The 72,089-nt window shown below is 35.9% G+C and overlaps 2 protein-coding genes across 2 annotated transcripts; both read left to right on the forward strand.

The window, feature by feature from the left end:
- Nucleotides 1-1,754: 1,754 nt before the first annotated feature.
- Nucleotides 1,755-36,336, forward strand: LOC110220029 (vomeronasal type-2 receptor 26-like). Its single transcript, XM_021003880.1, is given in 9 exon segments — nt 1,755-1,849; nt 17,199-17,490; nt 18,497-18,858; nt 18,860-19,298; nt 24,425-24,630; nt 26,906-26,960; nt 27,695-27,818; nt 33,293-33,296; nt 35,352-36,336. Coding segments are annotated over 9 exon segments (2,562 nt in total).
- A 12,531-nt stretch (nt 36,337-48,867) lies between these two features.
- Nucleotides 48,868-49,842, forward strand: LOC110220028 (vomeronasal type-1 receptor 1-like). The gene has a single exon (XM_021003879.1). It carries the CDS (start codon nt 48,868-48,870, stop codon nt 49,840-49,842), a length of 975 nt encoding a protein of 324 aa, XP_020859538.1.
- Nucleotides 49,843-72,089: the final 22,247 nt, after the last annotated feature.

The following is a 72,089-nucleotide window of genomic DNA, read 5'->3' on the forward strand; positions in this document are numbered from 1 at the left end:
TGTTTGGTGATTCTATCTGACCTTGTGTTGTAACATTTTTTTGAAGTAGTGTAATTTGGGAAACATGAACTTCCAAGTTTTGTCTATAAGAGAAAGTTTCAGCTAAAATATTTGATTCTCACTTATGAAATTTAAGATTGTTAACTAAGCTATTTAGAGTTATTGTTTAAATCAAGTACTTGTAAAAGTATTTTTGTGAAAGGAAACTTGATAATTATGCAAAAAAGAGACTTTGTAAAATCTCGTATTTCTTATCAACCCTGTGCAGGAGTTTTGTGTTGTGGAATTCATACTGAGTAAATGTCTCACTACAAACAATTTAGGTGGCTAGGAATTTTATGGCAATTAGGAAATTATAAGCTGCTCTTAAGAAAAGGAAATACTTTTATGAACAAATGTTTTGGTGAAGTCTTTGGTGTGATTTTTTAGAAGGCCTACTAAATTTCCATTTGCAAGCTAATTTGTTGCAGTAATAATTTGTTATCGACGTCAGTTATATCCAAACCTACTGTGAATTTAGAGTTTCATTCTTAGATTTGTTGTGTCCTTGGACTGGACTTAAATGGATGCTTTCAGAGAAACAGAGTCTCAATGGAAGCACCATCAGAGACCTAAGTCTAGTGATTAACACTAAAGCATCTAAATTTCTGTAATAAGCTGTAAGTAGGAATGATCTTACTGTTTTGATCTGAATTCATTGCATGGCCTAGCAAGAGTTAAAATTATTGTTTGAATTTATCGTTTGTATAAGATTCAATTCCTGAAATGTCTCATTCTTTCAGATTAACATTAGAGAGTGATAAAATAAGCTTGAGAAACAGAGATGCAGATCTATTAGAGTAGTAATTTGTGAAATTTGATTTTACTCATCATGTTATTTAATGAGGAACTAGAACAAATGTAGGAAGGCTTGTAAACTACTTGAGATTCACTTTAGAAATGTTCCCTAACTAATGTGAGATTATACTCACACCTGAAACCCTGATGATGGGAATTTGCTATCTAAGATCTTAGGGGCTGTTAATGAACCCCTGGGCAACTTTAAGCCTGGCTCTATGCAGTTGGCAATTTCCTAAATTCTGCCTGGAATTGACATGAAACTAGGGAAGCATTGTTCCCTTACTTTAGTTATACCCTATTCTTTCATGGTAAATTTCCATAATCATAAGTTTTGTAAGTATAGTATCAAATGTATTAAATGACAGATTGATGCAGGAACACCTGAGTTTATTATGGTAAGATGCAAATATAAGATTGACTTATTTGGCCTAGAGTTTCAGGATTAAGTATTTAGTCTTGACATTAGTATGTTCCTGTATATTAATGTATTGCTGTATAAGTCAGGGTCCGTTAATTTCTCATAATGGCATGGGGATAATTAGGCCAGGAGCTTGTGGAACTAGAATATTATTCTGTTAGTTAATATTAAAGTTGTCTCAGTTTGTTACAATTAATTAATGTTAAAAGAAGGATGGCTTGTGGCCTATCTTGTAAATCCTGTAAAAGATGCATTCCTTTTAATTAAGGATGATTTATTTTGCACATGACCAGAAGTTGGAATTTTTTTATTATTTGATATATACTGTTTTTAAATTGATTACTATGTAGTGGAAACTTCTAAGTGGCTACTCAGTTGGAATGGTGGGAAGCCTGGAAGGCAGTGTTAAAAGACCTGCAGTAATGACCTCAGAAACAAGGCCCCCTCCAAGCTCCTTGGCCCCAAATGCCACCCCTAGGACATCCACCAAAAATGCATGGAGAAGGAACTGTTGGAGCTGCAGACACTCATGGACATGCACTTTGAGCAGAGGAAGAAGGAGGAGGAGCAGCTCATGGGTTTGAAGGATCAGTAATGAATTAATGTAAAATACAAAAAATATAAAAAAATGCAAATTAATGCAAGGTATAAAGCTAGAAGTAATGCAGAGTATAAGGCTAGGTTCTCATTTTTTTGTTACTTTTCTAATTTGATTTTCTTTAACATGACAATTGGCCAAGGTTCCAATTTTTGTCTTATGATAATGGAGACATAAGGGTTAACTTTCACTTTTTTGCCATGCTTATTGGCAAGATATTTTAAAAATTGTGTTAAGATCAATCTTGTAGGAGAGAGGACCCAAGAAAGAGGATCTCTACAAGAAGAAAGTCTGCTGGACACTCCTTGAATGGCACTTAGAATGGAAAACTTCACTGGATGGTGTCTAGAGCACCAGACAGCTGTATGAGAAGAGACTTCTGAAGCCTTAAATTTGTCATTACTTTTGCATCTCTGTATTTGCCCCCTTTTGACTTGTTAATGCATCAGTCAATTTCTCCCTTCCTTCTTCTACATTGTTATAAGTTCCCAAAAATCCCTTGATGAAATGTTGCCCTACAAAATAGCCCGAGATGGAGCCATTGTTAGGGCATTGCAGGGTCTAACCACTTTGCCTGGAGAGTTGGTGGAGAGCTCTGTGATAGACAATTAATTAAAGGGATGGTTAGAATTATGATTTGGCAAATGGAAGGGAATGGTGGTCTCTATCATAACCTCCCTAATTGTGGTAGGACAAGTTTTAATGGCAGTAGGATGTTGCATAAACCCTTGTGTAAGGTGCCTGGTGCAAAGACTTATTGAGAGCACCCTTACCAAACAGATGCCAGTTCTTACAAGCAGAATAATCTATTCCTAATGAAGGAACACGACCAATTGCAGGAGGCTTGTGCCCTCACCCTAGAGAAGTTTGAAGATATGGAAACACAAAGACTGAAAAAAAGAAGGGGGGATTGTGAGAAGTAAGAAATTATTAAATCTCCATATAAGGAAATTGAGAGAAAAGTAGCTCTGGGTCAGGAGCTTCAAGAACCAGCTAACATTTGGTGAAACTGGTTGTTTGATTAAAGAGGCTGGACATGGGACAAAGGTTAACCTTTACTTAGAAAGTAAATGCTTAATAGCCTCATGAATATTAGCTTCTCCACCTGGGGAGGTGGGTTAAGACACCATTTTGTGTATGAAGAAGGAGGGGGAAACATACCAAGGAGAACATGTGGTGGGCATTTCAGGAAGTCTGCAACCTGTGCTGACTTCTACCAATAAAAGTCAGCTAGGAGGGACCTGTGGCCATGAATAGGGATATAAAGACTTCTCTTATTTCTGTAGAGGAGGTATGTGCTCTTCTCAAGTTCCACACTGGCTTCCCGCAAAAAAGCGTATTAATAATTCCACTGCCTCACTCATCCTTAGTCTGTCTAACTTACTGTGTCTGTTTGGGCATCAGAGGTTATTTCCAACAAGAGAACTGAGTCTAAATCAGATCAAGGGTGGGAAGTAACCAGAGGTGATCCAGAGGTAATAGACAATGAAGAGCTGTGCTAGGTTAAGGGTAACAGAGAATTGGACATAGGAGATAGTGAAAGGCCAGTTGATAGGCTTTTAGTCTCAGGTTATTGCCAGAGAAATGATAAAGAAGGAAAATTCAAGGACAGTTCAAAGGGGTTGGGGGGTTACAGAGCCTGTAGACAAATAGAACCTAAATTCTTTTCTCATAGGGGGCAAAGGTCTCAGCATGGATCCATACCCCATCAACAATGAGTAATCAAAGGAAGAAAAAACCTGACCATAGATAGTTACAATGTAGAAAGAGGGAGTTCATATTCAGAAAAAGTTAGTAAAATTTAAAAAGCCTCTCCTACTTCAAAGAAAAAAATAGCAAATGATCACAAGTCCAAAAAGATATTTTGGAAGAGCTGAAAAAGGACTTTCAAAATGAAATAAGAGAGATTGAGGGAAAATGAGGGGGGAAAAAAGAGCAATCCAAGAAAATCGAGATAATTATGAAAAGAAAATCAATCAACTGGAAAAAGAGATCCAAATTTTTTAAGGAAGAAAATAACTTCTTAAAAACTAGAGTTGGGAAAGGGGAAGGTAATGATATTATAAGACCCCACAAATTAATAAAACAATCAAAGAATGAAAAAAATAGAGGAGAATGTGAAACATTGAGTTAGAAAAAAACAAGTCATCTGAAAAACAGTGAGGAGAGACAACATAAGAATTCTTGCACTACCTCAAAGTAATGTTAAAAACTATCTAGATAGTATAATACAAGAAATTATTGTTGAGCATTGCCCTCATGTTCTGGAAAGAAAGGGTAAAATAAACATAGAAAAAATCCAGCAATCAACAACTGAAATAGATCCTAATTTGAAACTTCACAGAGACATCATTGCCAAATTACAAAGCCCCCAGGTCCAAGAGAAAATACTTCAAGCAACAATAAAAAACAATAGTAATTGCACTAAAAACTGAGGGACTTAAAACATATTTGAGACAGCAAAGGAAATGGTAAAGAGCAGATATTTAATGAATTGAAAGACTTTCAGGTATTTGTGACAAAAAGACCAGAACTTTGACATATAAATTTGACATAAACCTAAGAGAAATGTAAGATGAAACATTGAAGACCAATTACGATGGACTCAGTAAGGTCAAACTGTTTATTTCTTATGTGGAAAAATGTTGTGTGTACTATTAAGAGTGGTATCATTGTTTAGGTAATTTGAAAGAGCATACATAGTTAGAAGGTTTAGAGTTGAGTCAATTGTAATAAGGATGATTCTAAAAATTAAACCTAGGTTGGGAGAGATAAAGTGGGACAATTATCTCATACAAACAAGGTATGAATGGAAAAAGTGTTGCAGTGGATGTAGGTAAAAGGGGAGGGATGGTAGTGCTGGAACATCATTCTCATCAGAATTGGGTTAAAGAGGAAATAACATATGAATAGATGGGTATAAAGAATTAGGAGGGTGGAGGGAGATGACAAGGGAGGGAATCTGAATCTTAGAAGGGTGGTAGATTAAGGAATTGGAGGGTAAGGGGAGACAAGGAGGTAAGGATTCTTTAAAAGGATGGGGATTAGGTTAGTTGCAGTTAGAGGTGAATTAGACTTCTATTATAATTAGAGAGATAGGGTAAAAAGACAGAGTGAGAAGATTATAGTGAGGCAAACTAGGATGAAGTGAAATACATAACTAGTAATTATAATTTTGAATGTCAGTGGAATGAATTTGCCCACAAAACAGAAATGGATAGGAGAATGGATTAGAAATTAGAATCGGACAATATATTGTTTGTTAGAAACTCATTTAAAAACGACAGATACACACAGTTAAAATAAAGGACTGGAATAGAATGTATTATGCTCCAGCAGAAGTAAAAAAAAAAAAGGCAGGTGTATCAATCATGATCTCAGAAAATGTTAAAGTTAAAATATATTTAATTAGAATAGATAACACAGGAAACTACATTATGATAAAAAGTTACCCTAGACAATGAAGCAATATCAATACTAAACCCATAAGCACAAAATGCTATAGCATTTAATCTTTAAAGGAAAAGTTAAAGAACTATAGATGGAAACACATAATACTACAACACTGGAAGACTTTAAACTTTCCCTCTCCTACTTAGATAAATCTAACCAAAAATAAGTAAGAAAGAATTCAGGGAGTTGAATGGAATCTCAGATAAGCTAGATATGATAGGTATGTGGAGAGAATTGAATATGAACAGAAAGGAATACAACTTTTTCTCAGTGGTATATGGTACCATTGCAAAAACTGACCATATATAAGGACATAAAAATTTTATAGATAATGCAGAAAACCAGAAATACTAAATGTATCCTTTTTAGGTCACAATGCAATAAAAATTATATTCAGTAAAGGATCACAGAAACAGATTAAAAATTAATTGGGAACTAAACAATAATCGTAAGGAAAGAGTGAGTGAAAGAACAAATAAAAACATTCAAGACTTTCATTAAAGAGAATGACAATAATGTGACTGTTGCTCTGTCATGATTTGTTGTAGCAGAACCATCTCACAGAATTCAGAGTCAGACCACCTCTAATCAAAGTATAGGTATTTGTTGAGATTGATGCATCCCGCGATACCATGATCCTCTAATACCTAATCTCTTATCAAACCTCTCCTGCCTTTTTAATATTCATCATTTCTGTTATGTAATTGCATTTTACCCTATAAAATGCTTTCACTAAAGTTGCTGGTTCCTCTTGGAACTTAACCTGTTTCATGGGAAGTGTCAATCTCAATAAATGCCTATACTTGGATTACAAGCAGTCTGACCGAATTCTTTGAGATGGTTCCATCAACCACAAAAGAAGGAAATGGCAAACTGATACAGTGATGGACCTGGACCCCTAAAGGAAAGGACCATGTCTCTGAAAGCAATCTAATCACATACTGGCCTGACCCTGTTATTCCTCTGATAAAAGCTATCAGTACAGGCACAGGGTGCCTTCCCAAAGGCATATACTGATCACTTTTTAATTCCACCCAGGTCACCTAATTCACTATTTGACATCCTTTCCACTCTCTCACCTGACCCGCTCCAGACTATTTATCACTCCTTAATCCCAGCCAGATCCTTTTACTGTCCCTTTTGCTACATCAACCTCATTATTTTTCAGGTTCCCTAAGCACCTTGTCTGCCTTCTTGGCATTACAATAAACTTTGCAACTTAACTGGAGGAAGATTTGAGTCTCTGAATTCATTGCAGGCCACTATGCCTTTTACCCTAATATTTTGGAGTTCCTAGCACCCATAAACTACTTCAAAACAACTCCAGTCTCTTTGCCAAGAAAGCCCTAAATGGTATCACGAAAAGTTGGACATGACTGAAATGAATGAAACAACTGAAACATTATAGAGGGCAACCTCAATTTTTTCTGTGTTGCAGAGCCCTGAGTAAAATTGGTAAAGGCTGTGGACCCATTGTTAGAAAAATACTTTTAAATTTGTAAAATAAAATACATAGAGTTTCAAAAGAAATTGATTATATCAAAATACAATTATCTAAGAATATATCAAAATACACTTACTTTTCTATATGCATATATATGTAAATATGTGTGTGTCTATGTTTATATATGGATCTCACATTAAGAAGGCAAATGCAGAGATAATCAGATGAGAGGAAGCACACAGTGGACGGGAAAGAACACTTTTAAATTTAATATAGAATTTGAAAAAAAATATGAAATAGAAGTTCACAGTTTTGTACACCCTCTTATTTTTTAATGTTTTATATTTAAGAAAAGTTCGTAATATAAAAATATATATTTGAAGAACCATAAGGACAATTTTTAAAGAAATGTAAGGATGAATATACTACTAATGAAGATGAAATCAAAGCAATTAAAAGGACTTATTTTGCCCAAATATATGCCAGTAAATTTAACGATTTAAGTGAAATGGAAGAATATTTTAAAAATATATGAACTGCCTGGATTAAAAGAAGAAATAGAATATTTAAACAAACGTATTTTTAGAAATAGAAATTAAACTGGTTATAAATGAGTTTCCTAGCAAAAAATTCATCAGGATCAGATCAGTTTACTGGCCTTCCTCCAGCCTTGCTTAACCTCCTATCAATTCTTCCTTTCCTGACTCATTTGGATGAGATAATTACTCCTTTTTATCTCTCCCTCAACAGTTTAATTTTTTTAGAATGACCCCATCATAACCAGCTTAACCTAAGCCTTTCTTTCAAACTACTCAAATTAATGACCATCATAAGAGTGTCAATAACATTTTCACATATAAAAATTGAGACACTTAGATATACTAGGTGGAGGGTTATGTACCTGTGAACTAACTGAAACACTGTTCTAAGGCATCATATTTAAAAGCAAAGATTCAGGAAGATTTCTTCTTCCCCAGCAAAAAGCCTGGGAACATCACAAATAAAATTTATAAAATTGGATGTCTCCATCCAGAAGTAACTCTCTATGGTGTTTTTTGTTTGTTTTGTTTTGTTTTCCTTCATTTTTTTTTACTGTTATTAGATCCCTCAAAGGGTAATGTCCCTTCATCCTTAATCCCTAAATGTCAGAAAGATTATTATTATGCTGATGTTCTAATTCATCCAAGGCTACTTCATTTCAGCAAAAGAAATCAAGGAATATACTGTGACGAGTGTGGTTAGCTCAGTGCACCTGGCTGAGAGTTTGGTAAATAGAAGGAGATAAAACTCTGATTCAATTCATTAAAAAATGAATCTGAGAGATTGCTTCTGATCAACCAGATATTATGAAAAAGGCCCATGCAAAGTGTCTGAAAATTTATACTTTTTCTAAGACAGGAGACATTTGGAACACTCTGTATGCAATACTGGGGAAACTAGGAAAATGGCCCCTGTATAACAGCTAGATTAAAAGTCAGGACTTGGGAAGTGAACAACTTGGACCCCAGGAGCATGAGAGCCTCCATGCTTCCTGCTGGAATAATGTGAGAGGAAATCCTCCACTTTTCCCCAGTCCCTGATAGTGGCTTTGTCATCTCACCCAGACTTCTGCCTGATGCAACATCTGGCAATTCTAGAGTCGTTGTAGGAATCCTGATTGTTGACATAGGGTCACACAGGCTGGGACACAACAACAGCTCAATGGAAATCCCTGGGAATTCTTCCCTTCTTCCCAGTGTGTTCTACTAAGAATACCTGGACAGGGAAAGTAAAAAGAAAAAATACATGTTTATCGCTGAGACATGGGAACTCAGGTGCAGAGCCCCAAAGAGGATTGGTCCCAGAGCCCCCATTGTTTTGGCTCATTCTGATTGCATCTAGGGTAGGAGGAGGAGGGTGGTAATGATCCTATGCATCTCTTAGAATAAATATGCCTAGAGCAATAATTAAGCATTATCAAATCCTTATAAATACTCCCTGCTTCTTCCCTCATTACCCTTGTTTTGGGCAAGGGTCTGAATCATTTTCCATTTGTCTTCACAGGTCAGGAAGAAAAGTGGAATTCAGATTTTGCAGAGGAAACCAACATTTGCCTGCCCATGAGGTTCACCATTAAAAAGTTTTTCACAGTCCTTGTTCTGCTGTGACCTGATCTGATCTACAGCACAGCCCCACTTTGTTCTGGCTGCCATTTGTCTGTGTGTTAGAGCCAAGGAGAGGTGTTCCTGATGCTCTCCCTTCTTCTCCTGTTTCTGGTGCTGGAGCTTCCCAGTCTGTGGGTCGTAAAGAAGCTGGTCTCTGCTCCCTGAAAAGAGATTCACCTCCCAGCTACTGCAAGGAGGGGGATCACATTGTTGGGGGATTTTCCCCTTTATTTATATATGAAGTGATCATGGAAGACTGGTGGAAATATCTTAACAACCATCCTTACAATTATTTCAAAAGTTATCAGTAAGATTTTGTTTTTATTTTCATTTTAAGAAATATTTTTTAGGGGGAGAATGATTAAAAAGTAACTTTTCAAACATATGCATGGATAGAGTATCATTTCCTGTCCTATTTTCTGCCTTTCATGCCCTTTATGTCTCAGTATGTTTCCTTTTAAAATTACGTAAGAGAAATAACCCCTCCATCCTACCCTTCCAGACGTATACACATATTTTGACCTCCAGAGTAGTAAACTTGGACCTTTCTTATTTTTGTTCTATTTATGGAAAGGTTCTGGCAGAGGAAGACTTGGCAGCTCCCTCCCTTAGGAAGTCCAAGTTCCATCTTCCTTGCCTGTCCTTATACTACTAACAGTTGTCATTCTTGGAGAATTCAAATGCCAGATAAATGTTCTGAATGTATATTTTCATTTCAGCGTCTTATGGACCCTGGGAGAAAGGTATTACAAATATCAATCACTGTGGCTTCTCAGTTATGCAATGGATTCTATAATACTCACACAGAGAGCCTCATACATGTGTATGTGTATTATTTTATGTGTATATGCATGTATAAAATATAGGATTGTGATATCTTGTGCATAATTATTATATAATTACAAATATATGATAGTTATACCTATATTTGTACATAACTATATATGAACAAAGCTATTAATGAATATAAATATAGGTGACATACTTTTATATAACTCAATATTTACATTTCTATGAGAAAATATGATGCTGACCAGCATCATAACAATAAGTTCTTGTCTTAGACTGTTGCCTGATGAACTGAGAGGTTAAGTGAATAGCTGGTGATTATACAACTAGTGTTTTTCAGACAAGACTTTTAGGTCAGGTTTTCTTGATTCTCAGTCCAGCCTGCTAACTTTGTCTGTCTCTGTCAAGTCTCTCTGTGTTTCTCTGTCTCTATCTCTGTCTTTCCCTGTCTCTCTTACATTATTAAGGTTCAGAACTATAATTGTTTTATATATAAGCAGTTTGGTAGAGTGCATTCATTCTCAATATTTTGTTTTTAATATTATTGCTTTTAACATTTAAAAAAATAAGACAGAATTCTCTCATTCTACTAGGATCAGGTTTCTGAACATATATATATATATATATGTATATATATATACATATATATATACATATATATATATACATACACACATACACACACACATATATATATATATACATAAATATATATGCAGATTTCAGTTGATCTTCATAAATTCTCACAGCATAGATTCTAGTATCAGCCGAATTATACAGATGAGGAAACTGAGGCATATAATAGTTGAGAAAGTTGCCTAATTTCATAGAACTAGTGTCTGATATGATATTTTCATTTAAGTTCTCCTTAGTATAACGTCACAACTTTATCCCCTGTGCTACTTATCTGCTCTGAATATTTGGTTCTGATCATTCTCTTTCATATATTTTCATTTTGTTATAACTGGACATTGTCCTATATAATATTTTATTGATTTTTATCCATCTTCTTTTTCATTCAGTTAAATGAAAGTTTATAAAGGTGCTCTCTGTCCCTTCTCCAGTAAATCCTCCTCTATCTATATCACATACCTATTCTATGAATTCCTGTGCCTTCTTCTTAACTCCAGGATCAAATAAAAAATAATTCACCCGAATTTTAAAGCCCTTCTCTACCCACCAGGTTGTCACCTTTCCAATCTTCTTATACTTTATGCCCTTCTACATATGATAAGATCCCAGCTTCAGCAGTCCACTTACTGATCCTTGCACAAGACACTCCATTTACCTACTGTTCTATTTTCACTGGCTTCTTCTCATATCAGGAAAGCTCTCCTTTTTCATACCCATATTCAGGATTCACTGAATTCTTTTCTAACATGCTTCAGCTAAAATCTAACCTTCTGCAAGAAGTCTTTCCCAAACCAGCTTATTATAATGGTATTCCTAAGAGATTATTCCCAAGTGATATTGTGCATACTTTTTGTACACAATATTTTTGCATTCTTTGGCCTTGGCCCATAGAAAGTAATTAAGAGCTTTAATTTGATTTAAAAATTGGCTATTAGACTTTTTCAAAATATTGAGATTTTGGGGATTTCTAAGTTCTTTACATTATTTTCCAATTTCTATGTTTTCTCTATTATTTGAAAGAGTTACTCTTTTGTGGTTTTTTTCCAAAACTTTTCTATATTTGACCTTGGGAAGTCAAGTCACTTTAATAGATATCAGTTTCCCTTTAGGTTAACTATTTAGATTGGAGTAAATAAACTCTTAGTTTCATTCTTTTCACAAATTCACAGTGCTCTATTTAAATATACTAAATGTACTGTATTTTGTTAATTTTATTTAGAATAAAAACATTATTATATTTTACATATTTATTACCTATATGGAAAGATAACAATATTGATACCAGTCTTTTCTATATCTTTATGAAGCAGCTAGGCAGTGAAGCAGCTAGGTGGTGAAATGGATAGACTGCTGAAGCTAAAATAAGAGTGACTTATTTTCCTTACTTCATATCTTTCCCTAGACACTTCCTGGGTCTGTGATTCTGGCCAAGTCACTCAATCCTACTTGCCTCAGTTTCTCATGTATAAAGTGATCTTAAGAAAGCAATATCAAGTCACTCCAGTACCTATGCCAAGAAAAGCTCACATAGAGTCACAAGGAATCAGACATAACTAAAATGAGTAAACAACAACATATTTATGGATATATAGGGAAACAGTGAGAAGCAGAGATAAGAGGATGAAAGAAAGAAAGAAAAGTTAAGAGTGAGAATGGGAGGAGAAAGGAGAGAGAGAGAAAAAGAGAGAGAGAGAAAGAGAGAAGTTAGGACTTAGCTCTACTTTTACAACTGATATCTGCTAGCTTTAAAGCAATGAGCAAATCATTTATCTTCTCAATGCCCTGGAAACATTCTAGGTCTGTAAATTGTATATTTGAATTGGTTGAACTAATTTCTAAAATGAATGAGAATTCCAATCCCAAAGAAATCACAAATATGAAAATACAAACTAATCTCACTATCTAGTAAGTTTTAGAGATTTCATGGTACAAGAATAACTCAATCTGATTGTATTTTTTTAATTTACTCTAGCTATGGCCTCATTTACTGAACAACATCTTCTCTATGTTTTGGGCCAAAGCCAATAATATGTGTCATTACCTTGTTATAGCTCTCAAATGCCTGTATATTAAGATAGATGAATTGGATTTAATAATGACTACTTAAGATGAAGGGTATACTGTGTCTATTTTCATATGGTTTATTTATCTCTCTGTCTTTTAGATTCCAAGAAAAAAAGAAAACACTACAGTCCTCTTATACTCAGCTCCATGCCTATGTAGCTAACTGCTACATTCTACACAGAAGTATAATGACCCTGATCTATTTTTTGTTCTGTACATATCAATCTAGGCACCAACACCCTCCTTAGAAATTCTGTCTTGGCACAATACCAGGTAGACAGGTAATTAATAAATGCTTCTTGGTGTATTGAACTCCATACAACTCACTCAACCAAATGCATCCCAGAACAGTTATGATCAATAATACTTTTTAATATTCAAAAAAATCAGTCAATTGAAATAGTTTAAAGGGAAAAACATATGAGAATAGTCATCTAATGATAATCAATGAAAATCATGTTTACCCTTTTGGGTTGATCTTCCAGAAACTAAAACTATCATGCTTATCATTCCAATCTAACCACCCAACAGCAAGGTTGTTGGCTCATGCAAGGAAAGTAAGTCATTGGAATCAAGTCCACCAGGAAAAGGAATTAGTCTTTTTCCATGATCATGATTTATAGTGGCTTCTATTCATAACCTAAGTGTTATTCTCTTCTGCTGGTAGTTACTTTTAGAGAAATTGACTCTGTCACAGTGATACTTTCCAACAATCCTTAATGTCAAAAGTAGCCCAAAACCTTTGTGGGCCAGGTTGTGACATGGTAGGATGTCTATAAGTATTTCAAAGACTCAGGGTGATTCAAAGTCAGTTAGAGAGATTCTTTGTGCATTTGAGGTTTCACATTCTGGTGAGTGGCTAAGTTCCATAGAGGAACTTGCAAGTTCAGCAAGGTAACACAGACAATTTAATACAGTATAATATACTGATTATGCAATCAAAATTTACATGGAATATAAGACTATAATAGATATGAAAAAGCCAGGAGGGTTTGCTAAATGATTAAGTGGACAGGGCTTAAAAGTGACCTGTAAGGAATAAGGATTTTATGGATGTAAGAAGTTGGGGCAGAACAGTCACCATTAACTGCATGCGTAAGGTTAGTGTTATTCATCAGCGTCAAGTATGGGACACACACACAAAAAAAACACCATTAGGTGTTTTCACTGTATGGTTGTCTATGGAGGTCACATCTATAATCTCAGCAATTTCACTGGAGAACCCTTGATCACACATGAAACAGGAAGATGTAGGCATTGTCAAAGCTTTAAGGGAGGTCACCAAAACAGAAGGGGTTAACCTTCTTGGGTATATGTCATGTGCTTTGTGGGAAGGGGGGTTGTGAAGTTACCATTACTGGCCTTCTTTTAGTTCTCCTATGAGGGTGTGGGTGACAGACCCAGCAATCTCCAATGCTCTCGCATCCCAAAGCATCACCTATCAGGACCATGGAGTTCCTTGTCATGGTTCAACTTCTTCAATGGAGTAGGTGTCAGGCAAAGCTTAGCAAGAAGGCCAGCAGGCCAGGCAGAGAAGAACCAACATAGAAGAGTACAGTATTCAGGCTGTGCCAGCACGTCTCTGGTCTCAGCAAATGAAAACTAGGCCCTGTGAGTGACTGAATCAGCAGCAGCAGTGGCAATGGCAATGGCTTCTTTTGGGACTCCCAGACAACAATTGGTCAAGGGTTCAAATACCTGGTAAGAAGGACATTATTGAAATCTTTTTGTTAGCACTAGGGCAAGACTCTGTTGCTTTGCTTATACTTGGATCCAGGTCACAGTCCTGGGTGGCAGATCCAGGGCAAGGAGGAGCAGTAGCATGGTAGAACTTTTGGCCATAGTGGAGGTGGGACCCTCCTTACAGTTCCAGGACAGAAAAGAGGCTTGTAATCATTCACAGTCCACAGCACAGGCCAGATGAGTAGTAAACACCTCTCCTTAGATCATAGCACCTTGGAAAAACTGAAAACTTACAGTTTCTAAGAAGTATCTACACAAAACCCCTGAAGCTTGGGACAGTGTGCATTACACCCTGGAAGCAAAGCCCTACCTTAACAGAGTCAAAAAGTCAAGTAATTGGCTGGCAATATGAGCAAACAGTGTTAAAAATTCAGACTATAGAGTATTACTGGAGAATATTCAGAGTATAGAATATTGGGGGACAAAGAAGATCAAAACATCCAAACAGAAGAAGACAACAAAGTCAAAGCTCTTACATCCAAAGCCTCCAAGAAAAATATTAATTGGTGTCAGATCATAGAAGAGCTCAGAAATGATTTTAAAAATCAAGTATGAGAAGTATAGGAAATATGGAGAAGAGAAATGACAGCAATGAAGAAAATCATGAAAAATGAGTAAACAACTTGGTAAAACAGATGCAAAAAAATCCACAGGAAAATAATATGTTAAAAAACCAATTAGGCCAAATGTAAAAGAGGTCCAAAATGTCATGAGGAGAAGAATAACTTAGAAACCAGAATTGGACCAATGGAAAATGGGATTCAAATGCTTACTGAAGAAAATTATTCCTTATTCCTTAAAATTCCTAAGGAATATTCTTTATTCCTTAAAAATGAGAATGGACCAAATGGAAGCGAATGACTTTATCAGAAATCAAGCAGCAATAAAACAAAACAGAAAGAATTCAAAAATAAAAGACAATGTGAAATATCTTAATGGAAAAACAATTGACCTGGCATATAAATCAAGGAGAGATAATTTAAAAATTATTGGGCTACCTGAAAGCCATAGTAAAAAAGAGCCAAAAATTGGAGAGAGGGGGAGAGCCTAGACATTACCTTTCAAGAAATCATCAAGGAAAATTGCCCTGATAGTTAAGAATTGGAGGGTAAAATATAAATGAAAAGAATCCACCAATCACCTCCTGAAAGAGATCCCAAAATGAAAACTGCTAGGAATATTATAGCCAAATTCCAGGCTTCCCAGGTGCAGGAGAAAATATTGAAAGCAGCCAGAAACAAGTCAAGTATGATGGAGCCACAGTGAAGAGAACATTAAAGGAGAGGATGGCTCATGATATGATATTCTGAAAAGAAAAGGAGGTAGGATTACAACCAAGAATCATTTATCCAACAAAACTTAGTATAAACCTTGAGTGCAAAAATAGATATTCAATGAGATAGAGAGGTTTGAAATATTCTTGAGGAAAAACAGGGCTGAAAATAAAATTTGACTTGAAAATAAAGACTAAAAAGAAGCATGAAATAATAAAGAGGAAAGAGAAATCATAAGGGATTTATTAAAATTATATTATTTACATTCCTGCATGGGAAGATGATGTTGATAACTCATAAGACCTTTCTCATTGTTAGGGTTATTAAAATAAATATGTATATGTGTGTGTGTGTGTGTATATATATATATATATATATGTATATATATATATACATATATATATATATATATATATACATATATACATATATATATGGGGGGCACAGGTGTGAGTTGAATATGAAAGGATGGTATCTAAAAAATAAAAATAAGTGTTTAGAGAGGAATTTACAGGGAGAGAGAGAAAGGAAGAGGTAGAATGGGTAAATTATGTGACAAAAAAAGAGGCAAGAAAAAGCTTTTGCAGTGGAGGGGATGAGGTGGGAGGTGAGGGGCAGTGAGTGAAGCTTACTCTAAATTGAATTGGCTTAAGGAGGAAATAACATACACATTCAATTGGGTATTGAAATTTATCTTACACCACAAGAAAATAGGGGAGAAAAGGATAAGAGAAAAGGGGCAAAATAGAAGGCAGAGTAGATTGAGGGAGAGGTTAGTCAGAAGCAAAATGCTTTTGAGGAGGGACAATGCCAACAGACAGAAAGAATAGAACAAAATAAGGAGTGAATAGGATGGAGGGAAATACAATTAACAATACTAATTGTGAAAAAAAATTAAATGTACTTACAACAAACTATATTATCCGTCCCCAAACAATTAATGTAGTTTTAATGCAGATTTAAGCTTATTTTTTAACTTTCTTTATTTTTCTTGAGATTTTTTGTCTGTTCTTTTTTTTACTACATGACTACTATGGAAATATTTCTCTTTTAATAATTGAATGTGAATAAAAATATATGTCCTTCTCAATGGGGGCATGGGTTGAGAAGGAAGAAAGGGAGAGAACTTGGAATTCAAAGTTTCAAAAATGAATGCTTAAAATTATTTTTACGTGTAACTGGGGAAAAATAAAATAATAAATATTTTTTTAAATGAAATGTCTCTCGGTTTGAGGGAAAAAAATATAGCCTTACCTGTCCCTTTAAGAGATAAACCACTCTATATTTCATGGAAGAAAAAGCAGCATGATTCACAGCATTCATTCCTGTTATGTATTGTTCTTGGCAGAGATTAGTAGACTCAGTAATATTTAAGGACAGATGATAGAGATCGATAGATAGGGAGATAGCGAGCTATATAGATTGATATATAGGTACCAACACAAATAGAATGTTATACATATGTATATTATATATATAGATATGTGTATATGTGGACACATATGGGTGTGTATGTTTGTATACATCTATACATATATCTATATGTATAGACACAGATATTTACAAACACACACATACACATATAAATATATAAATTACTATGAAGGTGAGATTACTAGAATAGGGTAAAATAGTGTTTAAATAAGGACTTGAAAATTAGTGAGGAGAATCACACTAGGTTGCTTGAACTATACATTCTAAAATTAGAATAACTACTACATATTCTCTTTCTGAAAGAAGTAACCACTTCAGTGATAGAAGAATTTCCTGACTCCTGACACTATTGGTCTCAATTGAGATTTCTGGAAAAAAACTACTATCAAGTCCTGGCCTTGGTGTTTGCTGTAGAGGAGATCAACAAGGACCCCAATCTGTTACCCAATACTACTCTTGGATTCAACATCTATGACACCCACATCAGTGATGTCAGAACCTTGGAGAGCTCCTTAATGTTGCTGTCAGGACAAAGGCTGGCTGTTCCAAATTATCAATGTGAGAAGCAAAGCAAATCCTTGGCTGTCATTGCAGGACCCTATTCTGAATTGTCAGTCAAAATTGCTTCTGTGCTTGAGCTCTACAAGTTTCCACAGGTAAGAATCATGAGGAAATTAGCCCAGATTATCAGGAGAACATTGTTTGGTAGAAGGGGCTAACACCAGGGTCTTGATGTTGGATATGTGACATGGCAAAAAATTGGGAAATCTTATATTCTGGTATTATTCTTCATATGGTGCTCAAAGCAGGAAGATACAGAGGTAAGACATTGAAATGAGTAATCACCATTGCCCATCCTACTAGGATTTATCCTTACCAGCATGTACTGATGTGTATAACTATCTGTTTATCTCTCTATCTCTCTATTTCTTATTCTGTTTCATTAATATAAAAATTACATTACAATTACATTTCAATGATTATAATCTTGTTAGCATTTATTATATGTAAATATACATGTGTAACTGTATATTTTCACATATATATAAATAGATTAATGAAATCTTGATGGCACAATGGATAAAGAACTGGGCTAGCAATCAGGAAGACATCTTCATAAGTTCACATCTGGCCTCAGACACTTACTAGCTGTGTCCCTTTGGACAAGTTACTTTACCCTGTTTCTCTCAATTCCTCATAAGTAAAATGTGCTGGAGACATAAATGGTAGACCACTCTAGTATCTCTGCCAAGAAATTCCCAAATGAGGTCATGAAGATTTGGACATGACTGAAACAACTGAAAAACAAGAAAGGGAAATTGAGGCAAATGTGAGCTACAGATTTATCTGCAAAAAACTGTGAATAAAGGAAAGAAAACACTCTGGCAGTTACATTAAGGCCAATTTCTTAAAAGATGAGTACATGGTCACAGGAGCCAGCAACTTATTTAGAGATGAGATCAGCCTTTAAAAATGGAGAGGGATACAATAACAGACTGAGAAGATAGAGATTCAGATTCCAGAAAAGCTGCTTGGTCTTTGCAAAAAGAATGCCAAAACAAGATAGAATATTATCAACAAAGAAAGAGTCACATTATGTTATATGGTTTTAGTTACAGTATACTTTAATCTCAACACTGATTATGTTTCTTTCTTGTTCAGGTGACCTGTGATCCATTTGACCCCATTCTGAGTGACAAGGTCCGTTTTCCAAGTGTTTATCAACTGGCACCTAAAGATTCCAAACTTGCCCTGGGAATGGTCGGTTCAATAGTGCATTTCAACTGGACATGGGCTGGACTACTCGTAACAGATAATACCAGGGGTGAAACATTCCTCTGGGATATAAGAGAAGAGATGGCCAGGAAGGGTGTCTGTCTCACCTTTATCCATAAGATTCCTCCCAATGAGAATTACAGTCTTTTTCCCCATTCTGAAGTCATGGAAATACTTTATGCAACTTCTGCCAATGTAATCATTTTTTATGGGAGTAATAATGTAGTTTTTGATTGGGAATTTGAAAAAAAATTACTCGAATTATAGTAAAGTGTGCATTACCACCTCTCAATGGCATTTTAGCATGAGCCCTAATACCCTGCTTGTTGAAAGTTTCAGTAAAAGTCTGATATTTTCAAGTAAGAGAAAAGAGATTCCAACTTTCCAACCTTTCATGAGGGCAATTAAACCTTCCAAATACCCAGAAGATATTTTCCTTAAAACATTTTGGAGCTTACTTTTTCCATGTCCACTTAATGAAAAACAAAGAGAGGAAGAAGATTGTTCACAAAATGCTTCTTTAGAGCTTCTGCCTATGCGGAATTTTGACATGTCTATGTCTAGCCGCAGTTACAACATCTACAAGGCTGTGTATGCTGTGGCCTGGGCTCTCCATCAAATGCAGTTAGCTAGATCAGAAATGGAATACATGAGAGATGAAGGAAGACTAGTTCTATATCCCTGGAAGGTATGTTTCCATTTAGAACAATGGTAAGTCCATGTGTCCAAATATCTATCTCATTCATAGGACTGGAAAAATAGCCGTTATCTTTACAAAACAGGGAGTTGGTTACTTAGCTAAGTGGATTGTCAATAATTTTGTCCAAGAACCAGGTCTACATTTTTCTGATTAAATCATGAAAATAGTGGCTCTTTCATAGATCCCTCTCAGTCATGTTTACAACTTTCTCTCCAAACCAACAGAAGCTTAGGAGTGACTTCAACAATAGGCGTCATATCTTTGGTTTGTAGTTCAAAATGATCAGAGAGATAGCAAAGTGAGCTATTGAGTGTATGAATAGTACTAAAGCCTGTACCTATGCATTCTCTTCTACATTATCCAAAATTGTGGATTGACAAAAGTCAGAGAACTCACAACCAACCTATTTCCTATCCATCATATGTAGCATACCCACTCTAAGTAGGCTTCACCAGATTGTAAAAGGGATGTTTGGCACAAAATGATCTTTGACAGAATAATTTCCTGACAGTGATAGATGTAGAATTCAACTGATGAGATTTAGGATAAATAAATGGTTTGGGAATATTTAGGTTAGGCTGGTCAGCCAGTAAAGCTCCAGCATCTAATCTGTCCTTAAACCTGCTTTTTCTGCAGTCATGAAGCTAAAAAAGGGTACATAGTGTGCAGTTCTGGTTATTGTAAGTCAAGACAAACATTGATAGGTTGGATGTTGTCAAGAGGAGTGTATCCAGAGAAAGAAGGGTCTCGAAATCATGACATATAAGCATCAGATGAATGGAATGGGCATTTTTAGTTTTGGGGGTGGGGAGTACTCAGGGAATATGCGTGATGTTCAAGTATATGGATATCTACATGTTATGGAGATCTAGAATTGTCTCATTTGATGCAGAGGACAGAACTAGCAGCCATGGCTAGAATTTGAAAAGAGAAAAAATTAGGTTTGATATCAAGAGTAACACAATGATAAATAGATGAATGAATAAATAAATGAATAAGAACAGCAACAACACTGTGAAAATTAAATTTGGACAAAAATATAATGAGCTGCTTCTTCGGATTTCTTTCCTTGGAGGTCTTCAAGTAGAAGCTGGACAGTGATTTTTTGAGTGTTGTGGTGAGAATTACTTTAATAGGTAGTATTGCTTGATACCCTATGACATCCTTTCTTAGTTTTAAGCTTTATAATTATGTAGGGTAAATGGATTCCCATGACTGAAAGGTAATAGTTCTTATCATTATCACCATCATTGCCATTACTAAAGAACCATTTTGGGCTTCAGTTATTTCATATGCAAAACATTTAATAGAGGCCTGTGACATAGACCTCACAATTTGGTTACGAGGAAAATGCATTGGGAAACTGAATCTGAAAGAGATGAAGAATTTAGGTTCTGTGCAGCTCTCTATGTTCTCTGAAATAACTGAGAATAAGAGAGAAGAATCAACATTGAAGAAGGGCAAATCTTGTTTTTACTGAAATGAAACAGAAGAGAGATTATGAAAATGATGGACCATTGAGCTTGACCTAATTATCTGGATGGGAATTTTAAATTGTACTGTTAAAGAGAAGATTAGGAAACATGTCTAAACTGCAAAGGTCTCCAGCCAAGATGGATTGCTGGAGAAGAAGCAACCAATACAGTTACTAAATACTGAATCCAACAAAATTTTGAGGTTCACAGGACAGGGAAGAAATATCCAAGAAAAAAAATAAAATCTACAATTATTTCTTCTGTGCTAGGACTTTAAAGACAAAAAAAATGATACAGGCCATAGGAAAATGGGCTTCCAACAAAAAAGTCTCAGTGAAGTATAGAATCCCACTACCACCAGGCACAGTCCAAAGCATGTTTAGAAAACACAGCTTTTTGTCCAGAAGCAACAAGAGTGGAGAATGTCCATGAGCAAGTCTCAGTAGTTTGAAAAGACCAATATGATCAGAAAGTCTCAAAATTCTAGGTACTAGACAGTGAAGCTGGACCCATATATGGACACCCTAGGTCGAATGGCTTTGGTGTTCCACAACATTCTGTCCTAGAAAACTCAGGGAATACACTGAAGATCCAAGATCTTAACTTCTCAGATCCAGGGAAGCCTCATTTTGGGGCCAGTGTCAGCTCAGAAAAATAAAACACCTAGAGTGAGACTATGAAGAGGTACATATCCTACTTAAAACCTAATCAGAGGTTAGATCTTGACCTTACAAAAAGGTTCAATTTAATGTCTAAAGCTAAAGAGATGAGTAAATCAAAGAATATACGTATACATATACATGCACACATACATATATACTTGGACTTCATATACCTAAATATATAATGTGTGTATATATGTATATGCATCAGTATGTGTAGGTATATAAATTGCAGTAAATCCTAAATTATACATCATGAAATCATGATGAGAAACTGTCTGTGCCTATTAGATCCAAAGGTAAAAGTGAAATCATAAAAGTTCATCAATAACTTTGTAAGAGCAAGACCAGGTACCTAGGAAGCAGTACCAAGTAGCAGGAAAGAGTCAGGATTAGGCAGCATCTAAAAGTCCTATCAAAAAGAAGAGATTTTAGAATGCAATATTCCTAAAAGCAAGTATATAAGGCTTGCAAAAAAGAATGACCTGTTTATAACACACACAGGCATATATGAGTATGTATCAGTTTTTCACATATGAAAAAATATAGACAAAATTAAGAACACATAGAGAAATAAAATGGGAAAAGGAGGAGGAAGAGAATAAGAGAGAAAGAAACAGAGAAGGGAGGAGGGAGAGTCATGCAGCTATGCAGCTGCTCAGTGTCTCAGGAAGGATTTGAAGTTAGTTCTTCCTGACTTCCGGAGACTCTTGGACAAAACAATGAACTTCTCCCATGCTCATTTTTCCACATCTGTACAATGAAGAAAATGATAGCACCAACCTCATGGGACATAATCCAGTCAGAAAACTTATGTAGAGAACTTTGCAAACTTTAAAGCATTATATAAAATTTAGCTAACATATGTAGAAGTCTGAGAAAAGGAAGCAAGTACAAAGAAATACAAAATAGCTAAATGCCACATAATTTTGCATGGATCTCACTAGCACTTCAAAGTATGAAGAAAGACTTCATGTAGAAAAATAGTTTAAATTATACCTTGAAATGAGGGAGTGACTCTAGGGTGCAGAGGAGAGGAGAAAGTATATTCTAGGTGTGATGGAGTGTCCATGGCAAAAAATAGAGATGAGAGGTAGAATATCATGCAAAGAAGTGAAAGAACTGTTAGTCAGGAATACAGATTGTGAAAGTGGGAATAATGTATGGTTAGATGGAAATTGTATTTTGGGGCTGAATTTTGAAAAATAAACATAATAGTTAATATTTTATCCTAGAAATGATAGACACCTACTGCAGTTGGCTTTTAGAGGTGTGACATGGTCAAATGTGTGCTTAAGGAAAATCCATTTGGTAGCAATGTGTAGGAGAGACTGGAGTTATAAGAAACTGAGGTGGTGAAATCAAAAAAGAAGTTGGATATATAGATCTCTCACATTAATATTTCAATCTCCTATGATGAATGTGACATCTTTTTTGTTGTTATTTCCATAAGATGTTGCAGGTTTGCATAGAATTGAGTAACTTTATCCTCTTTGGCATCAGTGGTTGGAACATTGACTTGTAGTACTATGAGATTGAATAGCTGGCTCTGAATTTCAACCTATACCATTTTTATATTTTTGAGATTATACCCCAATAATCCTTTTCTCTCCCTTTTATTGACTTTGAGGGCTACTCCACTACTTCTATTGAATTCTTTCCCACGGTGGTAATTATGACGACCACCTGAATTCAATTCATCCTTCCCATCCATTTAAGTTCACTGGTACCCAAACATTCCACCTTCTGTTTGACCACATCCAACTTAGTTTTGTTCCTGGATGAGGTGACTTCCTGGGAGTTACAGCTAGTAACGGTCTGAGGCCATATTTGAACTGAGGTAGCTTAATCGTCCTAACTTTAGGTCTGGCACTCCAAGCACTGCACCAGGTAGATACCCAGTGGGTGAAAATAAGGGAAAGACATGGAATCAAGGGTACATTAAGTGATATGTTGGCAAGGAAAAGGGTCACTTTGCTCTGCAAGACTGGAGAAAATGAGTAGAGAACAAGGTGTTATGTCAAGGGTTTTAAGGTAAGATGTTATAGGAAATAGAGCACCAGACTTGAAGTCAGGAATACCTATGTTTAAACCATTCCTCAGAAACTTGTTAGCTGTGCAAACATGGGGTAAGTAACTTCAGTTTTGGACCCTCACCCTTGGAACCAGTAAAATGTTGATGTTGAACTGGGTGGGCTGCAAATCTTTTCTACATATATCCCTGCGATACTCTGGTTCTGAGAAGAAACATTTCACATTTTATGTCCTCAACATTCTCAGTAAATACTTGAGGTTCTGAGCTTAGGAAAACTTGATAAAAAGATACAAAAGGGCTCAGGAGAACAGAAAACTAATATGGGTAGTGAAACAGCAAATTAATTATAGATGAATTAAAGGATTTCCTGGATACTTGGAATGGTGAGATGTAGTATGTTACTATCAATCTATAATGTACTTAGTTCAATGGTTTGTGTGACTATCTCCAGCTCTGATCACCAGAAGGTGAGTTGGACTGAATAAAGTTTATGGAGTGAATATTCCATAGATGAGGCTTGGATGAGATGAGTAGCAGTCATAGAAATGACCAAAGCATTTGAGAGCATAAAATGAGAAACGTTTGGAAAGACTATAAATGAAGGTGAGATTGGACAGTCAAGAAAGGAAAATAATCATCATAGTTCTAATATCTTGAAAAAGTACTGAGCTATGAAGCAATTAGGAGTCCCCCTAAAGTTGATGAAAAAGGTTTAAGAAGGTGAGGCACAGTGAGAAATAAACCAATAGAGAGTTTTGATCAAATAAATGAAATGAAAGTGTTTAAATAAGAAAGTGCAGTCCTTAGATGTTTCATAAGGATGAGATGCAAATTATTATTATCTCTACGTTTGACTGAGAGAAAGGAAAACAATCTTGACAATTCAAAATCTTTTGGGTGTCCCTGCATGGAAGAATCACTGCTGTTTCTCTTCCCATTCAGCTTCACTCCTTTCTTAGAAACATGCAGTTTAACAACAGTGCTGGTGACCAGATGTTCATGGATCAGAAAAGGATTCCCATGGCAAGCTACGATATTATAAATTTTGTCAACTTTCATAATGGTACCGAAGTGCTGGTGAAAGTGGGAGAGTTTAAATCTCATGTTCTCTTCAGTGAAGATTTTTCCAATCATGAGAATGTCACAATGTGGGATGAATTTTATTAAAGGTTAGTAGAAACTCACATGGTGGTTTTTCAGAGGGTGTAGATATGATAGTCTATGAATGGGAATTTGGTTTTCTCCTTTTGTTTCCTGGTGAGATATATACATATATGTTGGTATAGATATATAGCATTAGATTTATACATATACGCACATACACACACATATTCATATATATATGTATATATATATATATATATGCATACATATATGCTTTTTTCCCAATTAGATATACCATTTCTAACATTCATTAAAAAAAAATAAGTTCTGTTCTCTCTCCCATCCTTTTTATCCTCTCCTTCCCATTTTGAAAGCAATCCATTTTTATAGGTTATACATGTGCAGTTATGCAAAACATATTTCCATGTTGTCATGTTGTACAAGTAAACAGAAGCAAAAAAAATAAGAAAAATAAAGTAAAGAAAAATATTATTTGATCTGCATTTAGACGGCATCAGTTCTTTCTCTGGAGATGGATAGAATTTTTCTTCATGAGCCCTTCAGAATTGTCTTGGAGCATCATATAGCTGAATATGGCTAAATCATTCAAGGTGGATCATCATACAACATTTCTGATATTATATACAATGCTGTCTTGGTCCTACTCATTTCACCTTGCATTAATTTATGTAAGTCTTTCCAGGTTTTTCTCAGACCCACCTGATCATCATTTCTTGTAGCATAATGGTATTCCATTATAATCTTATGCAACAATTTGTTCAGATTGATGGAAATCCCCTCAATTTCCAATTCTTTGACACCACAAAAAAACTACCATAAATATTTTAGTCCTTAGAGGTCATTTTCCTTTATGCTTTTAATCTCTTTGTAATACAGACCTATTAGTGGTATTACTTGGTCAAAGCATATACATGATTTTATAGCCATCTGGAAGTAGTTCCAGATTGCTCTCCAGAAGAGTGGAATTAGTATACAACTTCATCAACAGTACATTAGTGCCTCAGTTTTCCCACATCCTCTCCAACAACTGGCATTTTCCTTTCTGTCATATTAGGTAATCAAATTGATTTATGATGGTATTTTAGAGGTTTTTGAAATTTGCATTTCTCTAATCAATAGTGTTTTAAATCAGTTTTTATATGACTATAGAATGATTTGATTACTTCATCTGAAAACTACCTATTCATATCTTTTGACTATGTAGCAATTTAGGAATGGCTTTTATTTCTGTGAATTGGAAACAGTTCTCTATATATTTGGGAATGAAGTCTCTGTCAAAAAAGACTTGCTTTAAATTTTGTTCATAGAGATGATTACTATGAGCTTTTCTCCATCTTATACCCCCCATTTATTCTATCTTTCTCTCCTTTTACCCTGTTTATTCTCAAAAGCATTTTACTTCTGATTTTACTCCCCAAGGTGCTTTCACTTCTATCAGCCCCTCTTTCTCTTATCTCTTTCCCCTACTACTTTCCTTTCTGGAAAATAGATTTCTATACTCAACTGAGTGTAGATATTATTCCCCATTGGAGTCAATCCTAATGAGATTAAGGTTCATGCAGTTCCTCCCACCACCTTTCCCAACTTCCATTTCATTACAAATGCTTTTTTTTCCTCCTTTTTTATGTCAGATAATTTAACACATTCTTCTTCTTATTTTCCCATTTTCCCGATGCATTCCTCTTTCTCACCCCTTAGCTTCATTTTCTTTTTTTGGTAATCATTCCATCAATTCAACTCACACTCTGCCCTTTATCTATGTATACTCATATACTCCTTCCAACTGCACTAAGAATGAAAAAGTTCTTAGGAGATAAAAGTATCTTCTTCCCGTGTAGGAATGTAAATAGTTCGACCTTGTTGAATTCCTCCTGATTTCTCTTTCCTATTTCCCTTTATGTGCTTCTCTTCAATTTTGTATTAGAAACTCAAATTTTCTCTTCAGCTCTGGTCTTTTCATCAGAAATGTTTTAAAATCTGTTTCACTGAATGCCCTTTTTTCCCTTAAAGATTACATTGTTGTTCTAGGTAGGTCATTCTTGATTGTAATCCTAGATCTTTTACTCTCTGAAATACCAAATTCCAAGCTCTCCAATCCTTTAATGTAGAAACTGCTATATCTTTGATAATCCTGGCTGTTGCTCTGTGATATTTGAGTTATTTCTTCCTGGCTGCTTGCAATATTTTCTCCTTGACTTGGGAGCTATGGAATTTGGCGATAATATTTTTAGGACTTCACTTTGAGATCTTTTTCAGGAGATGATTGATTAATTCTTTCAATTTCTTACTTACCCTCAGATTGTACAACATCAAGGCAGTTTTCCATGATAATTACTTGAAAAATGATGTCAAGGTATTTTTTAGATATTGGCTTTCAAGCAGTCCAAATAATTCTCAAATTATCTTCCCTGGATCTATTTTCCAGGTCAGTCTTTCCTGTGCTATTTCACATTTTCTTGTCTTTTTTTAATTTTTTTTATTTTTTAAGCTTTCTTGATATCTCAATGAAGTTATTAGTTTACTCTTGCTTATCATCTGTGTACATAGTTTAAATATAAATTCATTTGGAAATTATTGATTGCTTATCAATTGACATCCTAGCTCATTTTTCAAAAGATAGAAAAATATTTCATTCATTTCATGTTGTCCAGAACTTAGTACTGTATCTTTTACATATTAGATAATGAATAAATGCCTGTTAAACAATTAATTGCCTGACTGATAGATTGGATCCTTTGAAACATGGACCAGTCTGTTCCTCCTGACCTTAAGAATTAAAAAAATAAAATAAAACGTTGGGAGGTAGTTGTGCAGTGGATAGAGCACCCTCCTTGGAATTAGGAGGACCTGAGTTCAAATCCATTCTGAGACACTTACTAGATGTGTGACTCTGCACAAATCACTTAACCTTGATTGCCTTTGAAAAGAAAATAAAGAAATCTCTTAATGATCCTTCCTCAAAAAAAAATAGTATTTCTACAACCATTATGGCCTCACAACATCACTAATTTCCAAAATGCTATACACCTTCTAGAGTCTACACTCTTTGTATGGCAAGCTCCTTAAAAGAATTTCTTTCTTTTTAAGACTCTTTGTTCTGTGTGCAGTGAGAGCTGTGGACATGGATATCGGAAATCTGCCCGTGAGGGACAGGCCACCTGCTGCTTTGACTGTATCCCCTGCCCAGATGGGGAGATTTCTAACCAGACTGGTAACTTTGTGCAGAGAGACCAGCTCCTTCCCCTTACCTTACAAGAAAGTCATATATGGGTTGGGGGAACAATGATAGCATAGGCTTTAAGGGTCCCATATAATTTTGGGGAAGCTTCTCACTTGGAGCACATGTGGGGACACTAGTGGAAAAATGCCAGAGATGGGGACAACCAAGCTAGGAATACAAAGTAGCCATTGTCAACAAAATATTTTAAATGGGATCCTTGAATTATAAAAACATGAACGCCTTGCTTTGTAGATTTGTGGTTATGATGCTCAACTACAGGCTTAGGGGAAAGCTAACAAAAAATAAAAATAAAAACTAACCACAAGGCAAACAGTAGCAATATCCATATGTGCAGAATTTTATACCTAAAGATTGGAAAATGACAATAATTGTTCATAAAACTCTGTTAAGTGTGCAGTAAAACTCTTTTTTTAAGCACAAAAATCTTTTTTAGGGAATATTTACTTATCTTTTCTTGTACAATATCTGAATTTAACCCATTATTCATCACCCTGTGTCCTCCCAGAGAGGCATACTATATAACCACAATAATTTTTTGAGGACAAACAAAAAAAGAAAGAAAGAAAGAAAGAAAATAATGAGGAATGGAAAATCAGTAAAACAGATCAATACATCAAAAATATTTTAAAATGTGTGTAATGTCATTGATGTTTAAGCCTCTGACCTCTGCCAAAACAGGTTATGGATGTCTTCTTATGATTTACATTTTACATTTACTTACAAAATTTCTGTAACTTAATGCATGGTCATTGCTTTTTTTTTTTAATTACACATCTTTCTGGGAAAATGTGCATATTTTAACTTGATGATTTGAAATATGCCTTGTGGTTTTTTTCCTAATTTTTCCAGTAATTTATTCAATCCTTTTCCATTGTGTTCAATGTTAGGTTAAATTTTTCCAAAACAGAGAGAATGAAATGAAAGTCTACAGTTATTTTTGCCTCATTTTTTCTTCTTTGAATTCATTTCATTTTCCCTTATGATTTTAGATGTGAAGGCATTTAGCCAGGCACAGAGTATTAATATTGCTGTGTTGCCCCTGCTTCTATTCAGGAAAATGGAGGTTCTGTGCTCATATTATTCAATGCTGACTTTTTCCACTTATTTTATAAAACGATTTCAAATGCTACATTTTTTAAATTTGTCTGATACATATTTTTCCAGGTCTCTACTTTTGTTATGTTTATGCATTTGTTTTTTATTGTGTTTCTTTTAATAAACAGATGGAATTTTTTCCTCATCCAACATTTCACATTTTCTTTTTCAAAATAGTAATCTAATTAACATGATTTGATTGCAATGTAATCTAACAGGATATAATATATGATACATTATGCGATGTTATGTGATATGATACCAGGTAATATGCTATGGTATACTAGGCATCAGCTTGCACAGTGGATACTGTGCCACCTTTAGAGTCAGGAAGACCTGAGTTCAAATCTGGCCTCAGACACTTACTACCTACTTGACCCTAGGAAAGTCACTTAACAGTATTTGCTCATTTACTCATTTGTACAATGAGCTGGAGAAGGAAATGGCAAAATACCCTAGTATCTTTAAGGAAAACAACAACAACAGTGAGCCCACAGAGACTTAGACACACCTCAAATGAATCAAGATCAACCATGTGCTACAATTAGGATGATGATTTTGATATCCACTCCTCTAATCAACATTTACTCAGTTCATTGTGATTTGATGGGTATCAGTGATTGTATTACTGAATCAAGCAGAATAGGATAAATTTTAAGTTGCACGTGCATATTAACACTGTCAGGTTGTGAATTATAAATGTGAGGACCAAATAACTTCTTTTTTATATTAGTGATATTGATGTTATGTGTTACTTATATCATTGTAGGGTATTGGATAAAATGGTATTTCTGCTCTAGAGAATCATATTTCATTAACCCTGGGACTTATTATAGCAGCATCAACGTCCCTGGCCCCTATGAATCATTACAATGGCTACTTGGTAGCATTTCCCCTTGTCCACCACTTCCTTAACTCCTAGGATCCTGCTTATCAAAACATTTGGGTTTTGACCTTCTTGAAAACCTCATGTAGGTGGCAAGGAGAATGTCTTTACTAGGAAAAACCTGCAGTTAATGACTCAAAAGCCTGCTGAGGAAATGATTACTAATGATGGACCTGCCTCTCAACCAATCATAAGTTTCCCAATTTTTGGTGTTAACCAACCATGAAATTATACAGCCTCCTTCTATTTAGTTCCCTCCTAAGTGTATCAAAATAGTTAGCACCTTAGAGGAGGGGTACAGAATTGGGAGGAAGATTTTGGAACTGATTAACTAGGGACTCCCAGACTTCCTAATAAATTGAAAAGGCTTTAAAAGCCTCACTCTCCCTTTGTTGCATCTTGAATAGAGATTTGGAGATCAAATAATATAATATATTTAATATAATATAACCTAGTGTGATAACTGCATTGTAGGATGTCATATTATGAGATGATATCTGGTGATGTGCCATGATATACAATTATGCAATGTGAAATAATATAGTGAGATATAAAGAAATGTACAGTAATGTGATACAATGTAACACAGTATTAATATAATACGGCATATTTTAATACAGTACAGTATAATGTGCTGTAAAATAATATAACACAAATCAGATTTTTAATCTATAGCTGTCATATTTCACATTTATCATTTGATCAATTTGTTTCTAATATTGTTTTGTTTTATGAATTGTTGTGCTGCTGGTTTAGTTGATTAGTTGTCTCCAAGTCTTCATGACCTCATTTGTGGTTTTCTTAGACAAAATAGTGAAGTAGTTTTCCATATACTTCTCTGTCTCATGTTATAAGTAAGAAAACTGAGGCAAACACGGTTAGGTAACTTGAGTCATACCTACTAAATACCTGTAGCCAGACTTGAACTCAGGTCCTCCTGATTGCAGGGCCAACATTTGACCAAAAATTAAGATTTTTCTTTCTCTTTTTAGCTGTATCTCTTTAAAATTAGTAGTTTGGTCTTTCATTTATTTTCAGTTAAACAAGTTGAGACAACCTTGTTCCCATAGTCTTCTTTCCCTTCTCTTTCAAACATCCATTTTGTGAGCCTTTACAACAATTTGGGGTTTTATTCATCAATTCCTTTTTCTTTCTCCCATTTATCATTTAAATTATCAAATTTTCCCTCTTTGTTTACCTCATTCTGTTAAAGATTGAAATAAAATTCACCTAATTCTTATTTCCTTCAACTCATTCTTTGTTATTTTTACCATTATTTCTTTACTTTTTTCTTTTTTTTAACTTTATAAATTTATTTTGATTTATCAACAATCACTTTAATAAGCTTTTGAGTTTTAAAGTTTTCTTCCCCTCCCTCCCCAAAACTGCAAGCAACCTGATATAGGCTATAAATATGCATTCTAGTATACATATTTTCACATTAGTGATGCTGTAAGTAGGAATTAGAACCAATAGGAGCAACCATCAGAAACAGAAAACAAAATGCAACAGAAGAAAAAAAATAGCAAATAGTATCCTTCAATCTCCATTTAAACTCCATAATTCTTTCTTTGGATGTGGACAGCATTTTCCATCATGAGGCCTTTGGAGATGTCTTAGATCCTTACACTGCTGAGAAGGGTTAAGTGTATCAATATTAGTCATCTCACAATGTGGCTGTTACTGTGTACAACGTTCTCCTGGTTATGCTCACTTCACTCCACATAAGACCATACAAGTCTTTCCAGGTTTTTCTGAAGTCTGCCTGCTCATCATTTCTTACAACACAACAGTATTCCATTACATTCATATACCACAACTTATTCAGCCGTTCCCCAATTGATGGGCATCCTCTCAATTTCCAATCCTTTGCCACCACAAAAAGAGCTGCTACAAATATTTTTGTACATATAGGTCCTTTTCCCATTTATATGATCCCTTTGGGATACAGCCCTAGAAGTTCTATTGCTGGGTCAAAGTGTATGCACATTTTTATAGTCCTTTGTGCATAGTTCCAAATTGTTCTCCAAAATGGTTAGATCATTTCACAACTCCACCAACAATGCATTAGTGTTCCAATTTCCCCACATCTTCTCCAACATTTATCATTTTCCTATTTTGTCATGCTGGCCAATTTGATAGGTGTGATGTGGTACCTCAGAGTTGCCTTGATTTGCATTTCTCTAATCAATAGTGAGTCAGAGCATTTTTTCATATGACTATAGATGGCTTTAATTTCTTTATCTAAGAACTGTCTGTTCATATCCTTTGACCATTTATCAATTGGGGGATGACTTGTATTCTTATAAATTTGGCTTAATTCTCTATATATTGTAGAAATGAGGCCCTTATTAGAGACACTGGTTGTAAAAATTCTTTCCCAATTTTCTACTTTCCTTCTAATCTTGGTTGCATTGGCTTTATTCAAGCAAACACTTTTCAGTTTAATGTAATCAACATTATCCATTTTGCATTTTATAATGTTCTCTATTTCCTGTTTCATTATGAATTCTTCTGTTCTCCATAAATCTGAAAAATAAACTATTCCTTGTTCTCCCAGATTGTTTACAGTATTAGTCTTTGTATCTGAATCATGAAACCATTCTGACTTTATTTTGGTCTATGATGTAAGATTTTGATCTATGTGTATTTTCTGCCCTACTCTTTTCCAATTTTCCCAGCAGTATTTTTTCAAAGAGTGGGTTCTTATCCCAGAAGCTGGAGTCTTTGTGTTTATCAAATAATAGATTACTATACTCATTACTTTCTTAAAAAAAGTTTTTTCCTCTATTTTCTTCTTGAATTCTCTTATCTTTCCTCTTATTCTAAATTGCCCTTTATTGATTTGTGGTGGTTTTAATTATTTATCCCCCTTCTAGTCTCTATATAGTTTACAGAACTAAAAGTATGAATGTCCCTATTTTGAGCACCCTCTTCTAAGACATTGCTGTTTTATTTCCTTCTAGATCTTAACCCTCTGTTCTTTTTTTTTTATGACTCACTCTTAAAGTTGTCAATTCCTTCAGGAGATATATAACAGGATTAGCACATGATAGAAAATTTACTGAATCTTTTATTATGTGTTTCAACTTTACACATTGTCATTGTCATGATCATTTTCTTTCCTATCTGCCATGATGATGATGATGATGAAGAGAAAGAGGAAGAGGAGAAGAAAAAAGAGGATGGTGGTGGCACTAATGCTGCCGAAAATAATAATAGTGTAAATATATCCTCTTCAGGAAGAGATATTGTCCACAAGTTACAGAAAATGGCATTAAAATTCCAGTCAAAAAACATTTTAAAAAATTGGAATCATTAAGAAAAGTTCTCCGTATCTGATATTTGTATAGGCCCTTTCCTTTATATTTGAAAGTCTTTCTCCTTGTTGGTTCTCAAATTTGCTTATTGTCATGGGAATTTGAAAATTTAGCCACTATTTATCTTGAGTTTTCAACATTAGATGTGTTTTGTTTTTCTGTTTGTTTGTTTTTGGGTTTCTTTTGTGTGTGTTGTTTTGTTTTCTTTCCATGACATCTGTGGATGCTTTTGATTTCTAATTTGTTTTCTGGGTTCTGACACACTGCATAGTTTCATGATTATCTTATTCAGTTTTTGGTCTGTCATATTCTTTTCTGGTAGACCTAATATCTAAAAGTTGCATCTCCACATTCTGATTTTTAAATCAATATCTTTTGATTGTATAGAGATCATTTTTTCTGTTACTGTTATTTCATTAGCCCTGAAAAGGTCCTTAATTCCTTGTAGTTGCATTTCTGATCAGTTTTTCTGTTTGGGGTTGGGTGAAATACGGCACTGTGAACTCTTGTTTTTCTATGCTGCCAATTATTTCAGTGATTAAAATTTAATTTTACATTCAAGATTCTTGTTTCTCCATTGATTTAGAGGCATGCTGCTGTGGTTAAATGCTCTCTTAAAAATTCTTTGTCCTCTGGATCATGACATATTGATTGATACAATATTTCTTGAAATATTTATTTGGTGATGTTGAATTCATTTAGTTCACAAGGGTCATCTTCCCTTAGTTTTCAGGTATTTTTCTGTCATTTTATATGCTTATGCTGCAGGATTTTGATGGAGCTTTCTTCTTCCTGAGATTTTTGGTTGACTCAGATTTTTCTTACATTCTCCTATCACTCACTTTCTGACTTGTTCCCATTTTGTTGTGAATCACCTAAGGGGTGGACCTCAACGTAGATTCTCTCCTCTCACACTAGGGAATTCATTTTTCACCACCTTTAGTCTGTGCCCTAAGGGATTTTTAGAAAGGGGAGAACAGAACTTGACCCAGCTGAATCTCAGCTCCCTTTCTTTCAAGCCTATGAATACAACTTTCAGGTCTTCAGGCCCCGGCATGTCATGAAAAATCAGAAGCTGTTTCCTTACCAGAATTCCCTCTTTGCTTTATTTCCCTTGATGAGTACTGGTGAACAAAAGTAAGGATACCACCATCCCAGGCACAGAAAACCTTTGCTTTCCTGTACCTCAATTTCCTCTGTCCAGGGTATGTGCATGGGTGATGACTGGGAGCTGAGAAGGCACAAAGTTGAGTTCTATGAATTGCCACTTCAAAAACGTGGATGAGAAATATAGGGCTAGAGCCAAAATGGTAGATTAGAGAAAGCAACTTAGATCAACTCTCTCAGATGTCTTCCGTAGTCTCAATATAATATTTAAGATGCATGTCACTAACATAATGACTATCTCCATTGGATAAGGCATTTGAAACAACCTTGTCATACAAGGAAATTCTCACTAGAACAATTTATCTATATTTCCTACATTTCTTGTCACACTGAAATTCTCACTCAATCTGTTTCTGTTTGTTTACTTGACTCTTTTTGCCTTGGAAAATCCTTCTGCCTTGCTAGTCACTGGCTCAGATACATGAATTTCTTTCAGTTCCTTCATTTGTGTCCAAAAAATCCATGCTTCCGTACCCTCTCAGTCTTGCTTCTGACTCAATAGGATTTTATAGCATACTGACAAGAAGGGTACCTTCATCTCTTTATTTTGCCCCTATACCAACCTCTACTTTTCAGCTCTGCTATGTGTGTTCTCTTTCCTGATTACAATGTAATACCTTGAAAGGAAGAATTGTCATTCATTTGCTAGTGTATGTGTGCCTAGGGCTAAGGACAGTGCTTGCCAAGTTCACCAGTAGTCATCAAGGGAGATTGCCAAGAGGTCATTGACTACCTCTGATCATAATGTACATATTTAAAGAGACATTATCGTATTCATAGCCATGAAATAATTTATCTGTGAGAAGACTTTAAAAAAATACTGTGCTCTTTTATAACTGGGAGGACCAAAGTTTCCAAAATATTAGCAATAACACATAGGAAATAATGTGTGGTGAAAGTGTGTTGGGAATTTTTCAGAATTGGAGAGGATCATGGCAGGGGGCTGGTCGTACTTGAGGAATTCTATTACTTTGTGCCTATGATAATGAGGATTGGCTGAACTTGAAATATTGAGAATATTTTTCTTCCCTTTAGATATGACCAGTGCATCAAGTGTACTGAAAACGAATATTCAAACAAGGAGAAAACTCACTGCCTCCACAAAGTAGTGACATTTCTGGCGTATGAGGAACCCCTAGGCATGACTCTGACCTGCACAGCTCTGACCTTCTTTCTCCTGACAGTGATGATCACTGGGGTCTTTGTGAAGGATCAGGACACTCCCATAGTGAAAGCCAATAATTGAACTCTTAGCTTCCTCTTGCTCCTCTCCGTTGGCCAGTGCTTCCTATCTTCTTTGCTCTTCATTGGGAAGCCCACTTCAGCCACATGTCTCCTTCAACAGACAATATTTGGAATCACATTCACAATGGCCATCTCCTCCATTCTGGCTAAAACAATCACAGTAGTTCTAGCTTTCAAAGCCACAATACCAGGGAGCAGGAGCAGAAATTGGGTGGGCTCCCAAACACCCATTTATTTAATTCTTATCTGCTGCCTCATCCAAGTGATTCTCTGTGGTATCTGGCTCTTGATTTCTCCCCCATTCCCAGATACAGACTCACACTCTGAACCTGAACACATCATCCTGAAGTGCAATGAGGGCTCTCTCATTGCCTTCTACTTTGTTCTGGTCTACATGGGATTCCTGGCTTTGGGGAGCTTCACTGTGGCTTTTTTGGCTAGAAATTTACCTGACGCCTTCAATGAAGCCAAGTTCATCACCTTCATGATGCTGGTATTCTGCAGGGTCTGGGTCTCCTTCCTCCCCACATACCAGAGCACCAAGGGGAAAATGATGGTAGCTGTGGAAGTCTTCTCCATCTTGAGCTCTAATGCTGGCTTACTGGACTACATCTTTATTCCCAAGTGCTATGTGACCCTTCTGAAGCCACAATGGAACACCCAAGAATGGGCAAATCATAAATCCTATGCCAGGGAAGCCATCATTCTAAAGCAGTCCCTTGTGCCTCCTAGCAATGCTATGAGATGCCTTAAAAATTCCCCAAATCCTACTTGATGTTAAATATGTGCTCACAAATGAATCTCTATAATCTCTTCATCTGAACAAGCCCTCCATTATTCTTGTTACTTTTCCTATTGTTACCAATACCCTGGAGCCAACTAATGCATGAATTTCTAAATTATTTTTTGGTTGTAACTTCTATATTTATCATCCATTTAAAACACAATTTATTTCTGTCAGTCATCCTATTTTTTCTACAAACCTCCTCCCCCAAAATTCTCTATCAATCCTCCATCTATTATCCAGTTCACTGATAGCCTCTATTGGGTAAGAAAGATTTCTACAACAAGTTTTAGTGTGTATGATATTCCCTCTTCAATCCAATTTCCCTTACTGTAAAAGATTTTTTTTCTTGTCTCTTTAATGTGAGATAATTTACCCCATTCTACCTGTCCCTTTCCCTTTCTCCCAGAAAAATCCTCTCTCATTCCTTAATTTAATTTTTTAAGATATCATTTCTTCATATTCAATTCACACCTATGCCCTCTGTGTATATAGACTCCTAACTTCCCTAATAATGAGAAAATACTCATGAATTAAAATTATCACATTCCGATTAGGCATGTGAACAGTTTAACCTTATTAACTCACTTATGATTTCCCTTTCCATTTCCCCTTTTTATGTTTCTCTTGAGTTTGTAATTGAAAGTCAAATTTTATGTTCAACACTTTTATTTTTCATCAACAATGCTTGAAAATCCTCTATTTCATTGAATATCCATTTTACCTGAAGGATTATACTCACTTTTGCTGGATAAGTTATTTTTAGTTGTAATCTTAGATAATTTACCCTCTAGAATACCATATTTCAAACCCTCTGGTCCTTTAATGTGGAAGCTACTAAATCTTATGTTATCCTGACTCTGGCTCCATGATATTTGACTTGTTTCTTTCTAGCTGCTTGAAATAATTCTCTTTGATCTGAAAACTTTGCAATTTGGCTCTAATATTCCTGGAAGTTTTCATTTTGGGATCTCTTTCAAGAAGTGATTAGTGTATTCTTCCAATTTCTATTTTACCCTCTGATTCTAGAATATCAGGGCAGTTTTATTGATAATTTCTTGAAAGATAGTATCTAATTGTTGTTTTTGATCATGACTTTCACATATTACAATACATTATTAATTATCTCTCTTAGATCTATTTCCAAGGTCAATTGTTTCTCCAATGACATATGCCAGAGTGTCTTCTATTTTTTTTCATTCTCTTGATTTTTTTATTGTTCTTTATGTTTCATAAACTTATTAGCTTCTATTTTCTCATTTCTATTTTTTAAAGGAATTATTTGCCTCAGTTAGTATTTAACTCCTTTTCCATTTGGCTAATTCTACTTTTTAAGGAGGGTTTTTTTTTTGGTGAATTTTTGTGCCTCTTTTGGGATTTGGCCAATTCTGCTTTTTAAGGCATTCCTCTCCTCATTGGCTTTTTGGACTTCTTTTACCATTTGGCCTAGTCTGCTTTTTAAGATGTTATTTTCCTCAATATCTTTTTCTGTCTCTTTTTAATCAAGCTTTTGATGCATTTTTCAGGATTTTCTTGCATCACTCTCATTTCAGTTCCCAATTTTTCCTCTACTAATTTTACATGATTTTCAAAATGTTTTTCAGTTCCTCCGTGACCTGTGGGCTGAGAGTTCTGGAAGAAGCTTCTGCCAGTGTTGATTCAGTAACTCCCAGGGCCTGCTCTGGTTTTGCTGGGACCAGGGCTGTGGTAGCATGGTCTGTGCTAGACTGTGCTATACTCTCACCCAGGTGTGACAGACCTGTCCTTCTGAACTTCTAATTGTCTTTGGCCTCTGTGGGCTGGGAATTCTGGAAACTATCATTACTATCTCTGATTCAGTTGCATGAGGCCTCTTTCTAGTTTGCTAGGATCCCATTTCTGCTAGTGCCGCATGCACTGGATTGGGCTCCTCTCTCACCCTTTTTGCAACAAACCTTCTCTGCCAACCTTCTAAGTTGTTTTTGGCTGGAAAACTGTTTCTTTCCATTTTCTGTGGGTTTTGCCACTCTAGACTTTGTTTAGTGTCATTATTTAAAGGTATTCAGAGGTGTCGGAGAAGATTTCAGATGAGTCTCTGCCTTAACTGTGCATCCTGGCTCCACCCTCAAAATTTTAACAAAACCTTAATGGTAGCTAGGTGGCACCATACTGGGTAGGACAGCAGCCCTGGAGTCAGTAGGATCTGAGTTCAAATCCAGCCTCAGACACTTGAAACTTTCTAGTTCTCTTACCCTGGGCAAGCTACTTAATACCAATTGCCTCACCAAAAAAAAAAAAAGGCTTAATACTAGCCTCTGTACCAATTATCATCATATCACACATCTATGTTGCTAAGGATTTCTTTTTCAATGTATGGGAATAAAATTGCTTGTCCCATACCTGATCAGTGTTTGTGTAATTCATATGTTTTGATTTCCTTCTCTCTTTCCATGCTGGATATGATACCTTAGACATTTTGTTTCACTTCTAAAAAATGTATTAAGAAATCATTTTATACAGGATTATGGACAGTTTTAGAGAGAAGGTGATCCAAGGTATTGATTTTTGGACTTGCTTATAACTAAATAAAAGTGAGAAAATGAGAAGTCATATAAATACTTGTACAATATTATTTTCAACCAAGTTATATACAAGAAAAACAGGAAATTAATAGAAGTTGGATGAAGAGGGGTTGGGAACATGGGATTTTAGCTAATACTTCAAGCAAACCATGGAAGGCAGTAGGCAGAGAGAAGAGAAAATCTCCAAAACATGGAGGAACCAAAAAAAAAATCAGAAAAAAAATGCCCAGAGGCAAGAAATGGAATGCCTTCTTTGTGGAACACCAAGGAGGTCAGTTTCACTGGATGGAAGAGTGTATAGTGAAGAATAAGGTATAAGGAGATGGGAAAGTTGGAGGACACTAGAGATTTATTATTTGATCCTTGGAGGAACACAGGAGTTTACTGAGTAGGAGATAATATGGTCAGAACTGTGTTTTAGGAAAACCATTTTAGTAGCTGATTAGAAAATGAATTGAAGATATACTTGAGGCATTCAGACCCACCAGTAGCCTATTTTCATAGTCCAAGTGTGAGATAAAGGGGCCTGCATCAGAATGGTGGCAAGGTCAAAGGAGAGAAGGGGATATAGTAGAGAGATGTTGTGAAGGTAAAATCAATACCTTTGTGGGGAGAGACATGAGCACCCTTGTCTCGTATCTTTAATCCCAGAGCTCCCCAAAAAATCTACACATCCAGGAATTAATTTTTGTTGGCAGCATGTGGTCAGAGAATGCTGCATGCTCCTCAAGATAGCCCCAAATCCAGGGGCAGCTAGGTGGCACAGTGGATAGAGCACTGGCCCTGAAGTCAGGAGGAACTGAGTTCAAATCCAGCCTCACACCAAACACTTGACACTTACTAGCTGTGTGACCCTGGGCAAGTCATTTAACCCCAATTGCCTAAAAAAAAAGGTAGCCCCAAATTCTCTTGTTGCCTGGTCACTACACCATTTCTCAGAAATACATTACTCTTGGTCTCTTTTTTTTTTCCTGATCTGTTAAAACGAGGTTAGACTGGATGGTTCTTGAGTTCTAAGTATAAATATAATATCTTAAGATCTTGATGGAATGGAAGTAACCTCACATTCAACAGTTTTTGGTTTAATTCCCATCTGTAACATGTATTAGCCATGTATGGCCTAGAGAAAATTATTTGACATCTCCTACATTTTGTTTCTTCTGAAAAATAGAGCCTGTTCTTGGGCATGATTCAGGTAGACTTGCATCAGCATGATTTAACTTCCCCAATTCACACTACCAACCACAGCTATTGTAATCAAAGATGGGATCAAACTTTGGCCACTGTGAGGTAACTTTTCCCAAGGTAGATGCGATTTTGACCCTTAGCCATAGTTGTTAAAGTTATCTCTTGTGCCCTATAACTTTTATACCTTATATATTTGGAGGTTATTTTGACCATACTTTATGACATGGGCACAGACAAAGACATTCTGTTTCTGGATTCCATATGGAAAGCTCATGGAAGATGATAGCAGCATGTACCTCAAATAGCCAAATGATGGAAATTATTTAGAAGGTTTATAAAAGCCGTGACTGCTGAAGTAGGTGAGAAATTGAGATGGAAAGATAATTTTGGAGATAAAGAAAATTTTAAAAAATTACCATCTCCAAATCCAGATACTGGCCCAGATTCAACATCTGAGTTAAATGAAGGGCAGTACCAAGGAAGACTAAGGAGGACTGAGTAGGATTCAGGAGTAGGGCCAGAAAAAGAAGGGAAGAAAGATTGTTGTTGGCCTGACATGACAAAGTAAGAGAGAAAATGAAAGTAAAACAATTCCAAGGTAATTTCAAGCTGATAGAACAGTTGAATGAGTGAGGCAAAATTGCAAAATCAGGAAGTTCATCAGTCAACAAATATTAAGTACCTCCTATCGGTCAGACACTGTAATAAATGTTAAGGATACAAAGAAAGACAAAATCAACATCCCCACGCTCTCAAAGAGATCACACTTTATTGAGGTAGACTGCATGCAAAAGCTATGTACAATGAAGATATGTGTGTGTGTTTGTGCATATACACACACACAGAGGATGAAATAAATATAACCAACAGAGGAAAAGCAGTAGCACTCCTGGAGATCCTGAGAGAGAGATGGGAAAGCTACTTTGGATATATGGTATATTGCAGGACTTCTTTATCTTTTCTGCTCAAGATCCTTTTTCCCACCAGACAATTTTATGTGATTCCAGGTTTATAGATACATAAAAGAGGTATACAAATCAAACATTTATTGATAATAAATCATAAAGAAGTTTATTTAAAAAAATTCTTCAGTACACATAATTTTTATATTATTGTGATATAGTATGTAAAGTATATATTTAACATAGCTATCTTTTTATATCTATTTATAATTTCTATGTGTCCTACCTTGAAATCTTTTTTTTTTTACTTTTTGATGATACAGTGGAGGTTAAGTGACTTGCCCAGGGCCACACAGCTAGTAAGTGTCAAGTGACTGAGGCTGGATTTGAACTCAGGTCCTCCTGACTTCAAGGCTGGAGCCCTATCTACCATACCACCGAGTTTTCCCCAATGTACCCTATCTTGAAATAGAAATAAAATTCTGTCAGAACTTTTTCCTGTATTTTTTTCTTTTTCCTAGTGATTTCTCCTTCATTCTGTACTGGTTCAGTCAACATTTGGAAAATGTGTAAAAAAAATTTTGTGGAAACAAATTGCAGGTGTCATTTTACACTGATATGTCACAAAGCTTTCCAACATAAAAGTGGTTCAAAAGACCATTTTTACAAGAATCTCCTCATTAGTGGAGAATGATTACTCAAAGCGACATGCCTATATGAAGTGAGGAGTTGGTGAGAATGTGAGAGATCCTGGTTTTAGGGCTTCTAGCTTGGAGGGGAAAGTCATGTTTTTTAGACTCTCTTCAGACACTTGAAGGGAGAAAATGACTGGGAGGAAACCAACATGTAAAAGAGCTGACAATTTGATCATACCTTTATTCCCTTTGAGAAAGACTCTCTCTCTCTCTCTCTCTCTCTCTCTCTCTCTCTCTCTCTCTCTCTCTCTTTCTCTCTTCTCTCTCTCTCCCTCCCCCTCTCTCTCTCTCACTCCCCCCTCTCTATCTTGCTCCCAATGAGACAGATCATTCATACTGTATTGCTTGGTCTACAGTGTCCTATGTGTAGTTTATCTGACTTCTGTTTTGCTATTTATTTGGATAAATGTGTTTACATACTATTTATTATTCATATTCATTGTGGAACTGGCACCTGGTGGGAAGAGAGTCCAATCTCAGATAAATAACTTGGGATAGAATTTGCCTATTAAGGGAGAACAATCAGAAGAATGATTTGAATCTAACATGTTCTCCTCTAGACTCATCATCTTAAGAGAGAAGAGATATGATTCTATCCCAGTCCTCCCTCTCTCTGAGTAGAGCAGAGTGGCTAATCTCTAGCTTCTACCTCCTGTTTCCTTTTAGGAAGGGAATCAAAGTCTCTACAGAGAAGGATGGAGAAAGGTGACTCTAGTCTAGACATACGTATTCTTGCTTCACTGCAAGCCACATCTAGACAATTCATGTGGCCACAGAAAACCCACATTGCAACACAACTCAACATAGTGTATACACAGAAAAAGAGATGGATAGAGAGAGATAGACCACATTACTCAAGAAATAAGATCAAAGGGCCCCCAACATCTTTTGACTGAATTATAATGTCTTCCAGAAATTAAGACTTTGTCAGAGATTGAAGAAAGTTGGGCCCTTATTGATGTGTGTGTAACCTTCCCCACTGACAATAACATCCATTTCTTACTGTTGGTCATCGTAAGAAGTGATGGAGATAAGGTGATCAGAACCTAGAAATAAAACAGAAAAAGATAAGAAGGCACCAAAACAAAAAAAGGCCCCACTATCATACTTAGGAATATTAGCTTTATGCAGGAATTCAGGGACTGCATTGGGTGGATGGGAACTTGAATAAAAAAAAGTGTTGATGCAAGATCTAGGATCCCTCAAGACACATCCCAAAACCCAAGCCAGGCCAAGGTAGCTCATGGAATATCCACAATAAAGTGGATCCTCCCCCTGCCTGTGTCAACCTCTTTACCAGCTGCTCCTCTGGCCTCTTGGAGCCCAGGAAAATTTCTTTCCTCTTTGTGTTTAGTTGATGAGTGGGCCATTGTCATTATTCATTAGTAAGTACAGGTAGAGAATTCTTGATCAGTAGGAATCCTTGAAGACATTTTCATCTGGGACAAAACTTCACTCTTTTAGACACATCCTTTTTTCCCATGGTAGACTAGTGTCACTGGTCCTGCTCATGACATGATAATCATGGCTCTGGAGGCAGACAGGCTCAGGCAATCCAGTTCTTATAACTAGGACCTGCCTATGCATTCACACATGCATACACACACACACACACACACACACACACACACACACACACACACACACGTACAAAAGGGCACATTCTATTTGGTGCAGTACTTTCCTCCATTCTAGAAGCAGAGATCAACCAGGTGAGTATCTGTTTATATCTCAGTTTTACATCTAGGAAATTAGAAGCAGAAAATCCCTTCCAGGAGCCAATAAGACTGTTGTTCAGGCTCTGTCTGTCTAGGGACAGGAGAGGGATCTTGGAAAGTTGTCTTTCAGGTGTTGGAATTTTTTCCTTCATATCTTAGTGCAACCCTGCCTTTTTGGGATTCTCTCTCCTATTCCATTACTTCATCACACCTCATAGTTGAAATTTCAACATCCCTTGACCAAAAATGTTTGCAGACCATTATTATCTCTTAATTCCTTTTTCAGCCTCACTCAAGGTCTTTTCCTTAGTTTCCATAACAACTTTATCCCCATTTTTATTACCTTTTAAGGCTGGCACCAGCATGTTCTCTCTAATCTTCTCTACCCACTAATTTAATCTAGCAGTTTGATTCATCTTTACATTTTCCTCTTACCTGTTTTAAGCTTACCATTTCTTGGCAGCTTCGTTTTACTTTTCCTTATTCAGTCTTCACCAACTTCACCTTATTCAGTCCTTCCTCTTCTAGCCTCCTCCATCCACTTATATTCTCCCTAACACTTTTTGATCAGGCTTCTCATTCAACTTTCTTTCACTGAATCTAGAATTAGAAGCAAATAAGAGGCTTGGTTTGTAGTAACTCCCATCTCCCCCCCTCACTTTTGTATCTTTACAACCTTCTCCACACCCTCAAACATGTTCTGCAGCTTGACTGATTTCATTCATATAGAATGGTTTTCTCCAACTTTTTTTCACCATTTTTTTCTTTTGTGTCATTTGCATTTCTTCTAAAAACATGTGTTAAAATCCAAATTGAAAATCCAGTGTCTCCAACTATTTTGATGAGGGAAAGTATTACTTATAAAAACATTTACAGATCTCTGCTGTCATGGGCCCATTTTTGTCCTTCCAGTTTCAACCTTAAATGTTCTCGGTATGACAATGTTTGCTTGCATCTTTTGACTGACTAACATTCAAATTCTTTGTTTTATACTTTTTGATCTTTATGAGATAACACTGCTTATAATTTTTGAGCATATTTCTCAACAAATAAGTAAATATTGTAAAATATTATTTCTCTGTTCTATGATGATTGTTCTGCAATGAATCATTTACTGAGAAGTACTACAGTTAGGCTCCTTGCGTCTTCCTGTTATGACAATTTATTCACAGCTAAAAATTGTGCACAACAATTGTTATAAATAGGGTCAATTTTCATTCAATCCATTTCCAATTTTTCTCCATCACTGAACTTAGACAGCTAGGTGGTACAGTGGGTTAGAGCACTGGGCCAAGAGTCAGGAAGACCTAAGTTCATATCAAGCCTCAGACATTTTCTTCCTACCTGTGTGTTTGAGCAAATCACATAACCTATTTGCCTCAGCTTCCTCATCTGTAAAATGATGATTATAATAGTACATTCCAACCAAGGTTGTTGTGAAGATTAAATGTGATAATAATTGTAAAGTGATTGGTACCTAATAAGTACTATATAAATGTTAGCTATAATAATTACTATTCTTACATTTCATTAGAATTATTTTCAGTTGTTAATTTTCTTTCAGAATGTAGATTTAAGGGGCAGCTAAGTGGCACAGTGGATAGAGCACCAGCCCTGGAGTCAGGAGGACCTGAGGTCAAATCCAGCCTCAGACACTTGACACTTACTAGTTATGTGACCCTGGGCAAGTCACTTAAAACCAAATGCCTAAGGAAAAAAAATAAGAATTCCAAGATGCTCTGTATCTTCAGGAGGACCTGAATTCAAATCCAGCCTCAGACCAAACACTTGACACTTACTAGATGTGTGACCCTGGGAATGTCACTTAACCCCAATTGCCTAAAACAAAAAAAGCAGATTTAGTTTTCATTTTAATTCTTTCTTCTGGTTTCATGTGAATTATTACATCTGTCAACTGATAAATCTGCTTTTTATTGTCTATATGTTCTTGGACAAGTCACTTAACCTTTTTCAGTCTCATTTTCCACTCTTTAAAAATAAAAGAATTGAACTAGATGAGGGAATATTATTCAGTTTTAGCTCCTACCTCACATACACTATGTAATCTTAACTGGGTCCTTACTGTTGCCAGGCAATCCTTTCGTACTTTCATAGTTGATTCACTTTCTCACTCGCTGCAGTGGTATTTCTAAATCATCCCACCTCAAATGTCTCATAGCTCCCCTCCCTCACTTCTTTCAGGTGAGAATTTTCCTCATTTTTTTGTCAAAAAAGAGACCACTATCCAAGAGCTCTTTCTTAGCTTCTCTTCTTCATCTCAATCCACTCAGTTGCCTTCCATTTTTTATCTTCCTCTTTATTCATCTCACATTAAGAGGTAGTCCCTGTTCTTGTGAAGGCAAATATCTCTATATTCCCAAGTGGTCCCATTTCATCTGACCTTCTCCAGTAGATTATTCCCTCTATCATCCTTACTCTCTCATGTTCAATCTCCCCTTATTTTCTGACCACTTCCCTAGTGCCCACAAACATGGCCTCATATTCCCTATGAAAATAATCATTTAAGACATTCAGTCTCCGAACTCTGGGCAATTTTATTTTCTACCTCCCATTCCTGGAATTAGTTCTTCTCACTTCTGCCTTCTTCTTTCACATATTCCATCAAATTCCCAGTAAAATTCCACCATCTGTTGGGAATTTACAGAAATCACCTAATGCCTTTCCTGATCTTCCTTACTGTTGGTGCCTTCTCTTTGTTGATCATATCACATCTAGCCAATAGGTAGCATTTTTGTACATAGTTGTTTGCATCTCTTCGTCACATTGTGAGTTCCTTGAGCACAAGGACCATCTTTTACCTTTCTTTGCATCCCCAGCTCTTAGCATAGTGTCTGCCACATAACATGTGCTAAATAAATGTTTATTGAATGACTAACTAAATGTCTTCTAAGGTCCATTCCACCTCTAAATCTATTATATAAATTTATCCTTGATAACTAGTGTACAAGCTCCAATCATTTTTCATGGTGGTTTTATTGCTAACACATATTGTGAGGACTGCAATGGAAAATGATAACATGAGCCATGATGTGATGTTTCCTGTCCATGGATACACTGCATCACCTACTTCATTTACATCTTCGTGGAGAACATTAGACCCAGTATTTCATCTAACTCCAATTGCCTTTTTTGTCTTTTGGTTTCATTTATAGCAAGCATGTCAAGGTTGACACAATCCATTTCTATTAGTAATGAATGCTTTTTCTGGTCACTGAATAAACATCACACATTTAGAGTAACAAGATGTAAGTTGATGATTACAGGTTGTCTCAAACCTTTGTCATTGTTAACACATGTAGCCCTACTATCCCTAACTTTCTTGTTGTCATCATAGAAACAAAAGTAGTTGGACAATGATGAGGGTTGTCGTGTTTTTTCTTTATTTGATAGGTTGCCAGGGCCAAAGAAAATATTCATTTTGTTTCTAGGAACCTATTGAAGATTTTCAGAGAGGTCAAATATAATAGAAATTATGTTTCATTCACAAACACAAGGAGAACGCAGACCTCTACAGCAATATGAAATGAACAATTTTAAAGGAATTACATACAAAAATACAAGAATATTATATTTCTATAAGCTATGCATTTGCTCAGTGCTTTCTGAATAATATTTGGGAGTCATTAGCACAGTGACTGGCAAATGGTAGGCACTGTTTAAATACTGGCTATTGCTGTTGCATTGTTTCTTTTTTATTATTAGATTTCCCTATCATCTGCCTTTCTACTTATATCTTATAAAAAATAGAAGACAATTTGTATACTACCATAATTCTCATTTACATCACTTTTGATATATTCTTATATTCTTTTGCATATTATTATATAAGATACATTCTTATATTCATTTCAGAGGTAATTCTGGGGATCTGTAAGTTTTTGGCTCTTCCAAGGTGATATGGTCTATGGAGAGGTGTGTTTACTCTTCTCCTCCACCATGCCCTGGTTTGAGAGCAACCACAAGCACTATTTTCAAGCCTGGAATTGTGACCAGAACCCCTCCTCTCCTGGGGCCATAAGCTCTGCTGTGCTAGTGCTCTTCCTTATACTGGGACTAAGACCCAGGTCTGTGAGACAGATCCAAGTCTAGGCAATGCAAGAGAGTCCTGCCCCTGGCATCAGCAGTTGGACCACTGTAAATCTCCTTCTAACACATTGTCCAATCCCCTTACCCTCTATGGGCTGAGAGGTCTAGAAACTACCATGGCTGCCACTGACTCAGTCACCTTGAGCCTTGCCCCTGGTTCACTGGGGTGCAGTCCAGGCTGGCTGGTGCAGCCTGTACTGGACTGAGCTCCTCTCTCATCCTGGTGCAACAGACCTTTTCTGACCACTTTCTAAGTTATCTTGGGCTAGAAAATTGTTTCACTCTTTGTATGGGTTCTAGAATTTGTTTAGAGTCATTATTTAAAGGTATTTTGAGGGGTTTGAGGGAAAACTCAGATGAGTCCCTGCCTTTGCGCCACCATCTTGGCTCTATCTCTCTATATTCTTGTACTTCTGAAAGACTTTAACTTAATTGAGGGTCAGAATTATATCTTTTATTAGTATCCCAAGCACCTTAGACATTACCTGGCATACAATATGCATTTAACAAACGCTTATTTTTAACTACTTGGATTTTTATATTTGCCTTTTGTTATAGAACTATTCTATTTTTACAACACTTTACAAACTTACAAAAACATTATAAAATTAATGGACTTGTTGGTTGCTATGGGATTTAGTTAAAATTAATCATCTGATAATATATAGGATGCAGATAGGAAATTTCCTGTTTTAAAAGATATTTTATTTGGTTAAATGGTTAAATTAGTTTTGCAATTCCTAAAATAATTTCAATTAAAAGCTTGAAACATTTCTGATTATCTTTATTGCAACAAAAACATACTAATGTGTCTTTTCCCCATGTCTCAGATATTAAAGTTAATCATTTTTCTAAGCTTAAGTGACTAAATTATTATTAATAAATAAAATAAATAAATTAATATTTTATGGAGCCTCGAAAGCTAGAAAATCACTTGCCATATAATCTCATTTGATCACCACAAATATGTTGTAAAATAATTGCTTTTATTCTATTTAAAAGAAGAGATAGCTGAGCATGTGAAAAGTGATTGTCTTGTCTAGGGTAACATGATTTTCTGTGGTAATTTCTCATTTTAAACCTGTTTTTAAATTATATTACATTATTATTATTTTAGTTATTATTGTAGTATCTATTTTATAATACTATATATTATTATATTTGTTATATATTTTTATTTATCATATTTTTACAATGCATTTTTAAAATATTCTTCGACAAGTAGACTTTTTCAATTTAATTTATCCAATTCTCTTGGATAACACCTTTCAGAAATTAAACAAATCTTTCATTTTCTCCTAGGATTTTTCATCACTGACCACAATTCTCTTCCTAAGACCTGGAGAAAATGATGCTTGGTTACCGGGTGTTGGGCATTCTCTTCCTTATTCAAATTGGAGTTGGAATTCTTGGGAATTTCTTTCTCTTGGGCCTACACATCCTCACTTTACTCACTGACCACAGGCTAAGGCCCATAGAGTGCATTTTTGCCCACTTAGCTTTGGCCAACTCAGAAGTCCTTCTCTCCAAGGGAATCCCTCATACAATTGTCTCTTTAGGTACCAAAAATTTATTGGATCATATTGGGTGTAAACTTATTCTTTATCTTCAAAATGTGTCCCAGAGTGTTTCTCTCAGCATCACCTGCCTCTTGAGTGGTTTTCAGGTCATCACCATCAGTCCCAATAATTCCAGGTGGGCAGGACTTAAAATCAAAGCCTCGAAGTGCATTGTCCCTTCCTGTTTCCTCTGCTGGTGCTACTACCTGCTGATGAATTTCACTTTCCTTGGGATTATGCATACTTCAAGGTATAGGACTAATAATACAAAGACATGGCAGCTGGGATATTGTTCAGTTTTAACTCCTGCCTCTCTTAATGCTGCACTTACTGCAATTGTCTTTTCTGTGCCTGATGTTATGTGTGTGGGATTCATGATCTGTTCCAGTGTCTACTTAGTGCTTCTCCTGCACAGACACCATCAGCAAGTCCAACATATTCACAATTCTCATCTCTCTACTAGAACTTTCCCTGAGAAAAGAGCCACCCATACTGTTCGCCTACTAGTAATCACCTATGTCTTCTTTTATGCCATTAATTCTATCTTGTCAATTTACCAATTAAAAAACAACAAACAAGAGACCTGGCTTGTGACTGCCTCAGACCTCCTAGCTGCATGGTTCCCAGCCATCAGCCCTTTTGTGCTGATCTTCTTTGACTCCCAAGTCCTCAAATACTGGTATGCTCTGTGGCATAGGAGACAATTTCTCCTATGCCACACTGTCCTCAACCATACTCATTCCCAGAATTCTGCCCTAACACTATAACAAGCAAGTGTCTTTCTGAAGTTAGTAGGAGAGGGAAAGGAATGGAGGAATCTAAGGATTTACAAAGGACATCTGTTATCATGTATTCAAACTGTTTCCTCTTTTAGAAGAGTGCTCTTGTTCAGATATGTTTTTGATGACACTGATACAAGTGACATGGTTATTTCTTAAATTCATGTCTCCCGATTTCAAATCTACTTTTCCTTTCATTAGAACAATGATGTAAAACTCAAATACAAACAGAGGTGACTGAACCATGCATAAGGGTCTCTGTGAGTTAAATAATGACTTTATTGTAAGATATAATACTATCTGTGTTTTAGAGGCACCTCATGGCTCAGTGCATAGAGTACTGGGCTCAGGGTCAGGAAGACCTGAGTTCAAATCCAGCTGCAAACACTTCCTAGTTTTGTGACCCTGGGCAAGTCATTTAACCTATAATTGCCTGGCAAAATGAATCCACTAGAGAAGCAAATGGAAACCATTTCTAGTACCTTTGCCACAAAAACCCAAATGGAACCATGAAGGGACAGACAAATGACTAAAAGACAACATTCTCCGCATTTTATTGTAATTTTTATTAATTTTGTTAAATTATCACAGTTACATTTTAATCCACTACAAGTCACACTCATGAGTGTCATGAACCAAAATGTGGTCCTTTGGCAGTGACAAAAGAATTTTAAATGTAGTCCATACTAGACCAGTCTCTAACCTCTGGATGGCCAGCATTGATCAAAGGAGGCCAGGAGCAGGTGAGTCAGCAATGAAAAGACAGTTTAATTTCAGACTGAGGAAAAGGGGCTTACAAGCTATGTCCTCTGGAGTCCCCTTGTTTGTGGCAGGGGTAGGATGTTTAAGCATGAAAACCACAAAAAAGCAGGCCCCAATACAGTCATTCTTAATTCTTGAGTAAACACTGCTCATGGTAGGCCCATAAGCACATGCATTTTGGGGGACAATACAGGCATTCTTAGTTCCTGTGAGAAGAGTCTCCAAGTTATTAGAACTGTTGAACCTTTTGATTGTCTCAACTCTTAATACTCCATGAGCCTCGTGATCATTCAGCCATGTGGTGAACCAGAGTCAGTGTGATGGGAACAGGATGCAGCACCAGGTTCAGTTCACTTACCAGTTACAACTACAGGAATCGTTCAGAGTAAGAAGCAATGTGATTGATCCCTTTCTGCTGCAGCATGTAGGCAGAAGTTTAAGCTCCCAGGTGAGAATCTCCTGAGAAATAGGGAAATCATCTGAGATTATCCAGAGGGTGAGCACAAAGGAATATTGTTATGCCAAGCTGAGGGCACACAGCCTACTTGCTGGGCCTTACCTCTGGACAACAGGGTGTCTCCTAACATGTTGACAGCAGTATGTTTGACATTTCTGCATTAGACCATGCCAGCACTCATATTGCTTGAGCAACATTTCTCAATTCTTCCTCCTCATCTTGGGTTCTCTAAATTGAAAAATTCTCCAAATATTTTGTGAGGAAATATGGTGTAGAAAAGAAAATAAGGAGCTTAGGAATAGGAATGCTTGAGATCCTATCTTGCCTCCATCATTTAGGAGCACCATAACATTATTAAAGTCTTGAACTTACCTGAGTCTCAGTTTTCTCATCTGCATAATTGTGATATTAATACTCTGTAATGTCTTTGCAAGGTTCTTTTTGAAGCCAAAAGGGCCTTATCGAAAAAACTGAAAAACTGAAAATACTAAATAAATATTTTATCATTATTATTAATAATTATTAGTACAACATCTTAACTTTGCTCTTAAATATTCAATTTCTCTTGGACTCACCCTTTAGCCCATTATAATTTCATCTTTATAACATGGATTAGCAAGCATCATGCTATCCAGCTTCTGACAGAGAGGAGATGAAATTATATAATATTGATAGGTGCTTATAAAGATCAACGTATATTCTTGAGATATATATTATATGTATATATTAAGTGTACATTAACACATATATATATACTCTACATGAGAATGAGGGTTTAGTTATTTTTCACTAAGTATTGTGAACATATTAAATTAATATTACCTCTGATTTCTTTTCTGTTGATATTTAATGTATTGATTCTACAATATACTGATTTCATTCCACATTAATTTTGTAATTGGATCTGCTTGCACAATTTGAATTAATCTCAGGAATCCAGCTAACCTAACTCAAATGTTGTTTAGTTTAAAAAAAAGATTATTATCCTTGTTCCAGCATCCCCTAGGATATTCCATAAATATCAGTTTATCTCACCCTACAAAATTACCATCCCCCAAAATGCTTCATTTCTCCTTCCTGGTTTTGTCTAGTTAAGGAAGCTTTTATCTCTCCCAAGAAGACAGCAAGCCTGATAGTTGTGAATCCTAGGAAAGACTACAAGGTATATATGGACCCCATTGAACAATTAATATTCTTTAATTGTTAGAGAGGGTCATGATTAGCCTTTCCTGAATGCCATCCTACCTTAACTGAATGCTAGACACCTCTCTCAATTGTAATATTCCTGCCCCATCTCTAAAATTGCCTATCAAGACCACTTCTTTGTTTGTGTTAATGATGAGGGTCCCTTCATTCTCTGAGGTCAATATCTTTGTGGAGGTTGCTAGACTGACTTAGTTAACAATAAAACACATCAGTGTTAATAAACGTTCTTACTCAGGAGGCTGCATCTAAATCTACCTTTATTGTATTTACTTGTGGCCGGAAATGCCTGCCTCCTGGCTATGGTCTGATGCTGGCAGAGTGTGAAGAGAGAAAGAATCAGGGCCAGGTGAGGGCAGTGAAGAACAAACTCTGTTTATGGATCCGAGGGCTCAGGCTTATATAGTACTGGATCAAGCAATAGTAACATTATTATTCATGAAAAGTACAAATCTAATTAGGTGATTTCCTCACTTCCTTGTACCTTGTCTGTTCCATTCTTTCCTGCGTCCTGTCCTGTACCCCATCCGTTTCCTCCCTTCCTGCATTCTGTTCTCAAGAGACGGAACGGGGGGGGGGTGAGCCAACATCCTGAGTTTCACAGCTGTCAGGCTTAGTACAATCTACAGGTAAGACCTGGGCTGGCCTAAGCCCTCCAACTCCCCATATTTATCTCTAACATTATCTCTGTCATAATGTCTTTATATATAGTCTTATATATTATCTCTAACATCTTGTCATAATGTCTTTATATTGGCAACATAGGAAATATTTTTGTATTAATTTGAATATTTCTATGAGGTTTTTTTTCCGATAGGGTAGAGAAAGAAAAGAATCATTTTAATTGAAAAACAAAATAATATTAATATAAAGAGCACACAATGACATTAATTTGCACTGGAGTCATCCTACTGTTAAGTGTTTGAAACTTGACTTGAACTTAGGATTTCCTGATGCCAGGTCCAACTCTGTATCCACTGTACCACCTAACTTTCCAAGATAACAAATGTTGGAAGTGACGCAGGAAAACCAGCACCTCAATGCACTGCTGGTAGAGCTGTGAATCAGTCCTGCAGTGCAGGAAGTATAATTTGGAACTCTTTTCCAGAAGTGACTAAACTATTCCCATGCTTTGCCCAGCAATGATATTAATAACTCTAAACACTGAAAATATCAAACAAAGAATATGACTGATATTTTCAAAAATATTTCTCATGGTTCTTTTTGTATTGTCCTAAAACTAAGCAATTAGAGCTGCCTACCTATTAAAATTTTTGGTGTATGAATAGAACGGAATGTTATTATACCATAAAAATTATGAAATGGACAAATTCATAGGGCATTTAAAGGATTTTCAAAACTGATTCAAAGTGAAGTGAGCAGAGCAAGGAGGATAATGTATATGCAATAATAAGCAAAAACAACTTTTAAAGACTATTAAAAATGAACAATGCAAGGATAAATCATAAAGTCCTAGGTCCCGAGAAGAAACCCAGTGTCCACCTCCTGAGAGATGATGGACTTCAAATGCACAGAGAGAGACACAATTTTGGATGTGGCCAATGTAAGAATTTGTGTTGGTGGACTGTTTATATTTGTTATGAGTATATTTTTTATTGTCCAATCAATGGGACAAGTGGAAAGGATTGATACTAATTGTATGAAAACAGAAGAGAAATAAAACCAAAACCAGAGATTACAAAGTGTGTGTATGTGTTTGGCACAGTGGGGGATGGAAAGCCTTCACATCTTACTTGCTTGGGTATTGATTGCTTCATTGGTTGGTTCTTGTCCTTTTTACTTGAAGAGGCTTAAATGATATCAGTATGTTAGGTTGAAGGTACAGTGTGTCCAACTGCACTTGATCAGACCAATATGAGCTTGGGTCGGACACAAATCGTCCATGTGAACATTTGATGTGGAGATGTCTCTAAATTGGCTGATGTCATGTTTCTTTTGAGCCCTGCAATTCTGCCTTGCTCATAGAGCACAGCGCCTTCTTTGAAGTGGGCACACCATGTTGGGTGGTACTATTACAGTGTTTCCCACGTCTCACAATTGATTCCAAAGTTTTTCAGAGGCACTTTGAGAGTATCTTCATATGGCTTCTTCTGACCTCTGTGTGAGGGCTTGCCTTGAGTGATTTTTCTGTAAAACAGTCTTTAAGGAAAATGTGCTTTTGACATTTGAACAATGTGGCCAGCCAATAAAAGTTGCACTCCCTGCAGTAGAATTTAAATGTTTTGTAGGTAGCTCAAGAAAAAACCTCAGTGTCCAGTAACTTCTTTTACCAAGTGATTTTCAGAATTTTCCTAAGACAATTTAAATGGAACCCATTCAATTTTTTAGCATGGCACTGGTATTGCCATAGTCCAGGTATCACAGCCATACAACAGTGAGGTCAGCACAATGGCTCAGTAGACCTTCAGTTTAGTAGGCAGTCTAATATCTTTTCTCTCCCTCACGTTCCTTCAGAATCTCCTAAACAGGGAGCTAGCTCTAGCAATACTTGCATCAACCTCATTATCTATGTATATATCTATGGAAAGCATGCTGCCAAGATAAGTGAATTTATCCACAGCATTCAAAATATCTTTATTTGCTAAAAACAGATGGTATGTAGTGTGGGCTAGTGGAGAACCAATGTTTTTTCTTTGGGGGGGTGTTAATTATCAGGCCAAAATTAGCACAAGTAGCATAATGCTCATGCTAGCATTAAAGTCACCCAAAACTGCAAGCTTGTCCTTTTTTGGCACATTGAAGATGATGGTCTCCAGGTCTTCATAAATTTTTTCTTTGACCTCATCAGGGTTCAACATAGTAGGAGCATACACACTGCTGATGTTGGTGTGGCGCTTTCATGCAATTGGCTGTGGCAATATGAAATGAAGGACTTCAGGTATGCCGAGCAGAAATTCAGTGAGGTCCAAAGACTGGTGCAATGAATTTTCTCACAATTATACATCTCCAGCAACCAATACATCTTATCTGAAAACTGTCACTTTACTGGTTAATTAGCTATTGTTTCCATGTTTCTTTCCTTAAATGCAAACATTCCTGGGCTGGGAACTCCTCTTCTCTTGATTTAAAAGAATCACACCTGTCTCCTCTCCTTCTCTGAATTCCCAAAACTCACTCGTTCCCCTCCCAACTCAGAAAACCCCTAATCTTTCCTTCAATTAGAAATCAGATCGCCTAATCTTGTAAACTGTTTTATTTACTGTTCTATCCTGTTAATTATTTGATTTTAATGCATAAAATTGGTATTCCTCTGTATTCAGGGTTGAGTACCAAGTAGAGGAAGCCTGGTCTCCATTTGTTATGCAATTGACATGCATTGTTTAGTAAATCAATATGCTCAAAAGATCAAACTTTTCTTTCCTCAGTCATTTCAAATTCCATCAGTCACTTTTTCCATTTGCAAAGGTAGGCAATCCAGATGCCCAAGGTTCCATATGATCCATAGCCTAAGAGAAAAGAAACTTTCACTTGCAGAAATGACAGAAATGGTGAGTAATTTAGCTGCATTTGCTGCTAATTCAGTATCCCTTAGGTACAAAGTTTAGCATAATAATATAAATTCTGGATAATTCAGAATTGTGGATACAAGGTCATGACCACTATGTTCTTCTACATGCAGTGAGAACCTAAAACAAATTCATTTTTTGTGTTATATGTCTTAGGTTATATTCGTATGCATATCTACACATGTATATAAACTCATATGGCTATATGCACACATTCATATATGTATATGTTATAAACACACAAATACATTTATCCATGTATATATGTACACATATACATTAATGACAATGATAGTAAACATTTATATAATGGTTACTCTGTGCCAGGCTCTCTGCAAAGCTCTTACCAATATAATCTTATTTGATCCTCACCACGACTCCAAGAGGTAGGTACTGTTATTACCCCTATTTTACAGGTGAGGAAATGGAATCAAATAGAGGTTGACTTGCTGAGAGACACATGACTGGTAAATGTTTGAGGCTGGAGTTGAAAACAGGTCTTCCTGACTTCAGGCCTGGAATTCTATCCATTCTGTACCAGCTACCTCTAATGTATGGAGACATCTAATCCATGTGATCCTATTGTGTTTATGTCCTTGGTAATGTTTTCTTTACCACTGCTTTTGCTCAAGTAAATGTTATAATGTGTGCTATCAGGGGTAATCTCATTTTAATTCTTAACTTCAAAACAAAAATGAGCATTGATACATTCACAGCAGGATGCCAGAAGAGAATTGTAAATGACATTTCATATCCATTTCATATCCCACTTGCTTTATAATAGCTATAAATATATACACATATGTAAATACTTGCGTATGTTGTAAATATATATACACTCTTCCTTTCTCTATCTTTGTATATTTTCTCATGAAATATATATATATATATATATTTATACACATACACATATATCAAATAAGCATATTACATATACAAACAAAATATAATATATATAATATAAACATATAAGTTCTATATGGAGAATTAGAGAATAATATACAATTATAAGTACAAGTGCAAATATATGTGTATCTACATAGGGCACTTATATAGGATATATATATATGTATGTATATATGTGCACACATGTATACATATACTTTTCAGACATAGAATTTTATTGTATTGCTTGTCTGTCTCCTTGTGACCTTCCTTCTTTTTTTTCCTCTGTGCATTGAAAGTGGTTCAATAAACCAGATTTTTGGCATCACTATTAATAACCTTCTCATCCTACTCTCCAACCACCAATTAAAAACAAATAAAATTGTTTGCTAATGAATAAGTATAGTCAAGAAAGGTTAGTTCACACTATGGCTATGTCCAAAACTGCACAACTCTTTCTGTACCTGATTCTACCACCTCTTTGTCAAGAGATGGATAACATGATTCATCACAGGTCCTCTGGACATAAGGTAGAGCATTGAATTCATCAACATCATTAAGTCTTTCAAAATTCTTTTTTGCATTAAGTATTTGTTGTTGTGTAAAGTGTTCTGGTTCTCACTTCACTCTGCCTCAGTTCTTTCTATCTAAGAGTTCTGAAATAATTTCTTTTGTCATTTTTTTCAGATACAACATTAGTCCAGTCTTTGCTTATAGTCCAATTTTTTTAACCTAAGATTCCAATCTTTTCTTTACCTTTCCTATTTTATCCTTTCCTTTCTTTTCTCTTCCTTTCTTTTCCTCATTTTGTTTTTATTCTCCTTACCTTGCCTTTCCTTGTCTTCCTTTCTCTTCCACATGCTTCCCTCCGCTTCCTCTTAAGTGGCCACCCATCCTTCCTTGTGTGCCTCCTGAGAATGATGTATTTTCACCACCAATTACTTATGTGTTTCTCCAAATTGGAGAAGAGGGAGGTTGCTCTATTCCTATTAACCCTTTCATTTCTCTATCCTTGTATATTCTTTTCTCATGAGAAAGATAGAAAATAGCAATTTCCATATCCCTCTACATTTTTCCTAGTGTATTTTTCCCTTCATCCTCTTTTTCTTTTTTTTTTCTGAAGCATATTTTTTCACTTACTTTATTCTTTCTCATGGTTTTTCTTATGTTAAATCTGTTTATTCTTCAACAACCATGATGAATGTGGAAATATGCTCTACATAACAGCATATGTATAAACCATATCAAACTGCCTACTGTTTTCAGAAGACTGGAAGGGAAGGAGGGAGGAAGAAGAATTTGAAACTCAAAATCCTGTACAAATGAACACTTAAAAATTTTCTTGATTTGTAATTGCAGGAAAAAGTAAGATACTATTTAAAAAAAAAGAAAAAATTCACAGTGAAAGACTACTCTCATTAATACAATTATCCACAACAATTCCAAAGGTTTACGATAAAAAATGCTATCCACCTCCAGAGAGCTGATGAACTCTGAGTATAGATTCAAGCATATTTTTTCACTTTATTTTTTTGTGCTCCCCTCCCCACCAACATGGTTAATAGAGAAATATGTTGTACATGGTTTCATATATATATAGTTGGTATCATATCACTTGCCTTCTCAATGGGTAGATTTTTTTTTTCTTAAGACATCAGAATGTAACCAATTCACTCCAATTCTTCTGTTGTTCTTAAATATGTCTGCGTCCCTCAATAAAACTCTTTGAAGATATTAAGGTTCTGAGAATGTTTTTTCCTTTTAGATTATTAAAACAATATCATTCAGGTCCTACCAATGATACAAATAAATTTACATTTCTAGGTTTCACTCTACTCAATTTTGGTCTTTTCATCAGAAATGCTTGAAAATCCTCCATGACAGACTAGATATTTTCTCAGATCTCTATGACCTCTCAATTTTTTCCAAAACGGAAATAATGCTCCAAAGATAAAGCAACTTCAGCTAGCTCCATGGTCATGCACACCAAAAATCCGAAAGAAAGTTAAAAAACCTAGGTACTGATGCTTACTGACCCTCAGGTTACTCAGCATGCCTGCCCCACCTTTCATGTTACTGGCAGCAAGCCTGCACCAGAAGACCCAAGGACATGACACAGACTTCCATCAAAACTCACTCTGGCATCCAGTAGAGGCCACGGTTCCAAGCTGCAGAAGTTTGATTGGGCCTCAGTAGCTGACTTGTCCCAAGAACTTCCAGGAGGAAAAAACTCCTGGGGTCTTAATATTTACTAATTTAGTTACCTTGAACAAATTGCCTACCCTCTGTTTGCCCCAGTTTCTTCAACTGGAAAAAGGGAACAATAAGGCTTCCTACCTTTCAGTGTTGTTATTAGAATCAAAGCAGATAATGTTGTAAAGAGTTCAACACATTGTCTGATATGTATTATAGCTAACTTAATATTATTATTATTACTAATTCATAGCTCCACCAATAATGGATTAATGTTTCTGTCTTTATACAACTCTTCCAATATTAACTATCCCTATAAATGTTACTTTTTATCTTTGTCGATTTTCTGTGTGCTCTCTCTGATCTGTATAATTATTCACATATTTTATCATTGATCCTATAGTACTTTTCCTTAACCCACTACTTATTTAGAAAATATTAACTAACCAGATTTAGATTTGTATCTTTTTTTACTATTTATATTATTGTGATATAGTATATAAAGTAAATATTTAACATTTGTCTTTTTACATCTAGTTAAAATTTCTCTGTGCCCTAGCTTGAAATGAAAATAAAATTGACTCAAACCATTTCCTATACACATTCTTCCTTGTGATTTTTTCAAAGGAAATAATGAAAAAAAGAGTAAAGGAAGGAGGTTTAGCAGGTCCAGATCTTAAACTGTATTATGAGACAGCAATTATCAAGATTATCTAGTACTGGATAAGAAATAGGTAGATAAATGGAACAGGGTAGAAATAAAATTTATAGCTGCAAAGAAATATAATGACCTTGTATTTGACAACTACAGATCTTAAGATTTGGGGATAAGAATTCATTTTTTTGTAAAAAAAAAAAAATCTTGGGAAAACTGGAGAGCAGCATGGTAGAAACTGGGCATGGATCAGTATCTCACACCATTTAGCAAGATAAGGTTAAAATCTAAATATAAAGAGAAATTTTACAAGAAAATTAGAACATGGAAATTTTACTTATCAGATTCATGGATAAATGAACAATTTATGCATAAACAAGAGATAGAGGGCAAAGTTAAGTGTAAATGGATTTCAATTACATTAAATGAAGATTTTGTGCAAACAAAACAAATATAGCCAAGATTAGAAAGAAAGCATAAAATTGGAGGGAGGGAGGTTTTATAGACAGTTTCTCAGATAAAGGTCTCATATCTAAAATATATAAAGAACTTATTCAAATCTATAAGAATATGAGCCATTCCTCCTTTGATAAACAGTCAAAAGATAGGTACAGGCAATTTTGCAATGAAGAAATCAAAAAAAAAATTATAGTCATATGAAAAAATGCTCTAAATCATTGTGGGGTTTTTTTGGCTAGCCAATGTGGTTAAATGACTTGCCCAGGGTCACAGAGCTAGTAAGTATCAAGTGTCTAAGGCCAGATTTGAACTCAGGTCCTCCTGACTCCAGGGCTTATGTCTAAATCATTATTGATTAGAGAAATGCAGAATAAATAACCTTGAGATATTATTTTACATCTATCAAATTGGCTAAAATGATTGAAGAAGAAAGTGCCAATGTTGGAGGGATGTGGAAAAATTGGGACATATTCATTGTTAGTGGAATTACAGAATGATCCAACCATTTTAGAAAGCAATCTGGAATTATGCCTGAAGAGTTACTAAACTTCCTATACTCTTTAACCCAATCTCACCACTTGGTCTATTTCCAAAGATAATTAGGGGGAAAAGAAAAGAACCTATATGTTCTAAAATATTTATAACAGTTCTCTTTGTGGCAGAAAGAACTGGAAATTGCAGGTGTACCTATCTATTGGGCTATGGCTGAACAAGTTGTGATATATGATGGTAATGAAATACTACTCTCCTAGAAGAAATTATGAGCTCAATGACTTTAGAAAAATATGATAAGACTTACACAAAATAATGAAGAATGAAATGAGAAGAACCAAAAAAAATTATATGCAGTAACAGCAATAGTATTTTAAGAATGATTTTGATCAAAGAGATTGTTGTCTATTATAAATACCCAAATTAAGTATAAAGGAATGTAAAGACACTGTCAGCATCCAAGGAAAGAATGATGAATAGAAATATTTCTTGAATAATTTTACATATGTACTCCTATTTGTGTCTAACGGTAGGTATCTCTAGAGAGGGGGAGAGGGAAGGAAAAAATTTACATGATAACTTTATTGAATATTTGAAAGGAATAGCAAGTTGTGCATAGTGGATTTGCAGTTTGATGTGCAATCACTTTTTTATTGCATTTCTATGAAAATGCTGGCTTTCTTTAATGAATTAAAAATCAAATTTAAAAAAAGTTATTATGGTGACAGGGAAGATGAAGACAAAAATTCAGAAGAGGACAAAAATGTCAAGACATCTACATATAAAGCCTCAAAAAATGTAAACTGGCTTCAAGCCCAAAAAGAACTCTTGAAAGAGCTTTAAAAAAGGAGTTTAAAAATCAAATAAGAGAGGTTAAAAAAATTGGGGAAATAAAAGTGATGCAAGAGAATAATGGGAAAAAAAAGAGTCAACAGCTTCAAAAAAGAAAACTCCTTAAAAAGCAGAATTGGTCAAATGGAAAAGGAAGTACAAAAGCTGCCTAAAGGAAATAATTTTTTAAAAAACTGGAATTAGGCAAGTGGAAGCTAATGACTCTGAGACATAAAGAATCAAACAAATCAAAACAAGAAAAAATACAAGAAAATATAACTTTTCTCATTGGAAAAACAACTGACTGGAAAATAGATCTAGAGAGACAATTTAGAAATCACTGGACTACCTGAAAGTCATGAACAGCAACCAAAAAAAAATGACCTGGACCTCATACTTCAAGAAATTATCAAAGAAAACTGTCTTGATATCCTTGAACCAGAGGATTAAATAGATTTTCAAAGAGTCCACTGAGCATCTTCTGAAAGTGATCTCAAAATAAAAACTCCAAGGAACATTATCACCAAATTTCAAAACTCCCAGGTAAAGAAAAAAATATTGCAGGGAAGAAACAATTAAAATACCAAGGAGCTATAATCGAGGTTAGACAGGATTTGGCAGCTTGAACATTAAAGGGTTGAAAGGCATGGAAAGGCATATTCTGGAAGGCAAATGAGCCAGGAATACAACCAAGAATTAGTTACCAGCAAAATTGGGCATAATCCTTGGGAAGAGCAGAGGAGGGGAAGTCATTCAATGAAATAGAAGGCTGTCAAGTTTTTCTGATGAAAAGACCAGAGCTGGGAAAAGAAAAAACCTGATTTCTAATTTCAAGAATCAAGAGAAATATTAAAAAGGTAAAAAAAGAAAGAGAAAACATAAGGGGTTCAATAAAACCAAACTATTTGCATCTCTACATGGGAAAATGATACTTGTAACTCCTAAGAACTTCATCATTATTTGGACAGTTAAAATGAGTTTACATAGATAGAGGATACAGGTATAAAGTAACTTCAACAGGATGATATAAAAAATTAACAGGTGAAAAATAGCATTACGGTGGGACCAGAAGGAAGTGGGAGGTAGAATGGGGTAAATTATCTCATAGGAAGAGGCATAAAAGATGTATTATAGTGCAGGGGGAAATGGAATGGTGCATGGTGGGCATCACTTCAACCTTACTCTCATTGGAATTGGCAGAAAGACAGAACAACGTACACAATCAACTGAATTTAGAAATCTATCTTACCTTACAGGGAAGTAGAAGGGGAGGAGATTGAGTGAAAGGGGGTACTGACAAAAGGGAGGGAAAGGCAAAATACTGGTGAGAAGGGAAAAGGTGAAAGAAGAGAGAGAAAGATAAAAAAAGAAGAATAGAATGGAGGGGAATACACAGTAATCATAACTGTAGATGTGAATGGGATGAACTCTGCCATAGAGCAGAAATAGACAGCAGAAGGCATTAAAAACCAGAATCTACAATATGTTGTTTACAAGAAACAGACTTGAAGCAGAGAGACCCACATAAAGTAAATATAAAGGGCTGGAACAAAATCTATTTCCTTCATCTGAAGTTAAAAAGTGGGGGAATAGCAGCCATGATAACACACAAAGCAAAAGCAAAAAAAAAAATAGATATAATTAAAAGACATAAGGAAGGAAACCACATCTTGCTAAAAGGTAACAGAGACAATGAAGTAACATCAATAGTAAACCTAAATGCATCGAGTAGTATGGCATCCAGTTTCTTAAAGCAGACGTTAAGTGGGTTGCAGGAGGAAATAGAAAATAAAACTATACTAGTAGGGGACCTCAACGTTCTTCTCTCAGAACTACACAAATCTAAACACTAATTAAAAAAGAAAGATGTTAAAGTGGTGAATAGAATTTTAGAAAAGGTAGATGTGACAGACTTCTGGAGAAAATAAAATAGGTATAGATAAGAATATCTTTTTCTCAGGGGAACATAGCACCTACACAAAATTTGACCATATATTAGGACATAAAAGCCTCAAAATCAATTGTAGAAAGTTAGAAATAATAAGTGGATCCTTTTCAGATAATAATGCAATAAAAATTGCACTCAATAATGGGCAATGGAAAAAAATAGCTTAAAAATTAATTGGGATTTTCTGAGAATAGCCAAGTCATGGACTTCCACTTCCTGGAGCCAAGATGGTGGAGTTAGAGGTGAATCTCTCTTACTCTCCTTTTTTAACCCCTGAAAGCCCAGAAAATATCACCCCAGGAAAAACCCTGGAACAACTGAACCAGAAGAAAGATGGGGTGCAGCAGTCCAGTAGCCCAGGTAACTTGAGGAATTAACAGGAAAGGCCCCTCTTGGCCTAGGGGAAGGGGAGCAGTACAAAACAGGAGGCATCCCAGCAAGATAGTGGAAAACCCAACTTCAGCATACCAGGAGGAGATCCTGAAGCCTAAGTGGTGGAGCAGGCACACACCAACACCTGGACCCCAAGGGTCTCATTGAGGTTGGGGGAACTGGTGCAAACCAGCTCTGAAAACCACCAGGTACCTTGGCATTCTATAGCAACCTGGTATCCCAGTGCCTCAGCAAAACTAAGGGAAGAAGCGCTCCAAGGGGCCCCAGGTGGATAAACACCTTACAATATCCATCTGAAAAGAGCTGGAGAAAGCAAAAGGAAGGAAAGGTCGGGGTGAGCAGGAAATCTCTGGGAGCCACACGACCCAATCCTACCCATAGAGTTCCAGTGTTGCTGTTTCCAGCCCAACACTAGGTAAGCTGCCAGAATTGTACAGCCTCCTCCTGCCAACATTGGAGGCCCCCCACACAAAGCCATGCAGCCGGCCCTAGGCTGGTCAGTGCCCTCTACTCCCCAGCAGGAGAGCACAATCTCTTTAAAGGTCAGGAAATAAGCAAACATCATGAGCAAAAAGAAACATACAATACATTTTTATTGTGGGAAGAGTGAAGATCAGGGCAGAAATTCTGAAGAGGACAACATTGTCAACAAACCCACATCTGCAACCTCAAAAGGCAATATGAACCAATCTGAAGCCCAAAAAGCCTCCTTAGAAGAGCTCAAGAAGGATTCTAAAAGTCAAATGAGAGAGTAGAAGAAAAATGGAAAAAGAAATGAGAGGTATGCAAGAGAGAATCAATAGCTTGGAAGAGGAAGGACAAAAATTAACTGTAGAAAACAAGTCCTTAAAAAATGCAATTGGCAAACTGGAAAAAAAAAGTGCACTAAAGAAAACAAATCCCTAAAAAATACAATTGACCAAATGGGGAAGGAGGTACAAAATCTAATAGAAGAAAACAATTTGTTAAAAATTTGAATTAAGCAAATGGAAGTTAATGACTCTGTGAGACAGCAAGAATCAGCCAATCAAAAACAAAAGAATGAAAAAATAGATGAAAATGTAAAATATCTCATTGGTTAAACAACTGACCTGGAAAATCAATCCAGGAGAGACAATTTAAAAATTATTGGTCTACCTGAAAATCATAATAAAAAAAGAGCCTGGACAGTATCTTCCAGGAAATCATAAAGGAAAACTGCCCTGAGGTCCTAGAACCAGAGGGTAAAATAGCCATAGAAAGAATCCACCAATCACCTCCAAATTGAAAACGCTAAGGAATATCGTACCCAAATTCCAAAATTACCAAGTCAAAGAGAAAATACTGCAAGAAGCCAGAAAGAAACAATTTAAATATCATGGAACCACAGTCAGGATACCCAGAACCTTGCAGCTTCTAAGGCAAAGGAGCTTGGATTCCAACCAAGGATCAACTACACAGTGAAAATGAGCATAATTTTTCAGGGGAGAAAAAGTATATTCAATGAAATAGGACACTTCCATACCTTCCTGATAAAAAGATCAGAGGTCAACAGAAAATTTGATCTTCAAATGCAAGACTCAAGAGAGACATAAAAAGGTAAATGGGACAGAAAATAACTACATGTTATTAATAAGGGCAAACTGTTTGCATCTCTGAGAGGGAAGATGACACTTGTAACTTTTAAGAACTGTATTGTTATTACACCATGTTAAAGGGGTATACTTAAAGGAGGTGGGTATAAATTGACTTTGATGTAATGATGAAAAAAATCTAATCAAGTGGGTTAAATGGATCCAAGTAAGTGAATTAGTCTGATCTAACTTAGAAAAAATGTACTGAGAGAATAGGAAAGGAGGAGTCAGACATGGGTAAATTACAACACAGGAAAAGGCACAAAAACCTATTCCAGCAGAGGGAAAGAAGGGAGGGAGATGAGCATTGTTTGAACCTTACTCTCATCAGATATGGCTTAAGAAAGAATTACATAAGCAGTTAGGTATAGAAATCTAACATGCCCTATAGGCAGTAGGAGGGAAAAGGGGAAAGAAAATGGAGGGGGCTAATAGAAGGGAGGTGGTGGTCAAAAGCAAAACATTAGTGAGGAGGGAAAAGGAGAAAGGAGAAAGAAAAGCATAAACAGGGGTGGGAGAAAGATGCAGAGAAAGACACAGATAGTTACAATAATTGTGAATGTGATATATGAATGTAATGGAATACTATTGTGCTATAAGAAATGATGAACAGGCAGACTTCAGATAAACCTCAAAGACTTGTATAGTTTGAAGCTGAGTGAAAGAGGAGAACCAGGGGAATGCTATACACAGTAACAGCCACATTGAGTGATGACTGACTTTGGTAGACTTAACCCCTCTCAGCAATACAAGGATCTAAGACATCTCCAAAAGCCTCGTGATGGAAAATGTTATCCACATCCAAAGAAAGAACTATGGAGTTTGAATGCAGATCAAAGCATACTATTTGCTATTTTTTTTCTTGTGTTGTGTTTTATTGCCTCCTTCTGGTGGTTCCTCCTATTAGCTCTAATTCTTACTTATAACATCACTAATGTGAAAATATGTTTAATAAGAATGTGTATGGGGGCAGCTAGGTGGCTCAGTGGATAAAGCACCGGCCCTGCAGTCAGGAGGACCTGAGTTCAAATCCTGTCTCAGACACATAATACTTCCTAGCTGTGTGACTCTGGGCAAGTCACTTAACCCCAATTGCCTCACCAAAAAAAAAAAAAAGAATGTGTATGTATAGCCTATATTAGATTGTGCAGTCTTGGGGAGGGATGTAGGGGAGGAGGGAGAGAAAAATTTTAAACTCAAAAGCTTATAGAAGTGATTGTTGATAAATCAAAACAAATTAATAAAAAATAAATTGGCAAAAAAAGAGAAAAAAATTAATTGGAAACTAAATGATCTAATCTAAAAAATAAGTGGATCAAAAAACATATCATAGAAACAATCTATAATTTTATTAAAGAAAATTAAAACAATGAAGCAATACACAAAAATTTAGGGGATGCAGCTCACACAGTGAGTAGGGAGAATATATATTTCTAATTGCTTACCTCAACAAAATGGAGAAAGAGCAAATTAAATCCCCAATTTAACACCAAATTGGGAATCCTAAAAAACAGTGAAGAACTAATAAAATTGCGTGTAAGAATAACATTGAACTAATAAATGAAACAGGAAGCTGGTTTTAAGGTGGCAGGGCAATAAAAAGATAAAACTTTAGTTAATTTGATTTTAAAAAAAGAAAGAAGAAAACTAAATTACTGGTATCAAAAATGAAAGGGGTGAATTCACCACCAATATAGAGGAAATTAAAACTAGGAGCTATTTTGACCACTTATATGCCAATGAATTTGGCAATCTAAATTAAATGGATACATATCTACAAAAAATATAAATTACTCAGATTAATAGAAGAAATTGAATATTTAAATAACCCAATCTTAGAACAAGAAATTGAGCAAGCCATCAATGAAATTCCCAAGAAAAAATCCCCAGGGCCAGATGGATTCACAAGGGAATGTTAGCAAACATTTAAAGAACGATTCATCCCAGTATTACATAAACTATTCAGGAAAACTGGCAAAGACAGAGTCCTACCTAATTCCTTTTACAACCCAAATCTGGTGTTGATATGTAAAAAGCGGAAGAGCCAAAACAGAGAAAGAAACTAATAAACTAATTTCCCTAATGAATATTGATGTAAAACTTTAAATAAAATACTGGCAAGGAGATTACAGCAGTATAGCACAAGGATCATAGGCTATGATTAAGCGAAATTTATACCAAGAATGCAGGGCTGGTTCAATATTAGAAAAACTATCAGCGTAACTGATCGCCTTAATATAAAACCCAATAGAAATGATGCGACTTTCTCAATAGATGCAGAAGAAAAAGAAAAAAAAAGCCTCCTTCCAGGACCGGCACTGGAAGAACCTGCAGCTGGGGGGCACATACAGCAAGGGCTGCGGTGGTGGACAAGCGGGGGTCGGCCGCAGGCGGAGAGCCGCATTGGGGGACCCGTCGCCCTCCCTGCCTCCACCTTGTGACAAGCGCCGTGGCCTGGGAGGTAGCAGGTGAAGCGGCTTCAAGAAGAGGGAGCTGGTGCTGGACAGAGTCTCCTCCTCCTCCCATCCCAACCTCTACTGCTCCTCCGCGGAGCCACTGGAGCCAGGCGGCGGCGGGGCGGAGCACTTTTTAACACAAGTATTTGAAAGTAGATATTATAACGGTGGTAATGATTCCCTTAAAATTAAAGGTTATAATACAAAGTCAGGGTGAACAAAACAGAAACCATAAAAACCATTGCATTCAAAATGTAGTACGGGTGTCCTTATTTGACTGCTAAGGGGCCTATAATATATTCCTGATTAGAGGGGGAGGCAGATGTGTTACTGACCTTTATAGTACAGTCCATGTAAAATAATGCTACAAAACGCATATTTACAAAACCTATGTATTAAGGTTCATTTAGAAAAAAAAACCTTATGTGAACAGTTTAATTTCATATAATTAACTTTTCATTAGCAGTTAGTACGTATTACACAATTACAAAATAATGATCATCTATAATTTTATCATGGAATATTCATTAAATGCTTGAAAAGTTATCGTCAGCTATGAAATTAGGAGCATAGAAATTAGCTTTCACCTTCTCACTTAGCCTAAGCAGGGCTACCTAATTTTTAAATATTGAGCTACGTGAAAGGTTCAAATTGAGTGAATACACACACACACACACACACACACACACACACACACACACACACATACACACACACAATAGAAAGAGATATAGATAAACCTTAATTTCGCACTTGAACCTCTGGTGTTATCCATGGCATGAACTGATCTTGGTGAGTTAACAACTTTCACCTAATCAGGTTAGCAGCTCTTTGCAGATTATAGTTTTAGAAAGTTGCCTGGACCACAGAGATTTTTGTTATTTGCCCAGCCAATCTGCATTGGAGGCAGGGCTTGAACTCAGGTCTTCCCAACTCTCAGACAAGATAAGCCACCTAGTCCAACCCGTACCTCAACAGGAATCCTCTCTACAACGATGATGACAATGGTTTATCCTGTCTCTTTTCCTGGGTAATTAATTTATAGGGGAACCTACTACCTTAGGGAGCCTTTTATTCTACATTTCCTCAGTCTAATTCATCAAATAGGGAATCCAGATGGTGCAGTGAATTGAGCACTGGCCCTGGAGTTGGGAACACCTGAGTACAAATCCAGCTGCAGACATTTGCTAGCTGTGTGACCCTTTGCAAGTCACTGAGCCCTATTTGCCTCAGTTTCCTCATCTATAAAAATGACGTGGAGAAGGAAATGGCAAACCACTCCAGTATCTTTGTCAAGAATATTACAAATGTGGTCACAGAGAGTTGAACATGACTGAAATACTTCAACAACAACAACTAATCAAATAGATGCATGTTCTCATCAATTTGGATGTTCCCTTCAGTGATGCTGATGGCATCCCATCCATGCCTGCCCATTCTGTTTAATTTGTGTTCATGACATTCCATTTGTTTGCTACAAGGAATGTACCAAATATACTGGAGACATTCCTTTAACATCACAAGGATTACAATGGAGCATACAGACTGTACATCAGTTTTTCCTCATTCTAAACACGTGTCTATCACATATTCTTTTTTTCTTTTTAAAAAAATTTTCTTTAATTTATGATTTATGGAATAAAACAAGCATAGCAAAAAAAAAAGATAATTTCATATGAACCTGCAAATCTGTTATGTACAACTTGCTATTCCTTTTAAATATATTATAAATTTATCATGTAAATAAATGGATGTAGAAAAAGCCTTTGACAAAATATAACACCTATTCTTACTAAAAACACTAGAAAGCATGGGAATAAAGGGAGCTTTCCTTAAAATGTTAAGTAATATTTGTCTAAAGCCATTAGCAAACATTATCTATAATGGACACAAACTAGAAACCTTCCCAATACAATCAACACTATCTTCCTATAACTCATATGAGAAAATACCTCAACACAGTGCATATATATATATATATATATATATATATATAGAGAGAGAGAGAGAGAGAGAGAGAGAGAGAGAGAGAGAGAAAGAGAGAGAGAGAGAGAGAGAGAGAGAGAGAGAGAGAGAGAGAGAGAGAGGGAGGGAGGGAGAGAGAATGACAGCATAACACATTACAAAAGAAATAAAATAAAATGGCTACAAACATCTTTTGACTGAATCATAATGCCTTCCAGAAATTAAGACTTTATCAGAGATTGAAGAAAGTTTGGCCCTTATTGATGTGTGTGTAACCTTCCCTACTGACAAGAAAATCCATTTCTTACTGTTAATCTTTGTAAGGGATGGGGAGAGAGAAGATCATCAGAACCTAGAAATAGAAAAGAAAAAGACATAAAGGCACAAAAAAGGCACCACTATCATACTTAGGGATAATAGCTTTAAACAGGAATTCACATACAGAGACTGCATTGGGAGTCTGGAAACTTAAATGAAAAGGAGTGCAGATGCAAGGCCTGGGATCCCTCTGGACCAACCCCAAAGCCAGGCCAAGGTTACTAATGGAAGTCACCATAACAAAGTGTTAGTTCTCCTCCCTCTTTCTGTGACTACCTCTTTACCAGCTGCTCCTCTGCTCTCTTGTAGCCCAGGAAAGTTTCTCTTCTCTTTGTGTTTAGCTGATGACTTGGTAATTGTCATTATTCACTAGTAATTGCTGATGGGGGCTCCTTCATCAGTGGGAATAATTGAAGACATTTTCATCTGGGACAAAAGTTCGTTCTTTTGGACATATACCTTTTCCCTTGATAGACTAATGTCAGTGGTCCTGCTCGTGACATGATAATCACAGCTCTAGAGGCAGGTGAGCTCAGACAATACAGTCCTTATAACTAGGACTTGCCTGTGCCATGACACATGTACACAGGGGGGGGGGGGAGAGCGAGAGAGAGAAAGACATACTCTGTTTTGTGCAGCTTTTTCCTCCATCCTGGAAGCAGAGAATAATCAGGTAAGTATCTTTTTTATATCTCAATTTTACATATAGAAGGTTAGAAGCAGAAAATCCCTTCCAGGAGCCAATTAGACTGTTGTTCAAGCCCTGTCCATCTAAGAACAGGAAAATGATCTTGAAAAGGCTGTGGAGCCAGCCTTGGAATTTTTCTTTGGTATCTTAATGTATCCCTCTCTTCTTGAGATTCTCCTATTCCACGACTTCATCACCCCTCATAGGTCATTTTACAACATCCTTTGGCTAAAAATGTTTGCAGTGAATTATTCTCTCTTCATACATTTTTCTTCTTCACTCAACGTCCTTTCCTTAATTTCCATAACAGCTCTATCACCATTCTCTTCATCCTTTAAGGCTGGCACCAGCATGCTAGCTCTTTTTTAAATCTACTCTACTAATTTCATCTATCAGTTTGATCCATCTTCACATTTTTCTCTTGCCTGTTTTCAAGTTTACCGTTTCTTGGCAGCTTCCATTCACTTTTCCCTATTCAATCTTCACCAAGTCCTTCCTCCTCTAGCATCTTTCATCCATTTATATTCTTCCCAATGTTCTCTGATCTGGCTTCTCTTTCAAAGTTTTTTTTTTCCACAGAATCTAGAAGTAGAAGCAAATAAGAGGCTCTTGCCTTGGTTCATCATAACTACCATGTCCCCACCTCACTTTTCTATCTTTACAACCTTCTCCATACCCTCAAACACGTTTTTTCTCCTGACAGACTTCATTATATTGAATTGGTTTCTCCATTTTTTGTGTCATTTGCATTTCTTCTAAAAAAAAAAAAGCAATGTTAAAACCCAAATCCAAAATACACTGGCCTCACTTTTTGGATGAGGGAAAGCATTACTTACAGAAATATTTACAAATTTCTGCCATCATTTGCCTGTTTTTGCCCTTCCAGTTTCAACGTTCTTGGTACGACAATGCTTGCTTGGTTCTCTTAACAGACTAACAGTAAATGTCCTTTTTATTTAATGTTTCCTTTTGCTCCTTTATGAGACAATACTGCTTATAATTTCCAGCATTCTTCTCAACAATTAAATTAATATCACAAAATGCTATTTCTCTTGTCTATTCTGTGATGAATATTTACTGACATCTAGCCTCTACCTGTCATTTATTCAGAACTAAAAATCGTATACTACAATTGCTATAAATATGGTAAATTTTCATTAAATCCACTGTCAATATTTTTTCATTATTGAAGTAAGCTTAGACTACTAGGTGGCACTATGGTTTAGACCACTGGGCTTGGAGTCAGGAAGACCTCAGTTCAAATGTGATCTAACACTTACTTCCCAACTTTATGCCTTTGAGCAACTCATTTAACCTATTTGCCTCACTTTCCTCATTTGCAAAATGATAATAATGATAGCACCTACCGCACAGATTTCTTGTGAAGGTC

This window comes from Phascolarctos cinereus, unplaced genomic scaffold, assembly GCF_003287225.1.
Source record: "Phascolarctos cinereus isolate Bilbo 61053 unplaced genomic scaffold, phaCin_HiC Scaffold_726;HRSCAF=1367, whole genome shotgun sequence".
NCBI lineage: Eukaryota > Metazoa > Chordata > Mammalia > Diprotodontia > Phascolarctidae > Phascolarctos > Phascolarctos cinereus.

Bases quoted from the DNA above. Each gene is read 5' to 3' on its own strand.
- LOC110220028 (XM_021003879.1), top strand. From the start codon at position 48,868: ATGCTTGGTTACCGGGTGTTGGGCATTCTCTTCCTTATTCAAATTGGA.